Source organism: Coregonus lavaretus (assembly GCF_964263955.1).
Source record: "Coregonus lavaretus genome assembly, chromosome: 23".
Taxonomy (NCBI): Eukaryota; Metazoa; Chordata; class Actinopteri; order Salmoniformes; family Salmonidae; genus Coregonus; species Coregonus lavaretus.
In genome coordinates, this window is record NC_140010.1 from 23609690 (window position 1) to 23674400 (window position 64711).

Here is a 64711-nt window from a genome sequence, read left to right on the forward strand (position 1 = left end):
GAGTTGCAATGATCATGAGAACGGTGAGGAATCAGCCCAGAACTACACAGGAGGATCTTGTCAATGATCTCAAGGCAGCTGGGACCATAGTCACCAAGAAAACAATTGGTAACACACTACGCTGTGAAGGACTGAAATCCTGCAGTGCCCGCAAGGTCCCCCTGCTCAAGAAAACACATATACAGGGCCGTCTGAAGTTTGCCAATGAACATCTGAATGATTCAGAGGAGAACTGGGTGTAAGTGTTGTGGTCAGATGAGACCAAAATCGAGCTCTTTGGCATCAACTCAACTCGCCGTGTTTGGAGGAGGAGGAATGCTGCCTATGACCCCAATAACACCATCCGCACCGTCAAACATGGAGGTGGAAACATTATGCTTTGGGGGTGTTTTTCTGCTAAGGGGACAGGACAACTTCACCGCATCAAAGGGACGATGGACGGGGCCATGTACCATCAAATCTTGGGTGAGAACCTCCTTCCCTCAGCCAGGGCATTGAAAATGGGTCGTGGATGGGTATTCCAGCATGACAATGACCCAAAACACACGGCCAAGGCAACAAAGGAGTGGCTCAAGAAGAAGCACATTAAGGTCCTGGAGTAGCCTTAATCTATAAGACATTAATCCCATAGAAAATCTGTGGAGGGAGCTGAAGGTTTGAGTTGCCAAACGTCAGCCTCGAAACCTGAATGACTTGGAGAAGATCTGCAAAGAGGAGTGGAACAAAATCCCTCCTGAGATGTGTGCAAACCTGGTGGCCAACTACAAGAAACGTCTGACCTCTGTGATTGCCAACAAGGGTTTTGCCACCAAGTACTAAGTCATGTTTTGCAGAGGGGTCAAATACTTATTTCCCTCATTAAAATGTAAATCAATTCATAACATTTTTTACATGCATTTTTCTGGATTTTGTTGTTGTTATTCTGTCTCTCACTGTTCAAATAAACCTACCATTAAAATTATAGACTGATCATGTCTTTGTCAGTGGGCAAACGTACAAAATCAGCAGGGGATCAAATACTTTTTTCCCTCACTGTACATGTAGGTAGAGTTATTAAAGTGACTATGCATAGATAATAAACAGAGAGTAGCAGCAGCCATTTCATTAGATGTTCAGGAGTCTTATGGCTTGGGGGTAGAAGCTGTTTAGAAGCCTCTTGGACCTAGACTTGGCGCTCCGGTACCGCTTGCCGTGCGGTAGCAGAGAGAACAGTCTATGACTAGGGTGGCTGGAGTCTTTGACAATTTTTAGGGCCTTCCTCTGACACCGCCTGGTATAGATGTCCTGGATGGCAGGAAGCTTGGCCCCAGTGATGTACTGGGCCGTACGCACTGGGCCGTACGCATACATGATTGATCATTAGCTTATACACTAATTTTCACTCATCTAGATGGCCGGGCGGGGTGGGTGTGGATCCTTAGACAGCAGGGGTTCAAACTGTAGAACCCAGTTCCTACATTTGAATATAATAATTTATTTTATCAAACAAAACTATCCTACATTTTATCTCTGGGACCCTTAGGATGACATATCAGAGCAAGATTACTGAATGTAAGTACATTATTTACCTTCAGTTGCCGTGATACGTTTTTGTTGTTGTGCACTCTCCTCAAACAATAGCATGGCATTTTTTCTCTGTAATAGCTACTGTAAATTGGACAGTGCAGTTAGATTAACAAGAATGTAAGCTTTCTGCCCATATAAGATATGTCTATGTCCTGGAAAGTTTGCTGTTACTTACAACAGTCATGCTAATCACATTAGCGCACGTTAGCTCAACCGTCCCGTATACGGGACACCGATCATGTAGAGGTTAAAACAGTTACAGAGTTTAATGGCTGTAATAGGAGAAAACTGAGAATGGATCAACAACATTGTAGTTACTCCACAATACTAACCTAATTGACAGAGTGAAAAGAAGGAAGCAAGTACAGAATACAAATATTCCAAAACATGCATCCTCTTTGCAACAAGGCACTAAAGTAATACTGCATAAAATGTGGCAAAGCAATTCACTTTTTGTCCTGTGGTGTCCGAGACAACGATGCTGATTATGCTGTGATGATAAGAATTCCGCTGACGCTGTACTTTGATTATAAAGGTTTATTGTATCAAAGATCACAGTATCAATTTACAGACATCTGCAGATATCTGGAGAATAACCGGACCCAATCTCTGATATGTTATTTCTCCCCGTCCTTTGTTCAAAACATGGTATTTATCCTATGTAACATAAGATGGGTGGTTTTTGACAGACCAATCCCTGGCCTCCACATATCTCCAAATGTCCTCTATTCCAAGAAGCCTATGTAGTAATGCTTTCCAGATGTCTCAGCAAAGCAGAGTAAAGTTAATCTATTACACCATTTGCAAATGTCAGCAAAATCATAGACCTTCAGACACTACAGTCCTGAATACAAAGTACCACTCTCCATATTTACAAGCACAGTGGTGGCATACCCATAACAATCATGTTATGGGTATGCTTGTAATCGTTAAGGACTGGGGAGTTTTTCAGGATAAAAAAGAAACAGAATGGCACTAAGCACATGCTAAATCCTTGAGGAAAACCTGGTTCAGTCTGCTTTCCACCAGACACTGGGAGATTAATTCACCTTTCAGCAGAGCAATAACATAAAACACAAGGCCAAATCTACACTGCAGTTGCTTACCAAGAAGACAGTATATGTTCCTGAATGGCCGAGTTACAGTTTTAACTTAAATCTATTTGAAAATCTATGGCAAGACCTGAAAATGGTTGTCCAATTTGACAGAGCTTGAAGAATGTAAAAAATAATAATGGGCAAATGTTGCACAATCCAGCTGTGCAAAGCTCTTAGAGACTTACCCAGAAAGACTCACCGCTGTAATCGTTGCCAAAGGTGCTTTTACAATGTATTGACTCAGCGGTGTGAATACATGTAAATATTATATTTCTGTATTTCATTTTCAATACATTTACAAAAATGTCTAAAAACATGTTTTCACCTTGTCATTATGGGGTATTGTGTGTAGATGGGTGAGATTTTTATTTTATTTTATCAATGTTGTATTCAGGCTGTAACACAACAAAATGTGGAATAAGTCAACGGGTATGAATACTTTCTGAAGGCACTGTAAGTGTTTTTAAATTAGGGTGTTCAATAGCCATTTATACTGCATGTGTATTAAGCATAAGGTCATGCACTGTCTGCCTTGGGGGCCGTTACCTTCAGAACCTTTGGAATGTGCAGCATTGCCCTGGAGAGTCAGTGTCAATCAGGAGTCCTGAGACTTCAGATATCTCCCCCAGTCATTACTCAGGGTTTCCAAACAGGAGTCTCTCCCCTTGTCACGATCGTCTACGAGAGAGGAGGACCAAAGCGCAGCGTTGGTAGCGAACATATTGATTTTAATGTAATACACGAGAATACAAAACAAAACACGATCATGAAGTCCTCAGTGACAACGACTGAACATAGAACAAAAACCCACAACACTAAGGTGAACACTGACAGTTTAAATATGGCTCCCAATCAGAGATAACGAGCCGACAGCTGACACTCGTTACCACTGATTGGGAGTCACACGACCAAACAATGAAACACAACCAAATACAACACAACCAAATGAACACACCCTGGCTCAAAATACACAGTCCCGGAGCCAGAGCGTGACAGTACCCCCCCCTAAAGGCGCGGACTCCGACCGCGCCTACACCCCAAATAGGGAAGGGCTGGGTGGGTATTGCTCCTCGGAGGCGGCTCCGGCTCCGGGCTTGACCACCACCCTACTACAATCCCCCCGTAGTGCCCCCAGTCCGATCTGACCCAGCTAGCTGGATCAGGACTGCCGACGCGCACCCTTGGCTTGGCGCGTGAGGCAGGAATGGACCGGACCTGGCAGACGATACGCACCCTTTGCATGGTGCGTGGAGCCGGAACAGGCCTCACCAGGCTGAAGACTCGCATCCCTGGCTTGGTGCGAGTAGCAGGAATGGGCTGAATCCGGCTGACGACTCGCACCCTTGGCTTGGTGCGAGTAGCAGGAATGGGCTGAATCCGGCTGACGACTCGCACCCTTGGCTTGGTGCGAGTAGCAGGAATGGGCTGAATCCGGCTGACGACTCGCACCCTTGGCTTGGTGCGAGTAGCAGGAATGGGCTGAATCCGGCTGACGACTCGCACCCTTGACTTGGTACGAGTGGCAGGAATGGGCCGGACTGGGCTGGCGACGTGCACCACAGACCTGGTGCGGAGAGCAGGAACGGGCAGAGCCGGGCTGACGAGACGCACCACAGGCTTGATGCGGAGAGCAGGCACGGGCCGTGCCGGACTGACGACGCACACCACTGGCTTGGTGCGGGAAGCTTGGATGGGCCGGACTGTACTGGGGACACACACCACTGGTCCTACACCGGGATCTGGAACGGGCCGGACCGGACTGGCAACACACGCCAGTACCTCTCGCCGTGCCTCTACTTCCTCCATCCCCTCTTCGACCAGTGGCCCCCGTAACCCGGCGGCCTTCTCCGGCAACCCACTGGACCGCTCTATCGCGGCCTCCCGCTGGTCCGACGTCGTGAGCCCCCCCCTAAAAATTTTCGGGGCGTCTCTCCTACCCGTGGACCAGGTCTCCATATCCCTCGCCAGCCTCTCGCCCTTCTGCCATAGTGTCAAGCCCTTCTCCTCCTCACTCGGCTTGACCCAGTCCAGGAGGCGAAGGAGATCTGTGAGGGATCTCCCTGGCGACGGCTCCTGGACACGCTGCTTGGTCCCATCTTGGTGGGGTTTTCTGTCACGATCGTCTACGAGAGAGGAGGACCAAAGCGCAGCGTTGGTAGCGAACATATTGATTTTAATGTAATACACGAGAATACAAAACAAAACACGATCATGAAGTCCTCAGTGACAACGACTGAACATAGAACAAAAACCCACAACACTAAGGTGAACACTGACAGTTTAAATATGGCTCCCAATCAGAGATAACGAGCCGACAGCTGACACTCGTTACCACTGATTGGGAGTCACACGACCAAACAATGAAACACAACCAAATACAACACAACCAAATGAACACACCCTGGCTCAAAATACACAGTCCCGGAGCCAGAGCGTGACACCCCTCTCCATTCCCTCAGCTTAATTGTCCTTATGGGCCATATGGTGTATGGTGCTCTCTTATAGATAACTATCTTATCAAACATAATCTAGTGCAATTGTTGTCAATCATGATCGATAGGTGACATCATGATATGGGATCTGGAACTTTCGTTGGGTGAAGTAAAATGGTTTAGTTCTGTTCAGATTAAGCTGGATTTCTAAGAGGGGTTAGGTTATAGTCATGCTTTACGGAGGCTACTGGTAATACACTTTTTTTGTTTCATTGACAGATTTTCAATTGAATGTTTGTCCACGTTGAATCATTTGTTTGGTACTTCACCTCACATCTACAGCCATCAGTCAAATAATGTTTTGTCCTTCTCATACCACAACTGTGTGTTACCATTAAAGAGGATATAAAGACATATTAGTGAGCTGCATCACAATAAAACCCAGGCTACTCCGTATTCCCACTGACTGTAACTGTTAATCCCATCAAAACAATGAGAACAAAGCTACTTTTATTTGGTTTGATCCTAAATGCCAAACAAAATGATAAGGGGAACATTACGTTTCTGAATAGTTTCAGAGCAGCGTCTGTTAAGTCACTTAGGGTGGGACCACCAAGACTAAAAGGAAGTGAGATCCCTAAAGCTCAAGCAAGAACCTCTCAATCCAAATATCAGGCATATTAGGGTACTATTTTGAGATGACTTGTATTTCTTTAATGCTCTGTCTGTTATGACATCAAAACAAATTCAAGTCTTGAAACTGGGTTAGAGGCCACTACACACACACTGCTGTGTGATTACCACTAAGACCCTAGGCACTGTCACGGATCTAAAACTGTCTTTCAAATGCAACCCAAATTAACTACCAAGACAGCTGGGGTCAGGTCCTCACAGACACGCCCATGACAAGCTTGGGCAAACCAGACAAGTGCTTTGCTCATTAACTTCTTAATCAATTACCTCTGTAAACACCCTCTCATTAGCTAAACATTTGCTTTGTCTTTTCTAACAAATTCTGGCAGTACATTACATTTTGTCCATAAATCTAAATGAGATTTCACCTGTCAAGGGTTGAGGGGAAAAGAAAAGTGACATTTATCGATATAGGCCTACAGACCAAAACCACTGTTGCTGATAAATCTCTATCAACATTTTTAAAGGAAGTTGTGATCTTGCCAAGTAAAAATATAAACTTTTAATCATGTTATCGCATGTGGCTTGTGTATTCCAGTGATGAGTGGAGAGGACGTGGACAATGGGAGAGGCAGATGGGAACATGAAGACATTCATTATCTTTGGCATCCTCCATACAGTGCCTTGCAAAAGTATTAATCCCCCTTGGCGTTTTTCCTATTTTGTTGCATTACAACCTGTAATTTAAATTGATTTTTATTTGGATTTCATGTAATTGACATACACAAAATAGTCTAAATTGGTGAAATGAAAAAGATAACTTGTTTCAAAAAAGTATACAAAATAAATAACGGAAAAGTGGTGCGTGCATATGTATTCACCCCCTTTGCTATGAAGCCCCTAAATAAGATCTGGTGCAACCAATTACCTTCAGAAGTCACATAATTAGTTAAATAAAGTCCACCTGTGTGCAATCTGAGTGTCACATGATCTGTCACATGATCTCAGTATATATACACCTGTTCTGAAAGGCCCCAGAGTCTGCAACACAACTAAGCAAGGGGCACCACCAAGCAAGCGGCACCATGAAGACCCAGGAGCTCTCCAAACAGGTCAGGGACAAAGTTGTGGAGAAGTACAGATCAGGGTTGGGTTATAAAAAAATATCTGAAACTTTAAACATCCCACGGAGCACCATTAAATCCATTATTAAAAAATGGAAAGAATATGGCACCACAACAAACCTGCCAAGAGAGGACCGCCCACCAAAACTCACGGACCAGGAAAGGAGGGCATTAATCAGAGAGCCAACAAAGAGTCCAAAGATAACCCTGAAGGAGCTGCAAAGCTCCACAGCGGAGATTGGAATATATGTCCATAGGACCACTTTAAGCCGTACACTCCACAGAGCTGGGCTTTACGGAAGAGTGGCCAGAAAAAAGCCATTGATTAAAGAAAAAAATAAGCAAACACATTTGGTGTTCGCCAAAAGGCATGTGGGAGACTCCTTTATGGCTTTTTGGCCATCAAGGAAAACGCTATGTCTGGCGCAAACCCAACACCTCTCATCACCCTGAGAACACCATCCCCACAGTGAAGCATGGTGGTGGCAGCATCATGCTGTGGGGATGTTTTTCATCGTCAGGGACTAGGAAACTGGTCAGAATTGAAGGAATGATGGATGGCGCTAAATACAGGGAAATTCTTGAGGGAAACCTGTTTCAGTCTTCCAGATATTTGAGACTGGGACGGAGGTTCACCTTCCAGCAGGACAGTGTGAATAGTTATGCACGCTCAAGTTTTCTGTTTTTTTTTGTGCCTTGTGTCTTGTTTGTTTCACACCAAAAAATATTTAGCATCTTCAAAGTGGTAGGCATGTTGTGTAAATCAAATGATTCAAACCCCCCAAAGAATCCATTTTAATTCCAGGTTGTAAGCCAACAAAATAGGAAAAATGCCAAGGGGGGTGAATACTTTCGCAAGCCACTGTAGGATACAGGTAAGGAGATTCTGCATTGTTCTTATTAACTGAAGGGGCTCATGAACACTGAGTGTACAAAACATTAGGAAAGCCCTCAGAACAGCCTCAATTCGTCGGGGCATGGACTCTACAAGGTGTCGAACGTTTTCCACAGGGATGCTGGCCCATGTTGACTTACATTTACATTTACATTTACGTCATTTAGCAGACGCTCTTATCCAGAGCGACTTACAAATAGGACTTCAATGCTTCCCATAGTTGTGTCAAGTTGTCTAGATGTCTTTTGGTGGTGGACCATTCTTGATACACACGGGAAACTGTTGAGCGTGAAAAACCCAGCAGCGTTGCAGTTCTTGACACACTCAAACCGGTGCACCTGGCACCTACTACCGTACCCTGTTCAAAGGCACTTAAATATTTTGTCTTGTCCATTCACCCTCTGAATGGCACACATCCATGTCTCAATTGTCTCAAGGCTTAAAAATCCTTCTTTAACATGTCTCCTCCCCTTCATCTACACTTATTGAAGAGGATTTAACAAGTGACATCAATAAGGGATCATAGCTTTCACCTAGATTCACCTGTTCAGTCTATTTCATGGAAAGAGCAGGTATCTTAATGTTTTGTACTATCATTGTATATCCTCATGGTAATTCCAAGTGCCCTATGGATTCAGCCAAGCTGAATGTCCAACAAAAGGCTCCCCCAGTAAAGCAACCCAACTCAAGCTGTCATTTTGATAATTGGCCAAATAGATAGCATATGTATGTCACACATGGAAAGTCATGCATTTGCTTTGTGTTTACAACAGGATGGAAGTATTGGTTTATGACACACACATGTTCTATTATGGTTGGTAACATAGAATTATAATAATTATATTTCTATGGTTGGTAGAGTTTCCTTTCTTTAAATGTAGCTTTACTATTATACAGATTTTGTCCCCTTCCGGCAATGCTTTATGTTAAATGTTTATGGGACTGTTTGGATAATTCTGTCAACCAACATTTGCATGCATCTCCTCAGACCACCACTCCTTCTGCTTCCCAAATGGCACCCTATTCCCTATATAGTGCCCTATTTTTGAGAAATGTATCGCATGTAGTTCAAAGGAACAGCTGTGTTCTAGCATCCTAAGTACAACAGCTAATGGGTTGTCAGGTTTACTTTGTGATTTGTGTAGTCCCGTGTAGCTCAGTTGGTAGAGCATGGCGTTTGCAATGCCAGGGTTGTGGGTTCGTTTCCCACGGGGGACCAGTATGAAAAAAAAAAATGTATGCACTCACTAACTGTAAGTCGCTCTGGATAAGAGCGTCTGCTAAATGACTAAAATGTACATTTAAAATACATGTTTGCATACGTAGCTATTGAGGCATCTAAACAGAATATCAACATTGTAATGACAAGATGATCCAGCTGAGGAGGATCAGTCTAATCTGAAAGTGTGTAACAGAGATTTACAGTGGCTTGCGAAAGTATTCACCCCCCTTGGCATTTTTCCTATTTTGTTGCCTTACAACCTGGAATTTAAATGGATTTTTGTATCATTTGATATTACACAACATGCCTACCACTTTGAAGATGCAATTTGTTTTTTATTGTCAAACAGACAAGAAATAAGACAAAAAAACTGAGAACTTGAGCATGCATAACTATTCACTACATGAAATCCAAATAAAAATCAATTTAAATTACAGGTTGTAATGCAACAAAATAGAAAAAACGCCAAGGGGGATGAATACTTTTGCAAGGCACTGTATTTCCCCATCTAGTGTCAGTCAAAGTTACATCCTTTTAGAATTACAGTGCCCAGATTTATTGTTATATTCCCAGAACATGCTTGAAACTTCAAGAGATTACCATATATCAATATTCAGCGTGCAGTTTGTATCGTTGAAACTCTACTAGAGGCACAAAACTGTCATTCATAAAATGTCTGTTTACAAGGCTACATCCAGGTAGTTACTGGATAATTTGCATGACAAATTGCAAAGACTGACATTAAGTTTCTGAATTATTCGTAATGATCCTTGCAGCTTTTCACATATGGTTGTCCTAACAAAAAATGTATTGCTATCAAGAGATTTGCCTATTTATCTTTCTGGGGAGAAAAAAACACAGGACCTGGGGCGAGCATGCAAAGGTGTTACATAAATTATGCCCAGTATTTACACAGCAACCAAACCTATCTGCTGATTCCAACCACCTGAACAGCAGCTAGGGGAAAACAGCAATAACAACGATAAAATCTATTTCACATGGGTTAAATCCAATACAGTACATGTAAGAGGAGAATGTGTAAATTGAGGTAAAAAAAAACCCATAGAGGAAATGAAGTGAGATTCTGCCACTGATATGAACATTCCTTTGACAAAGGCTGTGAATAACAAAAAGGGAACTTGGGAATATCCTCATGAAATTCAAACCGCGACTGACTGGGACTCATCAATGTAGAAAACTGGCGTTAGAACAAACAACAAAATGGAACACAGCAGCCTTTTGTAGTGTACTCTTCTACCCCCACAAGTACATTGAAACCATACTTACATATTGACAGTTAATGAAAGTCCCTCTGTGGAATACATGCCTTTATGCCATGTTACTCTTCAGGGTAATGGAGGTTATGCTTAGTGGGCCTGTTATCGGCTCTCTTCACCCACTAAAGGAGTTTAATAATGTCAGACCAGGGCTGCTGCCAGTAGGAGAATGCATGGGGGGAATCATACCATCTGCAACTCATTCACACTGTTCAAATGAGCTGCTATGAAGTAGTACCTAAATCCAATGGATTACTTTAAACATCAGTAAAGTGGGCTGACCTTTTTAAGTATGTGGTTGATTTTATAGGAGAGTTAAAACAGTCAAACTCAAACAACAAACCTAACTGCAGCCCTGGCTATTATGTTAACTGAATGAATACATCTCCCTATGCTATCAGCTCATGATTATGGGTCAAGAGTTTTAAAACTTCTATCATAAATGCAATAGGATTTTTCAAAACAATCCTAAGAAGGTAGTGTCTAAAAAGCCAAAGACAAATGGAGCTAATGTTTGTGAGTCATTTTGGTTGAATGGAATGCAGTGGAGGCTGCTGAGGGAATGACAGCTCATACTAATGGCTGGAATGGAGTCAATGGAATGGTATCAACTGTATGGAAAGCACATGTTTGATGTGTTTGATACCATTCCATTGACTCTATTCCAGCCATTATTATGAGCCGTCCTCTCCTCAGCAGCCTCCACTGATGGAATGACTTCCATGGCGCTCCCAGACCTCCCACAAAACATTCTAATTTCACTGGGCATGCTGAGTCCCTCGCTGAGATTAAGACTCATTAACAAGAATGAAGCTCTTAATTTCACCTTATGTCATGTTAACAGTTTTAGTGCATTCCTGAACAAAATAAACCCTTCCACACTACCTCCAACGGCTGATTTAAGGCTTTGTCCCAAATGGCACCCTAATCCCTAGTTAGTGCACTTCTTTTGAACTGGTCAAAAGTAGTGCACTAAATAGGGAATAGGGTGCCATTTGGGATGTATCCTAAGAGTAGCAACTGCTAGTTAAATTGTCATCTATGCTTCAGAACCAAACAGTTGCGCGTCTTGATTGTTGACTAATGACCAGTCATCAGCATTGGCGTGCAAAGGCGGGTGCACATATCCAGATTAGTGACCAGAAATAACTTGTTTAATTTTCTCCAGTTTTGCCTGGCAAAAACATAGTAGGCCTACTTTTATCATCCATATAAAATAGAGTTTAGCAATCTACTACTGACTCATCTTTGCCAGAACAATATGGCTACCTGGTGATTTAATTGATATTTTTCCTATTTCAGATAGGCCCAGTTTGGGTGGCTACTGGCTCCTTGTCTAAAGATAAGGAGTTGTAACATCACACTGCCTTCAATATTATAGGATGAAGATGTAACATATTCTGGCAAATGTATTACAATATAGAGTACCAGTAAAAAGTTTGGACACACCTACTCATTCCAGGGTTTTTGTTTATTTTCACTATTTTCTACATTGTAGAATAATAGTGAAGATATCAAAACTATGAAATAACACATATGGAATCATGTAGTAATGAAAAAAGTGTTAAACAAATCAAAATATATGTTATAATTGAGATTCTTCAAATAGCCACCATTTGCCTTGATGACAGCTTTTTACACTCTTGGCATTCTCTCAACCAGCTTCACCTGGAATGCTTTTCCAACAGTCTTGAAGGAGTTCCCACATATACTGAGCACTTGTTGGCTGCTTTTCCTTCACTCTGCCGTCCGACTCATCCCAAACCATCTCAATTGGTTTGAGGTCGGGGGATTGTGGAGGCCAGGTCATCTGATGCAGCACTCCATCACTCTCCTTCTTGGTAAAAAAGCCCTTACACAGCCTGGAAGAGTGTTGGGTCATTGTCCTGTTGAAAAACAAATGATAGTCCCACTAAGCCCAAACCAGATGGGATGGCGTATCACTGCAGAATGCTGTGGTAGCCATGCTGGTTAAGTGTGCCTTGAATTCTAAATAAATCACAGACAGTGTCATCAGCAAAGCACCCCCACACCATAACGTCTCCTCCTCCATGCTTTACGGTGGGAAATACGCATGCAGAGATCATCCGTTCACCCACACCGCGTCTCACAAAGACACGGCGGTTGGAACCAGAAATCTCAAATTTGGACTCCAGAACAAAGGACACATTTCCACCGGTCTAATGTCCATTGCTCGTGTTTCTTGGCCCAAGCAAGTCTCTTCTTCTTGTTGGTGTCCTTTAGTAGTGGTTTCTTTGCAGCAATTCGACCATGAAGGTAGCTCAATTGGTAGAGCATGGCGCTTGTAACGCCAGGGTAGTGGGTTCGATCCCCGGGACCACCCATACGTAAAAATGAATGTGCACATGACTGTAAGTCGCTTTGGATAAAAGCGTCTGCTAAATGGCTTATTATTATTATTATTATTATTATTATTATTATTATTATTATTCACACAGTCCCCTCTGAACAGTTGATGTTGAGATGTGTCTGTTACTTGAACTCTGTGAAGCATCTGGGCTGCAATTTTTTAGGCTGGTAACTCTAATGAACTTATCCTCTGCAGCAGAGGTAACTCTGGGTCTTCCTTTCCTGTGGTGGTCCTCATGAGAGCCAGTGTCGTATCGGGTGAATGGTGGCAATTATTGCTGATGAACAAAGGAGTCCGCTCATACTGAACTTTGATCATAAGGTTTATTCAGATCACAAGCTTCAGCATAAGTGACAGATGTCATGACATCCGGAGAGCGACGCCTCAGATTGAAATGGCCGCTCTAACCTCTTCTTCGTTTAGCCCCTACTTATAAACAATGCAAAAAGATGGGTGGCTCCCTCTTCTGGCCAATCACCAGTCTCCCCTGGGGCGTCACCCCACAAACGCCACATTTGTCCTAACATAAACAACATTCCATTTCTTCAAGAAAAACATTTAACAAAGGCATAATCCCAATACACGACACCAGTTTCATCATAGCGCTTGATGGTTTTTGCGACTGCACTTGATGAAACTTTCAAAGTTTAAATGCTTAGTGATTCAATTGATAATAAACACATTACTTTGGTACTTTTTGATTATTTCGCTCTATCCCTAGTTTAACATTGTACATGTGTTGCACAATAGGGCCGAAGGCTATTTCTGATGGTGGGGTTTGTGCTTTCATTCAATATTGTTGTCAAAACATTCTAATTTCACTGGGCATGCTGAGTCCCTCGCTGAGATTAAGACTCATTAACAAGAATGAAGCTCTTAATTTCACCTTATGTCATGTTAACAGTTTTAGTGCATTCCTGAACAAAATAAACCCTTCCACACTACCTCCAACGGCTGATTTAAGGCTTTGTCCCAAATGGCACCCTAATCCCTAGTTAGTGCACTACTTTTGAACTGGTCAAAAGTAGTGCACTAAATAGGGAATAGGGTGCCATTTGGGATGTATCCTAAGAGTAGCAACTGCTAGTTAAATTGTCATCTATGCTTCAGAACCAAACAGTTGCGCGTCTTGATTGTTGACTAATGACCAGTCATCAGCATTGGCGTGCAAAGGCGGGTGCACATATCCAGATTAGTGACCAGAAATAACTTGTTTAATTTTCTCCAGTTTTGCCTGGCAAAAACATAGTAGGCCTACTTTTATCATCCATATAAAATAGAGTTTAGCAATCTACTACTGACTCATCTTTGCCAGAACAATATGGCTACCTGGTGATTTAATTGATATTTTTCCTATTTCAGATAGGCCCAGTTTGGGTGGCTACTGGCTCCTTGTCTAAAGATAAGGAGTTGTAACATCACACTGCCTTCAATATTATGGGATGAAGATGTAACATATTCTGGCAAATGTATTACAATATAGAGTATTTACATTTACATCATTTAGCAGACGCTCTTATCCAGAGCGACTTACAAATTGGTGCATTCAATTTATGATAGCAAGTGGGACAACCACTTTTTTTCTTCTTTTTTTTATGGGGGTGGAGGGGGGGGGGGGGTAGAAGGATTGCTTTATACTATTCCAGGTATTCCTTAAAGAGGTAGGGTTTCAAGTGTCTCCGGAAGGTGGTCAGTGACTCCGCTGTCCTGGCGTCGTGGGGGAGCTTGTTCCACCATTGGGGTGCCAGAGCAGCAGAAAGCTTTGACTGGGCTGAGCGGGAACTACTGTAGAGGTAGGGGAGCTAGCAGGCCAGAGGTGGATGAACGTAGTGCCCTCGTTTGGGTGTAGGGTCTGATCAGAGCCTGAAGGTAAGGAGGTGCCGTTCCCCTCACAGCTCCGTAGGCAAGCACCATGGTCTTGTAGTAGATGCGAGCGTCAACTGGAAGCCAGTGGAGTGTGCGGAGGAGCGGGGTGACATGAGAGAACTTGGGAAGGTCGAACACCAGACGGGCTGCGGCGTTCTGGATAAGTTGTAGGGTTTAATGGCACAGGCAGGGAGCCCAGCCAACAGCGAGTTGCAGTAATCCAGACGGGAGATGACAAGTGCCTGGATTAGGACCTGTGCCGCTTTCTGTGTAAGGTAGGGTCGTACTCTGCGAATGTTGTAGAGCATGAACCTGCAGGATCGGGTCACTGCTTTGATGTTAGCAGAGAACGACAGGGTGTTGTACTGGGTCACGCCAAGGCTCTTTGCACTCTGGAGGACACAATGGTTGTCAACCGTGATGGCGAGATCATGGAGCGGACAGTCCTTCCCAGAGAAGAAGAGCAGCTCCGTCTTGCCAAGGTTCAGCTTGAGGTGGTGATCCGACATCCACACTGATATGTCTGCCAGACATGCAGAGATGCGATTCGCCACCTGGTTATCAGAAGGGGGAAAGGAGAAAATTAATTGTGTTTCGTCTGCGTAGCAATGATAGGAGAGACCATATGAGGATATGACAGAGCCAAGTGACTTGGTTTATAGAGAGAATAGGAGAGGGCCTAGAACTGAGCCCTGGTGGACACCAGTGGTGAGAGCACGTGGTGCGGAGACAGATTCACGCCACACCACCTGGTAGGAGCGACCTGTCAGGTAGGACGCAATCCAAGAGTGAGCAGCGCCGGAGATGCCCAACTCGGAGAGGGTGGAGAGGAGGATCTGATGGTTCACAGTATCAAAGGCAGCAGATAGAGTGAAGGAAAAAAGTATTTGATCCCCTGCTGATTTTGTACGTTTGCCCACTGACAAAGAAATTATCAGTCTATAATTTTAATGGTAGGTTTATTTGAACAGTGAGAGACAGAATAACAACAAAAATAAGTATTTGACACCCTCTCAATCAGAAAGATTTCTGGCTCCCAGGTGTCTTTTATACAGGTAACGAGCTGAGATTAGGAGCACACTCTTAAAGGGAGTGCTCCTAATCTCAGCTTGTTACTTGTATAAAAGACACCTGTCCACAGAAGCAATCAATCAATCAGATTCCAAACTCTCCACCATGGCCAAGACCAAAGAGCTCTCCAAGGATGTCAGGGACAAGATTGTAGACCTACACAAGGCTGGAATGGGCTACAAGACCATCGCCAAGCAGCTTGGTGAGAAGGTGACAACAGCTGGTGCGATTATTCGCAAATGGAAGAAACACAAAATAACTGTCAATCTCCCTCGGCCTGGGGCTCCATGCAAGATCTCACCTCGTGGAGTTGCAATGATCATGAGAACAGTGAGGAATCAGCCCAGAACTACACGGGAGGATCTTGTCAATGATCTCAATGCAGCTGGGACCATAGTCACCAAGACAACTATTGGTAACACACTACGCCGTGAAGGACTGAAATCCTGCAGCGCCCGCAAGGTCCCCCTGCTCAAGAAAGCACATATACAGGCCCGTCTGAAGTTTGCCAATTAACATCTGAATGATTCAGAGGAGAACTGGGTGAAAGTGTTATGGTCAGATAAGACCAAAATCGAGGTCTTTGGCATCAACTCAACTCGCCGTGTTTGGAGGAGGAGGAATGCTGCCAAGAACAGCATCCCCACTGTCAAACATGGAGGTGGAAACATTATACTTTGGGGTGTTTTTCTGCTAAAGGGACAGGACAACTTCACTGCATCAAAGGGACGATGGACGGGGCCATGTACCGTCAAATCTTGGGTGAGAACCTCCTTCCCTCAGCCAGGGCATTGAAAATGGGTCGTGGATGGGTATTCCAGCATGACAATGACCCAAAACACACGGCCAAGGCAACAAAGGAGTGGCTCAAGAAGAAGCACATTAAGGTCCTGGAGTGGCCTAGCCAGTCTCCAGACCTTAATCCCATAGAAAATCTGTAGAGGGAGCTGAAGATTCGAGTTGCCAAACGTCAGCCTCGAAACCTTAATGACTTGGAGAAGATCTGCAAAGAGGAGTGGGACAAAATCCCTCCTGAGATGTGTGCAAACCTGGAGGCCAACTACAAGAAACGTCTGACCTCTGTGATTGCCAACAAGGGTTTTGCCACCAAGTACTAAGTCATGTTTTGCAGAGGAGTCAAATACTTATTTCCCTCATTAAAATGCAAATCAATTTATAACATTTTTGACATGCGTTTTTCTGGATTTTTTTGGATGTTATTCTGTCTCTCAATGTTCAAATAAACCTACCATTAAAATTATAGACTGATCATGTCTTTGTCAGTGGGCAAACGTACAAAGTCAGCAGGGGATCAAATACTTTTTTCCCTCACTGTAGGTCTAGAAGGATAAGAGCAGAGGAGAGAGAGTTAGCTGCGGCGAGCCTCCGTGACACAGAGAAGAGCAGTCTCAGTTGAATGACCAGTCTTGAAACCTGACTGGTTTGGATCAAGAAGGTCATTCTGAGAGAGATAGCAGGAGAGTTGGCTAGAGACGGCACGCTCAAGAGTTTTGGAGAGAAAAGAAAGAAGGGATACTGGTCTGTAGTTGTTGACATCGGAGGGATCGAGTGTAGGTTTTTTGAGGAGGGGTGCAACTCTCGCTCTCTTGAAGACGGAAGGGACATGGCCAGCGGTCAAGGATGAGTTGATGAGCGAGGTGAGATAAAGGAGAAGGTCTCCGGAAATGGTCTGGAGAAGAGAGGAGGGGATAGGGTCAAGCGGGCAGGTTGTTGGGCGGCCGGCCGTCACAAGTCGCAAGATTTCATCTGGAGAGAGAGGGGAGAAAGAAGTCAAAGCATAGGGTAGGGCAGTGTGAGCAGGACCAGCGGTGTCATTTGACTTAATTAATGAGGATCGGATGTCGTCAACCTTCTTTTCAAAATGGTTGACAAAGTAATCCACAGAGAGGGAGGAGGGAGGGGGAGGAGGAGGAGGATTCAGCAGGGAGGAGAAGGTGGCAAAGAGAGTACCAGTCAAAAGTTTGGACACACCTACTCATTCCAGGGTTTTTGTTTATTTTCACTATTTTCTACATTTGTCACGCCCTGGCTCTGGGGACTCTTATATGTTGAGCCAGGGTGTGTAGGGTCTATGTTTTGTGTTCTATGTTCTGTTTCTAGTTCATGTGTTTTCTAGGTTGGCCGGGGTGGTTCTCAATCAGAGGCAACGAGAATCAGCTGTTGCTTGTTGTCTCTGATTGGGAACCATACTTAGGCAGCCTGTTGTGCACTTGTGTTTTGTGGGATCTTGTTCCGTGTAGGTTTGTGTTTGTTAACCGAGGACTTCACGTTTCGTTTTGTTGTTTTGTGTTGTAATCATTGTTTAAGTACTCATTAAAAGAAGATGTACGCATATCACGCTGCGCCTTGGTCCAATCATTATGACGATCGTGACAACATTGTAGAATAATAGTGAAGACATCAAAACTATGAAATAACACATATGGAAAGGGTGGCTATTTGGAGAATTTCAAATATAAAATATATATTTTGATTTGTTTAACACTTTTTTTGTTACTACGTGATTCCATATGTGTTATTTCATAGTTTTGATGTCTTCACTATTATTCTACAAGGTAAAACATTTTTTAAATAAAGAAAAACCGTTGAATGAGTAGGTGGAAGAACAGGGCTACCCGGCTGGCAACAAGCACTCTGCAGGCAGGCTGCCCTCCAAAGTGATGGTGCGTCGCAGACAGAACATGCTTTCCATCCAATCCTGCAACCTCTGCTATGATTTTGCGTGCACTGGACTCCAGACAAGTGACATGATACTGTATATCTGTAGTACTCCAAATGCATGTGTAAAACACAGTTTTTTGTGGGGTTGGATATAGTAATGGTAGGCTACAGTATTTCTTTCAAGCTTCTATTTTTACTGTAATTGTGTTGGTCAATGTTAATAAGTGCAGCATTTATTCCAGTTCACAATAGTTTTGCAAAATTCTTTATTTATTAGCTTGTGCTGCTTTCCCCTCTTATTTTAATAATTGCCAGCAAGTCTGTGACCGTGTATGCAGGATTTTTATTTTTGGGGGGTGCCCTTTTTTTTGTTTGAGCACATGCCCCCCAAAAGGTCTGTGCACAGACCTGCCTATGTCACAGTAATGTGATACCATATATATTTAGAGACAAACAGATGCCGGTGAAAAATAGGACCAACCTTGACACCTAGAGTCTTTGGTGATGCTGCCTGTCCATTAGACAAGGGTGGGGGGCTGTGGTGTTGGTGTGAATTCATGTTGTTGCATAGGTTTCTATTGTATTTGCATCATTGTTCTTATGTAATAAACCAAAATGCTTAGCGATTCAATTGATAATAAACACAACACTTTGGTACTATTTGATTATTTCGCTCTATCCCTAGTTTAACATTGTACATGTGTTGCACAATAGGGCCGAAGGCTATTTCTGATGGTGGGGTTTGTGCTTTCATGCTGGCTTAGCAGAAGAGTTCCTCAATTGTTTTCTCAAAACAATATATGTGTTTGCTTATTTTTCAAGCAGTAAATGTGGACACATTTCTCAATAGTAATCACAGTGCTTGTGCCAAATCAAATTGAAGTGGTTTATAAAATCTGTGTTCATTTTATTTCAGACCCCATAAGGATGTCCATGTGTTGTGTTGTAGTAGTTTATGTTATGAAAAAATCCTACAGTACAAAATCCTACTGTAACTAAAGTCTATAATCTCTAGAACTAAATTCACACTTCAGATAGACTGATAAACGTTGGCTAATGTGATGGGAAACTTAATTCACTGATATGACTAGAACTGTGTTTTCTTTATGAATGTCCAGATTTTTCATGGCTTGAGCTCACCACTAAATCCAAGCTTTCTCTGGTTGCCTTACAGCACGTATTACCACTGTCCTGGACTGGTAAAGTGATTATTTACACCCATCGCTGCTACTGTAACAGGAAACATATTTAAAGAAGTTTATAAAACTCAAACTCAAAAGTTGGTAGTGAAGGGGTGGGGGCAACATGTGTGGGGGTCATGTTGAAGTATTCAGATTAGTTCCAGACAAAAACACACTTTAAAAGGAGGAATGTCTCTCATTATCTATCTCCATTCTCATTCCATTATTGAGGAACAAGAGAAGAGACACTCCCAAACTACTGCCCATTGGCCAAAGGCATTTCGGAGAGGGATTTAACTACTTGAGGGAATGGCTGTTGCTGCAGGAGCCACAGAGGCATTGGTTATAAGGGCCCCTTCAAACTCATGCCCTGAGCTTGTCAACAGGCGTCAGAGAGAGAGGCAAAAGAGTGACATATTCTCAGGCTTTCAGAGGAGGGAGTCACAGGGAACTGCAACGGTGAGATAAACACTGCTTTTTGTTATTGTTTTATTGTTTTATCTTGAATGTTCAATTTGAAAGGCTTTGTTATATGTGCATACAAATTTTATATGATTGAGAGTTTTTTTTATTAGCGATTGTATCTGATTTGATTCATTTTTATTCATAGTATGACCTGTTTAATATTTCACATACTGTATTTCATTATATTGTTTCATTTTCTTTTAACAAATGCAATTATAGACAAGATTCATATTTACTATTGAAATAAGTAATTACAACGAAAAAGTAATACTTACTACGAAATAAGTAATTTTCAAAGTTACTCCTGTTTGAGTCATTATATGATATATGATCAGGAAGCATGTGGTTTTCATCAGAGCAAATGAAACGTTAACATACAATAGTAGTCCTTTAAACGAAGTTTAGACATTATTATAACAACTTAATTACAAAGCAAAGCTCTTTCAGTACAAGTTATACAGTAAAATAGAAAGAAATAAAGAAACAAAAAGCAATTTGTTCAATTTCTTTTGATATTTTGCATCAACACCAAAAAAACTGCATGAGTTGTAACTTAGGCACTAAACCCACTACGTTTAGAGGTCAATTCCTTTGTTTATTTTACAGAGTTCTTGAATAATTTCAGTGTTTAAGGAAAATGGCCTGCGTTTATTATACATTTTCCTATTCGTGACCTACCATAAAACCTGCCTTCTCTAACTCCTCACATTTTCATCACAGACTGAACTCCAGCCTCTCTGCTACCAGACTGAAATGCTGGGCAGTAAAGCATCAGACTAAGCATTAGCAGGTTATACCTCAGTCAGTCAGACATAGAGCCAGTGGGGAAATAGCGGAAGAGTCAGCTAGGTCCTTACCATGTAGTAAATATTTTGTTAGTATAAAATAGTACAGTAGAATAATTATATTTCCTTTTCTTTTCTTGTAAACCCTTTTATTGAAGGTGAAATTAACATTTTTACGAAAATAAATAGTTGCAGGCTTCATAGACATTATGTACTTCATAGACGTATGCTTGCCTGTGGCTCAACTTGATGAAATGCTACTGTACTGGCTCAAAGTTGACTTGGAAGCAGTGATAAAACGAACAACAGATGTATAGCTTTGCCTGCAGCTAGCCATGAATGGGGTGGTTTCTAATATGTGATCACAAGGCCTATATAAAGCCAATGGGGTGACTATTGGGCTTTTGTAACCTTATCAAGGTTTTTGTGGTTGGGATGGCAGGACCAGCAGACAGAGCAGGGGGATATGAGTTTGAGCTCAGACTTACTCTAATTGCTTTCAGCTTCTTCTGCCTGCAAGTAAAGGAAAATTAAACAAACGTTGCTTGTCTGCAACCACATAAAGACCATGAGCTCTGAGCTCTTCCCCCATGTGCAGACTGCAGAGCGCTAAACTTTTCATCCCAGGCTTGTTGGTCCAATGCAATTCCTCTTGAAACGCAAAAGAACAGACTGCCTTTTGTCTGTCTGTTGGTTAATGTGTCTCATGAGAGGATGGGGCATTGCACACAGTCTGTCCTTGCTTGCTTCCCTTCCTTTCTCTCTTCCCTGTGCAATAATTTTGGAGGGAAAATGTGGTCCCTTTGAGGATCTGATATTGATTGCATTCACAGTCTGAGTCTGAAGCATTTCTGGTTAGTGAGTGAGGGGACATGTTCTACCTCCTCTTATTCCATAAATAGATGATGCACAACAGTGTTCCACTGGTTGGTAAAATGCAGTTTCCTCTACCCTTTGTTGAACCTTAACAATTAGAGGAGTGAGTCTATTTTAGTAGCTGTTTGAGGTTTACTACCAGCACTACTTTCCAGTCTGCAATGCATGCTGGAATTGCTCAGGTACTTTCCTGCCAATCCCGGTTGGAAGTCTTTCAAACTTCACAGCTAGTCGACAAGCCTGCAAAGAATGGAGGCTGAAAAGACGAGACAGACATCCTTGTGTCTGACTATCTGAATCCCTTGTTATGTGTAGGTAATTCCCCTGTGTGTCCATGCCAACTTTGAGTGAGGAACTGCGGATACTGTTTTCTCGAAGCCTTTGATGCTGCTACGGATCTGCCATGACTGCACGTCTGACACGCTTCACATGGATTAAGTCCCAAATGGTACCCTATTCCCTATAGCAGTGGTATTCAACTCTTACCCTACAAGGTCCCGAGCCTGCTGGTTTTCAGTTCTACCTGATAATGAATTGCACACACCTGGTGTCCCAGATCTAAATCAGTTCCTGATGATAGGGGAACAATTAAAAAAGCAGTGGAACTGGCTTTGAGGTCCACAGTTGGGTTTGAGGGCCCTATAGGGTGGAATAGAGCAGGGTTTCCAAACTCAGTCCTCAGGAACCCAAGGGGTGCACGTTTTGTTTTGTGCCCTAGCACTACACAGCGGATTCAAATAATAAACTAATCATAAAGCTTTGATCATTTGAATCAGCTGTGTAGTGTTAGGGCAAAAAACAAAATGTGCACCCCTTGGGGTCCCGGGAACTGAGTTTGGGAAACGCTGGAATAGCGTGTCATTTGGGACACAACCATGGATTGACTGACTGAGGAGAATCCTCTGTCTTACTGCTGTATTGTTGCTGACGTTCCTTCCCTGCAGAGATTTAGGAGTCTGTGGCAGCCATTTCGCTGAGCTGGAAGAAGGTCACATTGGAATCTTCTCTAAGACAAATAAAAGCCTGAAAATGGCAAGCATCAAATAAAGCCTTGACAGTAAACTATGAATGAGCTTGTTAAGGATCTGTGTGCGCCAGTGCCTGGTGCCATTCCACAGGGCTGTATAATGTTCCTGTGATGTGGGTTATTGTAAGGCTGTCATTGACTCAATGGTCTTTCCCCCTGGTCTGATCTATGTCCTGGTTGCTGATAATGTGCCATCTACTGTAATTACTGCCAGAGAGTCAATGGGGCTGAATGGCCATACAGTGAGGGAAAAAAGTATTTGATCCCCTGCTGATTTTGTACGTTTGCCCACTGACAAAGAAATGATCAGTCTATAATTTTAATGTTAGGTTTATTTGAACAGTAAGAGACAGAATAACAAAAATCCAGAAAAACGCATGTAAAAAATTGATTCGCATTTTAATGAGGGAAATAAGTATTTGACCCCCTCTCAATCAGAAAGATTTCTGGCTCCCAGGTGTCTTTTATACAGGTAACGAGCTGAGTTTAGGAGCACACTCTTAAAGGGAGTGCTCATAATCTCAGCTTGTTACCTGTATAAAAGACACCTGTCCACAGAAGCAATCAATCAATCAGATTCCAAACTCTCCACCATGGCCAAGACCAAAGAGCTCTCCAAGGATGTCAGGGACAAGATTGTAGACCTACACAAGGCTGGAATGGGCTACAAGACCATCGCCAAGCAGCTTGGTGAGAAGGTGACAACAGTTGGTGCGATTATTCGCAAATGGAAGAAACACAAAATAACTGTCAATCTCCCTCGGCCTGGGGCTCCATGCAAGATCTCACCTTGTGGAGTTGCAATGATCATGAGAACGGTGAGGAATCAGCCCAGAACTACATGGAAGGATCTTGTCAATGATCTCAAGGCAGGTGGGACCATAGTCACCAAGAAAATAATTGGTAACACACTACGCCGTGAAGGACTGAAATCCTGCAGCGCCAGCAAGATCCCCCTGCTCAAGAAAGCACATATACAGGCCCGTCTGAAGTTTGCCAATGAACATCTGAATGATTCAGAGGAGAACTGGGTGAAAGTGTTGTGGTCAGATGAGACCAAAATAGAGCTCTTTGGCATCAACTCAACTCGCCGTGTTTGGAGGAGGAGGAATGCTGCCTATGACCCCAAGAACACCATCCCCACCGTCAAACATGGAGGTGGAAACATTATGCTTTCGGGGTGTTTTTCTGCTAAGTGGACAGGACAACTTCACCGCATTAAAGGGACGATGGACGGGGCCATGTACCGTAAAATCATGGGTGAGAACCTCCTTCCCTCAGCCAGGGCATTAAAATGGGTCGTGGATGGGTATTCCAGCATGACAATTACCCAAAACACATGGCCAAGGCAACAAAGGAGTGGCTCAAGAAGAAGCACATTAAGGTCCTGGAGTGGCCTAGCCAGTCTCCAGACCTTAATCCCATAGAAAATCTGTGGAGGGAGCAGAAGGTTCGAGTTGCCAAACGTCAGGCTCGAAACCTTAATGACTTGGAGAAGATCTGCAAAGAGGAGTGGGACAAAATCCCTCCTGAGATGTGTGCAAACCTGGAGGCCAACTACAAGAAACGTCTGACCTCTGTGATTGCCAACAAGGGTTTTGCCACCAAGTACTAAGTCATGTTTTGCAGAGGGGTCAAATACTTATTTCCCTCATTAAAATGCAAATCAATTTCTAACATTTTTGACATGCGTTTTTCTGGATTTTTTTGGTTGTTATTCTGTCTCTCACTGTTCAAATAAACCTACCATTAAAATTATAGACTGATCATTTCTTTGTCAGTGGGCAAACATACAAAATCAGTAGGGGATCAAATACGTTTTCCCCTCTGGGAAACCAGACCTACTATTCATAGCAGACTTCTAAAAGGCATTTGATAAAGTACGACTGGGGTTTATATACACTGCTCAAAAAATTAAGGGAACACTAAAATAACACATCCTAGATCTGAATGAATGAAATAATCTTATTAAATACTTTTTTCTTTACATAGTTGAATGTGCTGACAACAAAAATCACACAAAAATGATCAATGGAAATCAAATTTATCAACCCATGGAGGTCTGGATTTGGAGTCACCCTCAAAATTAAAGTGGAAAACCACACTACAGGCTGATCCAACTTTGATGTAATGTCCTTAAAACAAGTCAAAATGAGGCTCAGTAGTGTGTGTGGCCTCCACGTGCCTGTATGACCTCCCTACAATGCCTGGGCATGCTCCTGATGAGGTGGCGGATGGTCTCCTGAGGGATCTCCTCCCAGACCTGGACTAATGCATCCGCCAACTCCTGGACAGTCTGTGGTGCAATATGGCGTTGGTGGATGGAGCGAGACATGATGTCCCAGATGTGCTCAATTGGATTCAGGTCTGGGGAACGGGCGGGCCAGTCCATAGCATCAATGCCTTCCTCTTGCAGGAACTGCTGACACACTCCAGCCACATGAGGTCTAGCATTGTCTTGCATTAGGAGGAACCCAGGGCCAACCACACCAGCATATGGTCTCACAAGTGGTCTGAGGATCTCATCTCGGTACCTAATGGCAGTCAGGCTACCTCTGGCGAGCACATGGAGGGCTGTGCGGCCCCCCAAAGAAATGCCACCCCACACCATGACTGACCCACCGCCAAACCGGTCATGCTGGAGGATGTTGCAGGCAACAGAACGTTCTCCACGGCGTCTCCAGACTGTCACGTCTGTCACATGTGCTCAGTGTGAACCTGCATTCATCTGTGAAGAGCACAGGGTGCCAGTGGCGAATTTGCCAATCTTGGTGTTCTCTGGCAAATGCCAAACGTCCTGCCAAGTGTTGGGCTGTAAGCACAACCCCCACCTGTGGACGTCGGGCCCTCATACCACCCTCATGGAGTCTGTTTCTGACCGTTTGAGCAGACACATGCACATTTGTGGCCTGCTGGAGGTCATTTTGCAGGGCTCTGGCAGTGCTCCTCCTGCTCCTCCTTGCACAAAGGCGGAGGTAGCAGTCCTGCTGCTGGGTTGTTGCCCTCCTACGGCCTCCTCCACGTCTCCTGATGTACTGGCCTGTCTCCTGGTAGCGCCTCCATGCTCTGGACACTACGCTGACAGACACAGCAAACCTTCTTGCCACAGCTCGCATTGATGTGCCATCCTGGATGAGCTGCACTACCTGAGCCACTTGTGTGGGTTGTAGACTCCGTCTCATGCTACCACTAGAGTGAAAGCACCGCCAGCATTCAAAAGTGACCAAAACATCAGCCAGGAAGCATAGGAACTGAGAAGTGGTCTGTGGTCACCACCTGCAAAGCAGTCCTTTATTGGGGGTGTCTTGCTAATTGCCTATAATTTCCACCTGTTGTCTATTCCATTTGCACAACAATATGTGAAATTTATTGTCAATCAGTGTTGCTTCCTAAGTGGACAGTTTGATTTCACAGAAGTGTGATTGACTTGGAGTTACACTGTGTTGTTTAAGTGTTCCCTTTATTTTTTTGAGCAGTATATAAAAAAAATCAATTTTGGACAATCTCTTATAAATTGGGTTAAAATCATGTATAGTAACCCTAGGTGTAAAATAGTAAATAATGGCTATTTCTCAGAAAGTTTTAAACTGTCAAGAGCAGTGAAACAAGGTTGTCCACTATCGGCATATATAATTATTATGGTCATCGAGATGTTAGCTATTAAAATCAGATCCAACGATAATACCAAGGGATTAGAAATCCAGGGCTTAAAAACAAAGGTATTGTACGCTGATGATTCATGTTTTCTTTTAAATCCACAACTTGAATCCCTCCACAGCCTCATAGAGGATCTAGATCCATTTTCTAACCTCTCTGGATTACAACCAAATTATGATACATTTACTATATTACGTATTAGATCACTAAAAAATACAATTTTTACATTACCATGTAGTTTACCAATAAAATGGTCTGATGGTGATGTGGATATACTCGGAATACATATCCCAAATGAAATAAATGATCTCACTCCAAAAAAATGTAGTAGAAAGTTAGCAAAAATAGACAAGATCTTGCTACCATGGAAAGATAAATACCTGTCAATTTGTGGAGAAATCACCCTGATTAACTCTTTATTATTATCCCAGTTTACCTATTTGCTTATGGTCTTGCCTACGCCTAGCGAACAGTTTAAAAAAAAAATATTCCATTTTATTTGGAACAGCAAGTCAGACAAAATTAAACAGGTCTATTTATATAATGAATATGAATTAGGAGGACAGAAATTATTAAATATTAAAGCATTAGACCTATCACTACAGTGGGGAAAAAAAGTATTTAGTCAGCCACCAATTGTGCAAGTTCTCCCACTTAAAAAGTTGAGAGAGGCATGTAATTATCATCATAGGTACACGTCAACTATGACAGACAAAATGAGAAAAAAAAATCCAGAAAATCACATTTGTAGGATTTTTAATGAATTTATTTGCAAATTATGGTGGAAAATAAGTATTTGGTCAATAACAAAAGTTTCTCAATACTTTGTTATATACCCTTTGTTGGCAATGACACAGGTCAAACGTTTTCTGTAAGTCTTCACAAGGTTTTCACACACTGTTGCTGGTATTTTGGCCCATTCCTCCATGCAGATCTCCTCTAGAGCAGTGATGTTTTGGGGCTGTCGCTGGGCAACACGGACTTTCAACTCCCTCCAAAGATTTTCTATGGGGTTGAGATCTGGAGACTGGCTAGGCCACTCCAGGACCTTGAAATGCTTCTTACGAAGCCACTCCTTCGTTGCCCGGGCGGTGTGTTTGGGATCATTGTCATGCTGAAAGACCCAGCCAAGTTTCATCTTCAATGCCCTTGCTGATGGAAGGAGGTTTTCACTCAAAATCTCATGATACATGGCCCCATTCATTCTTTCCTTTACACGGATCAGTCGTCCTGGTCCCTTTGCAGAAAAACAGCCTCAAAGCATGATGTTTCCACCCCCATGCTTCACAGTAGGTATGGTGTTCTTTGGATGCAACTCAGCATTCTTTGTCCTCCAAACACGACGAGTTGAGTTTTTACCAAAAAGTTATATTTTGGTTTCATCTGACCATATGACATTCTCCCAATCCTCTTCTGGATCATCCAAATGCACTCTAGCAAACTTCAGACAGGCCTGGACATGTACTGGCTTAAGCAGGGGGACACATCTGGCACTGCAGGATTTGAGTTCCTGGCGGCGTAGTGTGCTACTGATGGTAGGCTTTGTTACTTTGGTCCCAGCTCTCTGCAGGTCATTCACTAGGTCCCCCCGTGTGGTTCTGGGATTTTTGCTCACCGTTCTTGTGATCATTTTGACCCCACGGGGTGAGATCTTGCGTGGAGCCCTTGATCGAGGGAGATTATCAGTGGTCTTGTATGTCTTCCATTTCCTAATAATTGCTCCCACAGTTGATTTCTTCAAACCAAGCTGCTTACCTATTGCAGATTCAGTCTTCCCAGCCTGGTGCAGGTCTACAATTTTGTTTCTGGTGTCCTTTGACAGCTCTTTGGTCTTGGCCATAGTGGAGTTTGGAGTGTGACTGTTTGAGGTTGTGGACAGGTGTCTTTTATACTGATAACAAGTTCAAACAGGTGCCATTAATACAGGTAACGAGTGGAGGACAGATGAGCCTCTTAAAGAAGAAGTTACAGGTCTGTGAGAGCCAGAAATCTTGCTTGTTTGTAGGTGACCAAATACTTATTTTCCACCATAATTTGCAAATAAATTCATTAAAAATCCTACAATGTGATTTTCTGGAGAAAAAAAATCTCAATTTGTCTGTCATAGTTGACGTGTACCTATGATGGAAATTACAGGCCTCTCTCATCTTTTTAAGTGGGAGAACTTGCACAATTGGTGGCTGACTAAATACTTTTTTCCCCCACTGTATAATAATACTTTTAGCAAAAAAAATTATTTTCAATTCACAAACTGTAGAAACAATGAGAATAGAAATGTTCAGAACTTTTGTAAAACATCACAGTACAGTTGAAAAATATATGGCAAATAGAAATCGAATATGGATGGTGTTAAGAGATATAAGGGAGGTGTTGAATGGAGCTGAAGGATGGGACTAATAACAACAACTAATAACAACAAGATAACTAGTGTAAGACATGCTGTGTCCATAATAAGTATATAGGTTATATATTGTGAGCTTTTGTGAAAGAGCACAGTTAGAAAGATATGGCATCTAGAAGCATACCAGATGGACATCATGAAAACGTTCGGAGGAAGTTCAGGAGTAAAAACAAACAAAATAGAATGTATATAGTATAAGCATGAAGTAGAGGCCTAAGCATTGTTGTTCACTAGTTTACTCCAATTAGGGAAGGGATGGTGGGGTTGGAAAGTAATAAAGGGAAATATATATATATTTTTAAAGGATATGTATATGCGTATATATGCGAGAGAAAATCAAGAGAAAAAAAACATATGGGGGATTGGAAGTGATGCAGACAATTACATTGATGGATGTTACATTCTATCTGCAATATTAAAGCTGATCTACCCCCTAAAAAAAAAAGAAAAAAGTGTTATGGCATCATAATCAGCCTACAACATCAGTGACTTTGTCAAGATGTTCAGAGTTTGACATAATGACTTAGATGCTGCTGGCTGTCTGACACAGGGTGGAGAGTATACAGCATGTTTGTGATACTGCAGGGTGCAACGGAACATTGCAAGTGAAATGTTGGCAGTGTCCAATTTGAAAATGTTTTCGGAAACACTGCTTTGAACATTCGAGGAGAAATTAGCCAGTTGGCAATGAAAAATATAAACATGGCTCACTAAGCGTCAAAGAAGAGAAAAACAGATGTGGAATCCTAAAAATGTTCAAAGAAACAGGGTTCAATCCCAGGCTGTGTCACAACCAGCCGTAACCGGGAGTCCCATAGGGTGGCACACAATTGGCCCAGCGTCGTCCAGGTTACGGGAGGGTATGGCCGGGGGGGGGGCTTTACTTGGCTCATCGCGCTCTAGCGACTCCTTGTGGCGGGTCGGGTGCCTGCAGGCTGACCTCGGTCGTCAGGTGTTTCTGTGTTTCCTCTGACACATTGGTGCAGCTGGCTTCCAGGTTAAGCGGGCGGGTGTTAAGAAGCGCAGCTTGGCGGGTCATGTTTTGAAGGACACATGACTCGACCTTCGCCTCTGCCGAGCCCATTGGGGAGTTGCACGATGAGACGAGATCGTAATCACGAAATTGGGGAGAAAAAGGGGGTACAAAAATAAGTATAACAGGCTGAAACATCAAAATGTCAACAAATATGCTCAAAATCTACCACCATTATTCCAATATCAGATCTACAGGAAGTGGAACCTCTGGTGAGTAGCCAGCCTAGCCAGCTTGCTACTGTAAGTAAATGGCTAACGTTCCTTTGAATGGCTAACATTATAGCCTAAATGAAAATGACTAACATGAAAATGGCTAACATTAGACTAAATTAAAATCGCTAATATGAAAATGGCTAACATTAACCTAAATGAAAATGGTTAGCATTAGCCTAAAAGAAAATGACTAACATTAGCCTAAATGAAAATAGCTAACATTAGCCCAAAGTTTATGATAACTAACACAAGATAGGACAGAGGCAACATTTACAATAGGAGCCAATGAAGCACAGTGGTCAGAACAAGCAAGGAGGTGGGCAAAGCCGAGCTAGCATGATCCTATTGACGTGTTGTCGTGTATGAAGATTATGACTAGTCTTGAGGGACAAAGAAAAACTGTTTATCTTAGTTCAAATGTAGCCGTTTGGAGGGTGACGCCCCAGGGGAGACCGGTGATTGGACGAAAGAGGGAGCAACCCATTTTTGCCATTGTTTATAAGTAGGAGCTAGACAAAGGGGGAGTCAGAAGCATTCAGATTAATTTGGGAAGGTGCTTCTCCAGACACCGCGGGTCTGTAACTTATGCTGTAAACGTGTGATATTAATAAAAGCCTCTAATCACGGTGCAGCCTAAGCGGACTCTTTGTTGACAGCAATAACCACCAACAGCAGACGCGACACCACAGTGTTTTAGTATGTATTTGCATATTTACGTTAGGGAATGCATACTCTCTGAAGTGCGCATATGCAAGAACTCGAATTCACCCTACACTCCTAAACCATGCCATTTTTAGAAACTTTGGCAAAGAGTCAAGTACACAAAACTTGCACTCTGTTTGTAACAGATTCTAGTTTTGGACCAGAAAACTGTATTGAGATCGTTATGAGAAATTATGAGATCTTGCTCCTCCTTGACCATCTGCCTGCCACTGGACTTCCTCATTACCATTTTAGGTAGTGATCAAAAGCCCTCACTGGATGCTTCAGGTTTTTACCCCATGTGACCCATCTGAGTTTTCTCTTTCTTCTGTGATTAGCCTAAATGAAAATGGCTAACATGAAAGTGGACAACATTAGTCTAAATAACAAAATGGCTATGATCAACCTGAATTCAAGTGGTTAGCATTAGCCTAATAATTACCTCTTAGTCAAATAACTATTGGCATTAACCTTCCATCCAACAGTAAACTTCACAGAGAGAAAATGGCTCAACACTTGTGAAAATTTAGTATCAGTAAGCTACGTGTTGGGAGAAATTATGCTGGCTATGTTGCTAATGATGTACAGTAACTGTATTAGTGCCACACCAAATTTCCACCATGTTTCCTAGGAGTCTTGTGTCTGTTATTTAACTCAGTGGGTGAAAACCTTGAGGTCAGAGTAGCCAGACCATATAGACTATGACATCACAGCTACAGTGAGGGAAAAAAGTATTTGATCCCCTGCTGATTATGTATGTTTGCCCACTGACAAAGACATGATCAGTCTATAATTTTCATGGTAGGTTTATTTGAACAGTGAGAGACAGAATAACAACAAAAAAATCCAGAAAAACGCATGTCAAAAATGTTATAAATTGATTTGCATTTTAATGAGGGAAATAAGTATTTGACCCCTCTGCAAAACATGACTTAGTACTGCAAAAACCTTGTTGGCAATCACAGAGGTCAGACGTTTCTTGTAGTTGGCCACCGGGTTTGCACACATCTCAGGAGGGATTTTGTCCCACTCCTCTTTGCAGATCTTCTCCAAGTCATTAAGGTTTCGATCCTGACGTTTGGCAACTCGAACCTTCAGCTCCCTCCACAGATTTTCTACGGGATTAAGGTCTGGAGACTGGCTAGGCCACTCCAGGACCTTAATGTGCTTCTTCTTGAGCCACTCCTTTGTTGCCTTGGCCGTGTGTTTTGGGTCATTGTCATGCTGGAATACCCATCCACGACCCATTTTAATGCCCTGGCTGAGGGAAGGAGGTTCTCACCCATGATTTTACGGTACATGGCCCCGTCCATCGTCCCTTTAATGCGGTGAAGTTGTCCTGTCCACTTAGCAGAAAAACACCCCGAAAGCATAATGTTTCCACCTCCATGTTTGACGGTGGGGATGGTGTTCTTGGGGTCATAGGCAGCATTCCTCCTCCTCCAAACACGGCGAGTTGAGTTGATGCCAAAGAGCTCTATTTTGGTCTCATCTGACCACAACACTTTCACCCAGTTCTCCTCTGAATCATTCAGATGTTCATTGGCAAACTTCAGACGGGCCTGTATATGTGCTTTCTTGAGCAGGGGGATCTTGCTGGCGCTGCAGGATTTCAGTCCTTCACGGCGTAGTGTGTTACCAATTATTTTCTTGGTGACTATGGTCCCACCTGCCTTGAGATCATTGACAAGATCCTTCCGTGTAGTTCTGGGCTGATTCCTCACCGTTCTCATGATCATTGCAACTCCACAAGGTGAGATCTTGCATGGAGCCCCAGGCCGAGGGAGATTGACAGTTATTTTGTGTTTCTTCCATTTGCGAATAATCGCACCAACTGTTGTCACCTTCTCACCAAGCTGCTTGGCGATGGTCTTGTAGCCCATTCCAGCCTTGTGTAGGTCTACAATCTTGTCCCTGGCATCCTTGGAGAGCTCTTTGGTCTTGGCCATGGTGGAGAGTTTGGAATCTGATTGATTGATTGCTTCTGTGGACAGGTGTCTTTTATACAGGTAACAAGCTGAGATTAGGAGCACTCCCTTTAAGAGTGTGCTCCTAATCTCAGCTCGTTACCTGTATAAAAGACACCTGGGAGCCAGAAATCTTTCTGATTGAGAGGGGGTCAAATGTATGCCATTGTGCTTATCACTTATAGGTTACTTACTTTCACAATCCTTCAGGTGACTACATGGACAAGCCTCAGATAGCACTACTTGTGTCACAGCTGACGCCAATGTAATGAATTCAGCCTGTAGATGAGGTTGCTAGTGTTGTATGATTGATATAATCATTGATGAAGATTTCTTTATACTGGTTTACAATGTTACAGGAACAATCACCTTGCACTGTTGATCTACACCATTTATCGTTCCCATAGGTACAATATACAGTATGTGAGTTTGAGTCATTTAACCTATTTGATAGTTCCGCATTGTGTGCTCCTAATGAACTATCCCATTAGTGTTTTTGCACTACATGCATATTCTATTGACCAATCACCATTCTTTTAAAAGTATCCCGAGCATTTTATTAAAGCATATATGCTATTACTGTGGAGTTTCCAGTTGTCAAGCACCATGGCCTCTCTTTTAGAGGAGAGCAGATCAGACAGTCACTTAAGTTTGGTTTTCAGTTTCCACAGACCACACAAGTTCAGACATCGACCATAAGTTGCTCCACTACCAAATTTCTAATGGCTGCGTGCCAAGGATGCAACGGTTAAATCGAACATGCTTGAGAAACAGGTCACTTTTTATTCACCTTAGAGGTTTTTTTTCAGAGAAATATTTGGCCTATTATTTTGATAGCATATAATTTCTCTTTCCGGGGAAGTCAAAAGCTGGATGACATTATTGTCATTAGATATGACATCATTTGGAAGACAGGGTTCCATGCTCCTTGAAGCTTTTATGGTTGGCTGAGCACAATTAATAGTTAGGAACTTGGAATAAAAGTGTTTAGTTGGAGTGATGACTGCTGGCTTTCTGCTGGAGGTTATGACATGCTTCATGTCCCTTTTGTAAAACACAGTCTTCCTTAACTAGAATGAATGAGACTTATTTAACATCAGTCGTTATCAATCTTGTAAAATAAAGCCATGTTCTCTCTGGAAGAAAAAAACTTAATAGACCAAAAAGGTGTCAAGTCCAGTGCTCTTTGTGCATGTTAAAAGTTTAATATAAATTTAACCAATTATTGCACTTATTTTTCCCTTTAGCCATGACCACTAGACTTCACTGGCTCACAAGTGCCCTCTGCCTGATAGGCATAGTGTGCACTGTCACGTCCACATATGTGACAGAAGATGATTCATCCCCCGCTGAGAAAGGAGTCACCTTCAGCCACGTCTATAAGATTGACCTGGCCAAGAGCCCTGAGTGTAAACTTGCCTTGCAGACCCTCCCTTCTCAGCAGGACCAGTCTTCAGGCATGCAAGAGCTGGAGGGAGGCACTACTCCTGAGGGGGAAAACGACATAGTTTTCAGGCACCAAATCAACCTCAAGACCCCAAAGTGTGACTGTGATGAGTCGGAGAGCTTTAAGTCTCTGCTGTACAGAGTCAACGGGCTGGAGGAGGAGGTGGAACACCTGAAGAGTCAATGCTCTCAGGGCTGCTGTGGTGGAAAAGGTGGTGGAGCAGAAGGTAAGCCTACAGTGCAGTCCATCACCATAAGATCTGACAGAACATCTGTATTCAAGAGCTAAAATACACTGAGTGTACAAAACATTAGCAACACCTTCCTAATATTGAGTTGCACCCCCTTTTGCCCTCAGAACAGCCTCAATTCATCGAGGCGTGGACTCTACAAGGTGTTGAAAGCGTTACACAGGGATGCTGGCCCATGTTGACTCCGATGCTTCCCACGGATGTGTCAAGTTGGCTGCATGTTCTTTGGGTGGTGGACCATTCTTGATATACACGGGAAACTGTTGAGCGTGAAAAACACAGCAGTGTTGCAGTTTTCGACACACTCAAATTGGTGCAGCTGGCACCTACTACCATGCCCCGTTCAAAGACACTTAAATATTTTAGCTTACCCACTCACCCTAAGAATGGCACACATACACAATCCATGTCTCAATTGTCTCAAGGCTTAAAAATCCTTATTTAACCTGTCTCCTCCCCTTCATCTACACTGATTGAAGTGGATTTAACAGGTGACATCAATAAGGGATCATAGCTTTCACCTGGATTCCCCGGTCAGTCTATGTCATGGAAAGAACAGGTGTTCCTAATGTTTCGTACGCTCATTGTATATCTGGAAAAAATATATTTAACTTAATCCCAAATGTTATTTAAAACTGTGAAACTGTACAGACACTTCAGATATCACATAACGTGTTTTCCTAAACTTTCACAGGTGTGGACACAACCTGTAGTGGCCACGGGACCTACCTGCACAACACCTGCATTTGTCAATGCAACCCTGGCTGGGAGGGTCCAGACTGCTCCGTCTCCACCTGTCCTGATGAGTGCAACGACAATGGCCGCTGTGTGGATGGCAAGTGTGTGTGCCACGCTGGCTACACAGGGAGCGACTGCAGCCAGCTGATGTGCCCAGGCGACTGCAACGATAAGGGACACTGCGTGGACGGGAAGTGTGTTTGCTTCAGCCACTTCACTGGCGAGGACTGCAGTGAACAGAAATGCGATCCTGACTGCATCCACGGCACCTGCGTGAAAGGAATGTGTATCTGTGACGAAGGCTTCTTTGGAGAAGACTGCTCTGCAGGTAGAAGTGCTGATATACACTACCAGTCAAAAGTTTTAGAACACCTACTCATTCAAGGGTTGTTCTTAATTTTTTACTATTTTCTACATTGTAGAATAATAGTGAAGACATCAAAACTATGAAATAACACATATGGAATCATTGTGTAACCAAAACAAGTGTTAAACAAATGAGAATATATTTTATATTTGAGATTCTTCAAATAGCCACCCTTTGCCTTGATGATAGCTTTGCACACTCTTGGCATTCTCTCAACCAGCTTAACCTGGAATGCTTTTCCAATAGTCTTGAAGGAGTTCCCACATATGCTGAGCACTTGTTGGCTGCTTTTCCTTCACTCTGCGGTCCGACTCATCCCAAATCATCTCAATTTGGTTGAGGTCGGGGGATTGTGGAGGCCAGGTTATCTGATGCAGCACTCCATCACTCTACTTCTTGGTCAAATAGTGGAGATCATCCGTTCATCCACACCGCGTCTCACAAAGACACAGCGGTTGGAACCAGAAATCTCCAATTTGGACTCCAGACAAAAGGACACATTTCCACCGGTCTAATGACCATTGCTCGTGTTTCTTGGCACAAGCAGGTCTCTTCTTCTTATTGGTGTCTGTTAGTAGTGGTTTCTTTGCAGCAATTCAACCATGAAGGTCTGATTCACACAGTCTCCTCTGAACAGTTGATGTTGAGATGTGTCTGTTACTTGAACTCTGTGAAGCATTTATTTGGGCTGCAATTTCTGAGGCTGGTAACTCTAATGAGCTTATCTTCTGAAGCAGAGGTAAGTCTGGGTCTTCCATTCCTGTGGCGGTCCTCATGAGAGCCAGTTTCATCATAGCGCTTGATGGCTTTTGAGATTTCACCTGAAGAAACTTTCGAAGTTCTTTACATTTTCCAGAGTAACTGACCTTCATGTCTTAAAGTAATGATGGACTGTCATTTCTCTTTGCTTATTTGAGCTGTTCTTGCCATAATATGGACTTGGTCTTTTACCAAATAGGGCTATCTTCTGTATACACCCCTACCTTGTCACAACACAGCTGATTGGCTCAAACGCATTAAGAAGGAAATAAATTCCACAAATTAACTTTTAAGAAGGCACACCTATTAATTGAAATGCATTCCAGGTGACTACCTCATGAAGCTGGTTGAGAGAATGCCAAAAGTGTGTAAAGTTGTCATCAAGGCAAAGGGTGGCTATTTCAAGAATCTCAAATATAAAATATATTTTGATTTGTTTAACACTTGTTTTGGTTACTACATGATTCCATATGTGTTATTTCATAGTTTTGATATCTTCACTATTATTCTACAATGTAGAAAATAGTAAAATAGAGAAAAACCCTTGAATGAGTAGGTGTTCTAAAACTTTTGACCAGTAGTGTAGGCTGAGGTCATAATCAGGTCATTATGTCTTATTCATTATTATATAAAAGGGAAAACTGATCCAAGATCAGCACTCCTAGTTTGAGATGGCCCAGGTCTTTAATAGCAAACTCTACCTTTTGTTGATTCGCAGAACTGGAATGCAGAAAATCTACAGAGAATGTAGAAAATCTACAGCCTACAGCCTTAGGGTTCTGAGGTTTCATAAACACTTTGACTAACTTGACATTAGGTATTGAAGTTATTTGACTATTAATTAAATAGCAGTTAAGCAGAACATTTGCGGTCAAAACATTCTGACAAATAAATTCACTTCATCCACACTTTTGAAAGTGACAGTAATTGCTGCAGCCTCAAACCATGTCTGCCAATCAACTGTCTAATGATGCCTTGTGCACAGACCCATGGTAGCAGGTCGGCTATTGCAATCAGCCATTGTCAGATTTTCAAGCTGTGCCGCAAGAGAGATTTGGAGAGATTTATAGCAAGGTGCATGTAGGAACTGTTGAACTGTTGAACTGTTGTTTCCAACAACAACAGGGACGTGTCAAGGGGAAAGAGGGAGGCTATAGTTTATGAGTTGGATTTGGAGGAGAAATACTATGAGTATAGGACAAAAGCTACAGTATACTGAGACATTTTCTGTTTTGTATGGCAAGAGTGCATTTGAGGCTACGGTATATGGTGAATAGGTATCTTTTTCACAAACATTGGCTTTTTAGAGTACAGAAAATGATCAGACCTTCAGGTGCATCATCATCACCAATGCTGTTTTTCTTTTACTGACCACCAAAAGCAATGCTAACCTTCATATTTCACAACTATGATTGAGTCTGGGATCTGAAATGTAGGCCTTTGGAGATTTGTACATTGATAAAGAACTCAGACACACATTTCAAATAAATCATCAAGAGAAAACCTAAAGGGTTTTATTCTGCCCACAAAAAGCCTTGGTTGATTTCTATGGATTTCTAATAGCCAGATCAATGCCCTGCATGTGGATTTGGTCTGCTTTAATGCTCTTTTCACCATGGTAGACTCAGTAAAAACAGGACCTTTTGTGAGTCACTGAAAAGTGGGATCTCTCACTTCAACAAATGACAGTTCCAAGCAGAAATGTACATTCATATTTCTGCTTCACATTTGAGAATCACGTCCATTCTCAAATTGGTGGTCTTGAATTTTATTTGAATAACATACTGTACCCTTTAGCAATGTCCAAATGCATTGACATTACGTACGGTAACTTTTTACTACATGGAAACAGTACATGTGCTTCCTCACTTCTTTTTGGTATTAATTACGACAGAGAACACTGAGCAGCACACGTTTGGCCCACTTGATGGAAATCCCATTTACAGTTGTTTCAAAATGTTTTTAACACCATAATGATGTGTCCTTAGCTGAGAACCTGCCACTGTAAATGTATGACTCCCTTCTTTATGAAGTCCAAACATAATCTACCGTATTTTCCGCACTATAAGGCGCACCGGAGTATAAGCCGCAGCAGCTAAATTGAATGATATTGAATGATGTGTACATATATAAGCCGCACTGGACTATAAGCCGCAGGTGTTTTAATGTTTAATTACCATATGTAAGGGTTCGTGCACAGAGGGGATTGTCGGGAAAGAGACAAACTGTCTCGCTCTCGTAATGTCTGTCTGTCTTGCTCTCGTTCTGTCTCTCGTTCTGTCTCTCGTACCACTCTCGGTTCCACTTTTACTTTTGCGCGCTACCTGTCTCACTCTTTTCCGGCCTCCAGCTTTTCCTGCTGGAGCCCGCCGCTTAAAGGTGGGGGGCGCGGACCGGTCATAGAGCCCATAGAGTTAAAGTTGGTGGACTGTAACCTGTAAAATCCATAGATTTAGGAGGTCTTCTAGTGGCCGTTAGCTGTAAAAATCCATAGATTAGCCACACCGTTATATAAACCGCAGGGTCGAAAAATGGGAAAAAAGGCGCGGCTTATAGTCCGAAAATTACGGTAGTAATTTTCTTATTCAAAATATGCTTTCCTTGTTATCAATCAGTGAGAACACAAGTTTCTGTTCCTTTTGCTTTTTCCGAATCGTTAGATGTTAATTTATTCGTCCTTTTGGCTGTTCTGAAATATTATTTAAGGGCAAAATTGTTACTGGCAGGAACAGGCGTATTAACTGCCACTGGATGGAAAGGCTCCTGCTGAAGAGAAGGAAAACATTGAGCTTCCTGCCTTCACCATGTGGAACAATTTCCAAACCTGCTGTGAATTCTTTCCTGGTAAATGTGGTCTCTTAAGCACCTATTTCATATTTCCCCCAATGTACACTTACGCTTTTTCTGCGCTTTAATTCACCACCTACGGTCGGTCTTTCGTGCATTTCCCTGTACCCGCAGGAATATCTTGGCTTGGAAAGTTTGCTTCGTACACTGCTGACTGGCCGTCTCCTTGGCTCACGTTCATGTTATTGAAAAGTCCCCCCATACTGTCTGATTCGCCCAACCCTATTTTCCACCATCTTGATTGAAGTATCCTGGCTAAATACAGTATCACACTGTAACCACAGAAAAGCAATATATTTTCCCCAATTTTCAAAATGGTGTTTTCCTTGTCAGAGTTACATTGAGTGAAGTGTGAAAATAGTTTTAAAAAAAAGAGAGCAATAACATAGCGACCTTAGTACAACAACTACTGACCTCGCCAAGCGGTCCGGAACTCTTGGCCTAACAGCTGAAGTGTTGGACTGACAGGCCCCCATGTTTCTCCTGGTTGGGGCTACCCCTCGAATTCATCACAATAACATAGTGAGTAACATAGAGTTTTGAACTGTCCCTTAACTAATCGTACCTCTGTGTCCCCCTCAGTGTTGGGCCCTAACGGCCTGCGTCTGGTAAGGGTGACTGATGTCTCTCTGCTGGTGGAGTGGGAGGCTGTGAAAGCAGCAGAGTACTACATCCTGACCTGGCACCCTGAGGGCAATGAGGCAGAGCTGGATCGGGTCACCGTGCCCAACACAGATACCTCCTACCTGATCACAGGACTCAGCCCAGGTGTCACCTACATAGTGCAGGTGTACGCTGTCACCAAGGAGATCCAGAGCGAGGGGGACAGGATAGAGGCGACCACAGGTAAGGGAGTGAAGTGAACTACAGAGGAAAGTACAGTATGTTTCTCATAACATTGATTTGTATATTTTTCTCACAAGTGCAGGTGCTTTCGTTTGTAGAAAGTGGTTCTGAATGCCAATTTACATTTTCTGTCATCACATAAAACTCACTATGTACAGATTTCCCCAATAACCCTGAATACTGTTTGTACTAAATGATTCACTTAGTGATAGTTCGTTTACCATTAGGTTCAAGGTAATTACACTAGTCAGCCTAAATAAAGGATATGAAGCCGTAGACACATTTTATGGAAATGAGGCTAGTTCACAGATGTGGCGAAGAGAGGCACAGAGCACAGAGCCTTGGGCCCTGGGCTCTGCTATGCGGTTAGCCATGGAAAACATCTCAGTGCATGAAATTCCTGTCTGGGTATAAGTAAAGGCCTGATAATCTGGCTATGACGAAGACTTAGCGTGAGACAATATGCTTAACTTCAAACGTTATCCCTTTCAAATGGTTTTAAATAATTTTTTCCCATTAGAAATAACTGTTAAAGAACATTAGTCAGCCCTTTTCGGTCTTTAATTTATTTTTCCTGGCCTTGAATGGGCTTATATGCAAAATCACATATAGGAAGCGTCTCATAGAAACCAGTAGGAAACATGCCCTGGTCCCTGGTTCTGTATGATAGCTATGACACTCTTTGGTACCCTATTAGACCTCTCTCTTAACTTGTACCTAACTCTAACCATATAACTAACATGGACATATAATTTATATGTCAACTCAGGTGACATTTAAATGGTTAAATGTCACTACTCTGGCATATTCTAATGAGACCATGTTGACCCTACACAGAGGTGTCTGGTATTGATGCTATCCGTGTATTGGGCCAGACTGAGGACTCTATCCAGGTGGACTGGCAGAACCCTGCAGCACCTCTGGACCACTTCAGACTGACCCATGCCAACCCTGATGGGCAGGAGGAGGAGCAGAACGTACCAATGAGTGCAGAGGCCAGGACCACCCACACTATCGTAGGTACGTCATTTAAACAAGGACAACACCGTCTGGAATAGATTTTAATAGAATAGTCCATCATATTTTAGTACCTTTGAGTAGAATAGTACTTCATGTTTTCCCTAACGGTCTCCACCTCTCCCCACTTGAGCAGAACACTCATAGACCTTTGAGTATTCACAGATCTATGTCCCTTAACTTAATAGCTAATCATTCAACAGTGTTAAAATGTATTGTGGTAGATTAAGAACCTTGAACCACTATGAGGTTTTACAAATCTATATGCTTACTTCCCCTGTGTGTTATAAAGGACTGCAACCTGGCACTGAGTACCTCATCACAGTGCAAGGCATCAAAGGGACCATCGAGGGGAAAGCCTCCTTCGCCACCGGGGTCACAGGTGACTGCTGCTGATACTAGACAACAGACGATTTCTGGGGGTTTCAGGGAGTGAGGAGACACTATTGTTGCGTCCCAAATAGCACCCTATTCCCTAATTAGTGCACTACTTTTTACCAGTGGGCCCTGGTCAAAAGTAGTTCATAGGGAATAGGGTGCCACCTGGGACATGGATACTATATCCAACATCAGCGAGCGGTAGGCCACTGGACCATAGTCCAACTCAAAACCACATGTGGGGGGGAGGGGGACGATCTCAATGGACATTGAAATGACTAAAACCAAATCAAAACATTTATAGTCTCTTTTGACTCTGTCCAGCTTGCTAACAGTCATCGTAACGAAAGCTAGACTGTCAGGGAGCATCGAAAATTCCAACAGCGATAGATAGAGAACAATGTTTTGCACATTTTGACGGCAAGGCAATTAAATACATTTTAAGTGCGGCCCTCCGGACCTCGTTGAAGACCGAATGTGGCCCGCGGGGAAAATTAGTTTGACACCCCTGGTCTAAACCATTCCCAACTCTACTCTGGGAACAGCGGAGTAAGATAGGCACAGAATGTGTTATAGTGCATAGCTTGATAAAGTACAGTACTGTACCCTGGTATTAGGTCTCACTATGACAGCCAATGATAATAGAATATGAATGTGGTCAGGGAGACTAATAATTATGGGTAGTGATTATGGGTCATAAATCACAGTTTAATAATCTGGACCGGTTCTAATGATCGTGGTAAGAGTGTCTGGACCAGAGAAATAGAACACATTGTGTAACCGCTCGAGATTCTCAATAATAAGGTAAGTATAGTCCATGATTTACATAAGTCCTTTGAGAAATATTAACATGGGAATTCCTTATTTGGATCTCACAAGCATTCTCTTGAGTATTTTGCATGAGGATGAATTCATAAAGGAGATTAACTTCTACAGCTGGTCCTGCCAACCTGTTACTTGCCTCTTATTTGACTGACTGACTTGACTGTCTACAATTGCAGCTTATCCAACTTGGCCTGCTCCTTTTGTTAGGGTGTCTATTTCAGGAGATGTAGTAGTTCAAAAGGAGAGCTCCCTGTCTCGTTATGGTGATGGTGCTTTTGTTTTCTCAGCCCTGGGGTAAAATTTGATAGGTTTAATTTGGGAGTTAACAATTGTAGCGTTCCCGTTTGATGGTTGTCAGGTGCCTTCCATTACCTCACACATCCTTCTCCACAGAGCTAATCTTCACACAAGACACGGTGGCCAGTCTCAACTTCCACCACAGAAACCTTCACTTGAGGAGTTGCACGAAAGGCTTATAGTGATTTTGGAAGTTGGAACTCCAGAGTTCCCTTAGATAGGCATAGAATTGGTTCAAGATGAGTGTGTGGGCCGGGTGCTTTTAAAAGGTCACCTATTATTGCTACTGCCCAGTTTGTTCTCCACAGAGCGATATAGTCACACACGTGAAAGAAAAATAGGAAAATATGAACATAATAGCAATCACATAGAGGCAGTCTATTGTGTCTGTGACTGTCTGTGAATATGAGCCTCCTACTAACTGTACAGAGTTTAAAACTGTATCCTGTGGGGCCGCCCCTGACAGCTCACATTATGGAAGCCTCAATTAGAGGAGCTTTTTTCCTTCCTCTCAGCAAGTTATACTTTACAGAACGTTCTCTCACAAGTGGCCGGTCCACTTACAACAAGAGGGGGAAATGGCTTTTCAATTCCTCTCTTTTTCAGGAAAGATCTGCTATTTATTTACTGTGAAAAAAAATGCTAGAGTGCATTGTCTTCTTTTATTGAATGGCTCTCTTCTCCTGTCATAAATCATAAATCCTTATTTCATAGACAATGAAACGGTGGAGTACGATGCGTCAGTGTTGTCGCCAGGGCTCAGTAAGGAGAGATAAATTGTAGCAAGCTGAAAGCATTCGGGACAAGCCAAAATCAATAGAATTGCTACCTGTCATAGTAACCTGCCAGAGGATTGTAAGGCTCATAAACACAACATAGTTGTCTGCTGGTGCTACCGAATCAGATTCAATAAAGTTTACACAGGAGCGGCCATATAACTAGAAGCAGCTGCATGGCTAGGTGAAAGCCAGGGAAAGTGTTTAGCCTTCATTATGGTCCCTGGACTTTAAGGCCGTGTGGAGCTGTGGAGTACAGCTGGGCTGGGCGGAGGAGGACTCTGGCACCCTTAGTCCTTATCCTTCAGAGTTAGTCTGAGGCACTGAAGTTACTAATCTCTCCTGCCACCTAATTAAACCTCTGCAGAAAGAGTTATGATCTGCTAATTGCTGTGTGGATGGACCTTAGGTCAACACTCACATACACACTGACACCCACTGGAAGAATTGCACCCTTCTGGCTCCTCGATCACTCGACTTTCTGCTGTCACTGTCCGTTTAAATAAGGGTAGCGTGTAAATGAGAACAAACTGCTAGCAGCTCGCTCGCCAGCCTGTAAGGAAGCCTATGATGGATAAGCTGTTTTCCACATGGTAAACCACAACCAGTGTTTTGTAGTCTCCCCACTCAGCTACCTTGGCGGCAGAACCTTGAGCTAACCCAAGCCGTCATACACTACGACATGGCCTCGCCAAACGTGGCCTCTTCCACAGAAACATAACACCTACCAACATGCTAATTTGTTTAAGCATGAGCAGCCAAACATTGGAAAGGATGATAAAGCTGTGGCATGTGTGTCTGTCTGCATTTTTAACTCCCACACGGTACACAGGTCTTTCTCAGAGGCTACTGATACTATGTGTAACTTATTGGCATTTTCTTGCCACTAACCTCTGTGAGCTTGTCAAGCAATGTACCCACATACAGTGGCAAAAAGACAGCAGCTCAACCCTATACGTGGCTGCCGATGCCGGCACTCTCTCTTTGGATGCATCATAAATCAGTTTTCATGATGCGGATAGCGCGGTGACATAGAGCTGACCTTGGCGGAGTCGCGGAGGAATAGCCTAAATGATGATTGCTTTTACATGTCTTCTCACTTCCTCTCTCTGTCTGGCTGCTGATGCCACTGACGCTTGCCTTCCCTGACTTCAGCGACCCCCGTAGAACTGCAAGCCCCATTCCCCTCACTCACCCTGCTCTGCTGGGTGCTCTGCTCTGGATCCCCCCTGTCAGTCTGCTCACATCCGCCATATTTCTTCTCTGTCCTCTGATACCTTAAGCCCCTTGATGTCCTCCTGTTTCCTCATAGAGAGAGAGCATGCCCCAGCAAACATGACTCCATTCGCCCCATCTGGGTATTTTGTGGGCAAGGTGGGCAGGGGCTACACCAAGCCCACACCAATCCCACACCAGCCCAACACGGGCTAGCCCACACCAAGCCCAACACAGGCTATCCCACACCAATCCCAGCTAGAGGAGGGGGCTCATTCGAATATTTGGTTGCAGTTAAAGTGTTTTCTTGTGTGATGCCCACATTTTTTAAATCTTGTACACAGTCTCAGAAAATAATTAAATAAGTGCATGTGACATACAGTATGAGAAACTTAACAGTTTGTCTTGCAAAAATATATGTATTAGAGATGGGCATTCCGAGTCTTTTTGGTGAGCTGGCTCATTTGGCTCTGTTTAAGTAAAAGAGACGGCACATTTGGTTCCCAAACGGTTCTTCATTCACAATGCTTAAACATTGACCTAGAACCATGAAAAAATAACACATCTCCAATGTAAAGGCCAAAAGGTAGGCTACCATTATGTCAGCTCATGAAATGCACGTTCAAAATTGTTTTACTTGGCCAAATTATTCGATTATTAGAGCCTGTAATTATTATTATTCATATTTTGTTTATGCACTGAAAAATTGTGTGTGGACCAGATTGACGTGCTGTTTATTGTTTCTGTAGTGAGGATTCACCCTCTTTAGAGAATGATGTTGTAAATTAGCTGAGGGGAGGATGGCTCATAATAATGGCCGGAACAGAGCAAATGGAATGGCATCAAACACCTGGAAACCATGTGTTTGATACCATTCCATGAATTCCACTCCAGCCATTACCAAGAGCCCGTCCTCCCCAATTAAGGTGCCAACAACCTCTTGTAGTAGCAGTATGCAAATCAGAGAGCCAAATGAAGACCTGTGCTGGAAAAAGATGGGCTTATTTCAGGCAAAGTGAGGGCTGCTTTCACCAGATATGAACTGCCCACACAAATGCCTTAGGGGCCAACGTTGAGCCGATGAGCAAATGCGCATTGGCCCAATGTTGACAGCCTACATATGGTCAATATTTTAGCTCGCATTGGGCCCAAATCCTGCCAATGTAGACATGTTTGTTGCGTTCTGTGTTCCTCTTCCAGACTGCTACAATGGCCTGTCTGCTCCTCACAAGAATGAAGGGCCCATCAGAAAATTATTTCCCCGACTTGGATAAAATGAATGCTTGAATGGTGTTTTATAAACCACCTACCTGAATGTCCTTATAGAAAAGAGTGATGCTTCACACAACGTCTTCTCTGCCTACATCCTCATATATATCAACAGATCTTGACGCTCCTACTAACCTCTTGACCAAAGAAGTGACAGAGGACACCGCTACCGTGGAATGGCAGAAGGTACAAGCAGAGATCGACAGCTACATGATCAGCTACAGCTCTGCTGAGGGCTCCAGTGAGGAGATCCCTGTTGGGGCAGACAGCACCTCCTACAGGCTGACTGGGCTGAGGCCTGGAGTCATCTACACAGTCTACATCTGGGCTGTCAAGGGCTCCCGGGTCAGCAGGAAGAGCTCCACAGAAGCCGAGACAGGTAAACTGTTAACCAAATGTCTGACTCAGAGGGCATAATAGAGCTCACATTGTTTTTGTTTCAGTTCTTAAAATAGTCTTAAGTGACGTCTCTTTTTATACTTTGATCCTGATGGCTTATGGATGAATGGGAGAGACCTTCTCGTCCTATGCTTTCTGTAGGTCCTTTGTGGAAGAGGAAAATCCATTTATTTTTGGGTCTTGTGGATAGTTCTTAGGGCTGTATTTTCACTTTTTAAGGGATGCACTTTACACAATGGCAACATGAAAAAAATAAACTGCCAGGCAGGCAGACTTTCACCCTCAGCACTTTTGTGAATATTTATCTTCCTCACATCTTTGCCAAGAGGGAAACTCTTACTCAGACCTGTGCTGGGGAAGCTATTTAAAGTAATTAGGTAGACACTTCTTTTGAAATGAGTTTAGCATAGCCTATAGCTGTGGAGCATGTTTGTGAAAATGTTTTAGAGACAACTAAGGAGATTGAAAATAAGGGAGATATAAAGTGTTTCTTCCTCATTTAATTCTACTCATTTGAAAGGAACACCAAACATATGCTTCTCTTGTGTGTCAATGTGTTGAGATAAAAGGAGGACGCAGTAATGGTTTGGTGGGGCTATTTCAATAACCCCTTGATTCACCTAACTATTTGTTCAACTTTCACTTACTGTCAATCCAGTCAGCAAAATACTAAGAAACATTTGAGATCAACTGTACGAGAGAGAGAGAGAGAGAGAGAGAGAGAGAGAGAGAGAGAGAGAGAGAGAGAGAGAGAGAGAGAGAGAGAGAGAGAGAGAGAGAGAGAGAGAGAGAGAGAGAGAGAGAAATGCATTTTAACTGCTGTTTATGGCATTAAAACACAAGGCTCAAGTGCTCTACCAGCTGACGCCCGCCATCAGGAAATACAGGCTATAGAAAAGCACTGTGTAGGAAATCTCCTCTTGGCTCTCATATCGCAGATATATCATCACCTAGTGCTACTGTACTTTCCGAATCAATGTATACATTTCCTCCCCCACAATCCTATTGATACCCAAAGTGAACAATATGCTACATTAGGTTGTAGGTGAGGTTGGGTCGTCTGGCCTTCAGGGACTGTTGGTGTGGGACATTAATGTATTGGAAGCCTACAGCTGCACTGTCTTTGACGCCTGCTTCAGTGAGAAAATGACTGAAACAGACATAGTACACTAACCTGTCCCATAAGTCAAACAACGGGATTCCACATGGATACAAACATCCGAGAGGGGTGAAATCCAAGCGCTGCCGTGTCGGCAAGCAGGGCTCCCCATGTTTCGTCTGCTGACTGGATGGGGTAGGTTGTGGCAGGCTAGGATTACTGGATCAGTAAACATAAATTAACTGTGACACAGGACTGTGGGAAGGTGGTACATGGAGCTTTCTGCTCTCAAATAAGATTTAACAAGCGGTAACGAACAGGGTGGTGGTAGGTACACTCTTAGCTTGGGTAGTCATTGAGGTTAAAGTGGACACTGATAATTAATAGAAAAATATGTTGGAAAATGTATTTTTTTAAATACATTGTTTTTTAATTTCTTAATGTGATAACACTGCACTAGTAGAATGACATAACATATGCTTTAACATAGTTCCTAATACATATAGCTTTTAGTGCCTGTTACTTACATAGTATGTACTGAAACTACTATATTTACACTCATACCTCTCCAGAACTAGATGTTCCTACTAACCTGTTGACCAGAGAAGTGACAGAAGACACAGCTACAGTAACATGGGATAAAGTCCAGGCTGAAATCGACGGCTACATGATCAGCTACAGCTCTGCTGAGGGCTCCAGTGAGGAGATCCCTGTTGGGGCAGACAGCACCTCCTACAGGCTGACTGGGCTGAGGCCTGGAGTCATCTATACAGTCTACATCTGGGCTGTCAAGGGCTCCCGGTTCAGCAGGAAGAGCTCCACAGTAGCTGAGACAGGTCACTAACTTGTCTCATACTTTTTGAGTGTGAGAGGGTGAGAGCCCACACAATGTAAAGATGTTAGTTCAGGAGTTGTCTTTGTTCAGCAGTTCATCTGGGGTTCTAAGAAAGCTTTCAGTTCTTCTTAAAGGGATAAGTTATGCTAATATCAAAGTTTGTCAGATCATTTCAGATCTCAAAAGTGGCAGAATGGCAAGATGATTCCATGTCCCATGCCATATGTTGTGTAAGTCCAGCTACATACCTAAATCCCAAATTAATGGAAAAGAAAGGAACTGTCTAAATTCATCATTTAAGATGGTGCCTATTTTTCACATTCTTTGGGGATTTGAGATGATGGCACATACAGGTAACTGCCAAAATAATGGAAACACTTTAATAAAATGAGGGATTCAAAGTATATTGAAAGCAGGTGCTTCCACACAGGTGTGGTTCCTGAGTTAATTAAGCAATTAACATCCCATCATGCTTAGGGTCATGTATAAAAATGCTGGGCAGGCCATTATTCTGGCTATCATGGCTATGCCCCCATAGGATGACAATGACCCCGTCCACAGGGCATGGGTGGTCACTGAATAGTTTGATCTGCATTAAAAAAATTTAAACCGTATGCCATGGCCGTCTCAGTCACCAGATCTCAACCCAATTGAACACTTATGGGAGATTCTGGAGTGGTCCCTGAGAAAGCGTTTTTTACCACCATCAACAAAACACAAAATTATGGAATTTCTCATGGAATAATGGTGTCGCATCCCTCCAATATTGTTCCAGACACTTGTAGAATCTATGTTAAGTTGCAATTAAGCTGTTCTGGCTTGTGGTGGCCCAACGCCCTATTAAGACACTTTATGTTGGTGTTTCCTTTATTTTGGCAGTTATTTGTAGCTAGATCTACACAACAGATGGCAAGGCACATGGACTCATATCGATATTAGACCACTTCTGAGGCCTGCAAACATCTGACCAACTTAGATTTTGGTGTATGAACTGTCCCTTTAAAGTCTCTCTTATACAATTAGAGTGATTTACAGGTCTCTCAGGTACAGCAGGTCTTGATACAATAAATCGATGAAATGTCACAAACTTCATGACATGACACAGAAGAGCACTAACCTTTCGATCAATGGTTCTCCAGATCTGGATGCTCCTACTAACCTCTTGACCAGAGAAGTGACAGAGGACATAGCCGATGTGTCATGGGACAGACCTTTAGCGGACATCGACGGCTACATGATCAGCTACAGCTCTGCTGAGGGCTCCAGTGAGGAGATCCCTGTTGGGGCAGACAGCACCTCCTACAGGCTGACTGGGCTGAGGCCTGGAGTCATCTACACAGTCTACATCTGGGCTGTCAAGGGCTCCCGGTTCAGCAGGAAGAGCTCCACAGTAGCTGAGACAGGTCACTAACTTGTCTCATACTTTTTGAGTGTGAGAGGGTGAGAGCCCACACAATGTAAAGATGTTAGTTCAGGAGTTGTCTTTGTTCAGCAGTTCATCTGGGGTTCTAAGAAAGCTTTCAGTTCCTCTTAAAGGGATAAGTTATGCTAATATCAAAGTTTGTCAGATCATTTCAGATCTCAAAAGTGGCAGAATGGCAAGATGATTCCATGTCCCATGCCATATGTTGTGTAAGTCCAGCTACATACCTAAATCCCAAATTAATGGAAAAGAAAGGAACTGTCTAAATTCATCATTTAAGATGGTGCCTATTTTTCACATTCTTTGGGGATTTGAGATGATGGCACATATAGGTAACTGCCAAAATAATGGAAACACTTTAATAAAATGAGGGATTCAAAGTATATTGAAAGCAGGTGCTTCCACACAGGTGTGGTTCCTGAGTTAATTAATCAATTAACATCCCATCATGCTCAGGGTCATGTATAAAAATGCTGGGCAGGCCATTATTCTGGCAATTTTTTGGCTATCATGGCTATGCCCCCATAGGATGACAAGACCCCATCCACAGGGCATGGGTGGTCACTGAATAGTTTGATCAGCATGAAAACAATGTAAACCATATGTCATGGCCCTCTCAGTCAATAGATCTCAACCCAATTGAACACTTATGGGAGATTCTGGAGTGGTCCCTGAGACAGCTTTTCTACCACCATCAACAAAACACAAAATTATGGAATTGCTCATGGAATAATGGTGTCGCATCCCTCCAATAGAATTCCAGACACTTGTTGAATCTATGCTAAGTTGCATTTAAGCTGTTCTGGCTTGTGGTGGCCCAACGCCCTATTAAGACACTTTATGTTGGTGTTTCCTATATTTTGGCAGTTATTTGTAGCTAGATTTACACAACAGATGGCAAGGCACATGGACTCATATCGATATTAGACCACTTCTGAGGCCTGAAAACATCTGACCAACTTAGATTTTGGTGTATGAACTGTCCCTTTAAAGTCTCTCTTATACAATTAGAGTGATTTACAGGTCTCTCAGGTACAGCAGGTCTTGATACAATAAATCAATGAAATGTCACAAACTTCATGACATGACACAGAAGAGCACTAACCTTTCTATCAATGGTTCTCCAGATCTGGATGCTCCTACTAACCTCTTGACCAGAGAAGTGACAGAGGACATAGCCGATGTGTCGTGGGACAGACCTCTAGCGGACATCGACGGCTACATGATCAGCTACAGCTCTGCTGAGGGCTCCAGTGGGGAGATCCCTGTTGGGGCAGACAGCACCTCCTACAGGCTGACTGGGCTGAGGCCTGGAGTCATCTATACAGTCTACATCTGGGCTGTCAAGGGCTCCCGGTTCAGCAGGAAGAGCTCCACACCAGCTGAGACAGGTTTTCTATCTGCCCTGGGGCTCCAGTCGACAGCCAAGTATTTTCATGATAATCCCATGCATTCATTGTCCAATGAGGCAGATAGTCATTACTGAACAAGAGGTTATCGTGTAGAGGCATAATCATCTTTGAGGAGCTGTCAGGTTCCTTCACTCTTAGTGGAATTCTGGTCAACCCAAACTAACAGTTCAAGGATCTGCTCAATATGAGACACACACACAGTGACGTTTATTGGAGAATAGAGATGGAGGAATGTAAGGCATGATAAATAGTACTTCATTAGCTGTCATATTCTTATTCAGCCGTCCAATTACTGCTTCTGGACATTTTCATTCATGCATTCTATTTGACTAAATTGCTTCTGTTTTGGGATGTTCTCTCCATAGAAATTGATGCACCAAAAAACCTGAAAGCATCGGATGTTAAACTGGATGCAGCTACCCTGACCTGGACTGCTCCCTTAGCCAGAATCGATGGCTACATCCTCACATTCAGAGCTGAGGATGGCAGTTTGAAGGTACTGATTCTCAGTAACACACACTCTAGTTGTGGACATGGAAATATGCAATGGTTGATTATATGTATGTAGCTATAGAAACCTATTATATTAGCCAGCTGTGTTTTTTTCGTGGCTTTCTGTATTGGGCTCCCGAGTGGTGCAGTGGTCTAAGGCACTGCATCTCAGTGCTTGAGGCGTCACTACAGACCCCCTGGTTCGATTCCAGGCTGTATCACAACCGGCCGTGATTGGGAGTCTCATAGGGCGGCGCCCAGCGTCGTTCGGGTTTGGCCGGTGTAGGCCGTCATTGTAAATAAGAATTTGTTCTTAACTGACTTGCCTAGTTAAATAAAGGTACAATAAAATTGGAGATCACAATTACATTTCATCCTAGATGAAGTTTCTGTTGGTGTGCATCGTGTGCAAAATACAAGTATTCCAGTGTTATACCCCTGACCTCTAGTGGTGAAAGGTTGTATAAACCATCAAAGGTCTTTAGTTCTGTGTCAGTGACACTTCGTTGTCTCAGCCAATGATTGTAATTCCACTGTGTTCTGAATAGGCTGTGGAGAAGAAGCTGAGGGCAGGAGAGAGCAGATTTGCCATGTCTGGCCTGGAGATGGGAAAGAATTACATTGTTACCCTCCTTGCTTACAGAGGACCAAAGAGGAGCAGAGTGATAGAGATCACATTCAAAACAGGTACACTGTGCCCTCTATGAACATCATCCACACACCAAACTAGTCTGACTCATCCATACATCAGTGTGTTGAGACGTTAGCATTTCTCTACACTCTTGTGCTATAATTTCAATTTGATTAGCAATGTTTCATTCCTTTCTCACCTTACAATTAATTGGTCACTTGTACTTGTATCCTTCACAGTGGGTTTGTTGTACCCATTCCCCATGGACTGTAGTCAGATTAAGAAGAATGGTAACATGGCAAGTGGAATCTACACCATTTACATCAACAGTGATCGCACCAAGCCCATGGAGGTGTACTGTGACATGGACACTGATGGCGGTGGATGGGTGGTACGCTAAAGTACATTATGATTGATGGTATTGATGACTGAAAGAAAAACCTGTCTGGATAGATGGACCATCAATAGAAACTGTCAATCAAGTTGTGTGTGAGCAGAGACTGAGATCTACTGTACATCACTCCCCAGGTGTTCCAGAGACGCAACAATGGACAGATGGACTTCATGAAGCGCTGGAGACCATACATGGCCGGCTTTGGGAACATGACTGATGAATTCTGGCTTGGTTAGTACTGTTTACACATCCTTTTAATCTCTTGTATCGCAATAGGACTGTTATGTCCATAGGAGTTCCTCTCATGGAATTGAAATAGATGATGATGTACACTACCAGTCAAACGTTTGGACACCTCTACTCATTCAAGGGTTTTTCTTTATTTTTACTATTTTTTACATTGTAGAATAATAGTGAAAACATCAAAACTATGAAATAACACATATGGAATCATGTAGTAACCAAAAAAGTGTTCAACAAATCAAAATATATTTTATATTTGAGATTCTTCAAATAGCCACCCTTTGCCTTGATGACAGCTTTGCACACTCTTGGCATTCACTCAACCAGCTTCACCTGGAATGCTTTTCCAACAGTCTTGAATGAGTTCCCACATATGCTGAGCACTTGTTGGCTGCTTTTCCTTCACTCTGCCGTCCGACTCATCCCAAACCATCTCAATTGTGTTGTGGTTGGGGGATTGTGGAGGCCAGGTCATCTGATGCAGCACTCCATCACTCTCCTTCTTGGTAAAATAGCACTTACACAGCCTGGAGGTGTGTTGGGTCATTGTCCTGTTGAAAAACAAATGATAGTCCCACTAAGCCCAAACCAGATGGGATGGCGTATTGCTGCAGAATGCTGTGGTAGCCATGCTGGTTAAGTGTGTCTTGAATTCTAAATAAGTCACAGACAGTCTCACCAGCAAAGCACTGTAACACCTCCTCCTCCATGCTTTATGGTGGGAACTACACATGCGGAGATCATCCATTCACCCACACGTGTCTCACAAAGACACGGCGGTTTAAAGCAAAAATCTCCAATTTGGACTCCAGACCAAAGGACACATTTCCACCGGTCTAATGTCGATTGCTCGTGTTTCTTGGCCCAAGCAGGTCTCTTCTTATTATTGGTGTCCTTTAGTAGTGGTTTCTTTGCAGCAATTCGACCATGAAGGCCTGATTCACACAGTCCCCTCTGAACAGTTGATGTTGAGATGTGTCTGTTACTTGAACTCTGTGAAGCATTTATTTGGGCTGCAATTTCTGAGGCTGGTAACTCTAGTGAACTTATCCTCTGCAACAGAGGTAACTCTGGGTCTTCCATTCCTGTGGCGGTCCTCATGAGAGACAGTTTCATCATAGCGCTTGATGGTTTTTGCGACTGCACTTGAAGAAGTTCTTGAAACTTTCCATATTGACTGACCTTCATGTCTTGAAGTAATGATGGACTGTCGTTTCTCTTTGCTTATTTGAGCTGTTCTTGCCATAATATAGACTTGGTCTTTTACCAAATAGGTCTATCTTCTGTATACCCCCCCTACCTTGTCACAACACAACTGATTGGCTCAAACGCATTAAGAAGGAAATAAATTCCACAAATTAACTTTTAAGAAGGCACACCTGTTAATTGAAATGAATTCCAGGTGACTACCTCATGAAGCTGGTTGAGAGAATGCCAAGAGTGTGCAAAGCTGTCATCAAGGCAAAGGGTGGCTATTTGAAGAATCTCAAATATAAAATACATTTTGATTTGTTTAACACTTTTTTTGGTTACTACATGATTCCATATGTGTTATTTCATAGTTTTGATGTCTTCACTATTATTCTACAATATAAAAATAAAGAAAAACTCTTGAATGAGTAGGTGTGTCCAAACTTCTGATTGGTAGTGTAAATGTAATAAGCCCTCACAATTATCTTACTCTAACCCATAGGTCTGGACAATATCTATGAGCTGACCAATACTCCCACGCAATACGAGCTGCGAGTGGACCTGGGTGTGGGTTCAGAGAAGGCCTATGCTGTCTATGACAACTTCAAGATAGCCCCGGCTAAGCAGAAGTTCAATCTGACCATCGGCAAATACAGTGGAACAGCAGGTGGACCATCTCTTTGTATCTTTCTAACAATTCCTTGACAAATACAAGCATAAATATTCTACACACTAAACAAACCCAAGGCTCCAAAATACACACACAACCAATAACCACACAACTGTGACTGTGTTGAATAGCATTTTTACAATGGATTGCTTTCATTGATGCTGTGAATCTGGTATATGATTGTTTTCCAGGCGATGCCATGAACTACCATCAAGGTCGCCCCTTCTCCACGGTTGACAATGACAATGACATTGCTCTTGGTAACTGTGCCCTGACACATCGTGGTGCTTGGTGGTACAAGAACTGTCACCTTGCTAACCTCAACGGCAAATTCGGAGACAACAGACACAGCATGGTAAGAAGTGCGCAATGTCGTTTTCTGGGGGTGTAGTGCAAGAATGTACAAGCAGATGGCACTGATAGCATAGTACAGAATCCATGGTAGTTGCACATGAGCGTCCAGTAGGGGTTTTCCATTCTTAGTTTGAAATGGCTATGTCCTAGATCTATCAACTTCAATAAAGATACACTTTTCTCAAAAAGCCTTATAAATAGCAGACGTTAATAGCTAACTTTCATTCACAGGGAGGCTAACAAGAACTGTTGTTGTGTCTGCAAGAAGAATGTTGAGAGGAAATGGGAGGGAATTGTTTTGTCATATGAAGTTATATCATGCCTCTCTTAATGAGATGCATAATACGTTTGTGTCTGTATTGATGAAGGCTACACCGGCACAGATAGAACTTGATAGAAGTTTCAGAAGTGGATATTTTGACTTAGAATATGTGGACAACTACAAATACCTAGGTGTCTGGTTAGACCGTAAACTCTCCTTCCAGACTCACATTAAGCATCTCCTATCCAAAGTTAAATCTAGAATCGGCTTCCTATTTCGCAACAAAGCCTCCTTCACTCATGCTGCTAAACATGCCCTCGTAAAACTGACTATCCTACTGATCCTTGACTTCGGCGATGTCATTTACAAAATAGCTTCCAACACTCTACTCAGCAAATTGGATGTAGTCTATCACAGTGCCATCCGTTTTGTCACCAAAGCCCCATATACTACCCACCATTGTGACCTGTACGCTCTCGTTGGCTGGCCCTCAATACATATTCGTCGCCAGGTCATCTATAAATCACTTCTAGGCAAATCCCCGCCTTATCTTAGATCATTGGTCACCATAGCAACACCCACCCGTAGTATGCGTTCCAGCAGGTATATCTCACTGGTCATCCCCAAAGCCAACACCTCCTTTGGCCGCCATTCCTTCCAGTTCTCTGCTGCCAATGACTGGAACGAACTACAAAAATCTCTGAAGCTGGAGACACTTATCTCCCTCACTAACTTTAAGCATCAGTTGTCAGAGCAGCTTACCGATCACTGCACCTGTACACAGCCCATCTGTAATTAGCCCACCCAGCTACCTCATCCCCATATTGTTATTTACATTGTTATTTATATTGCTCATTTGCACCCCAGTATCTCTATTTGCACATCATCTTCTGCACATCTATCACTCCAGTGTTAATACTATATTGTAATTATTTTGCACTATGGCCTATTTATTGCCTAACCTCCATAACTTACTACATTTGCACACACTGTATATAGATTTTCTATTGTGTTATTGACTGTACGTTTTGTTTATTCCATATGTAACTCTGTGTTGTTGTTGTTTTTATCGCACTGCTATGCTTTATCTTGGCCAGGTCGCAGTTGTAAATGAGAACTTGTTCTCAACTGGCTTACCTTGTTAAATAAAGGTGAAATAAAATAAAATAAAAAAATAAAAAACATCTATATTTTACCTAATTTTGATAGACATGAGACAGTATGAAATGCTCTTCAGTGTGAGTCAGTTATTAGTATCATGAAACAACTGGCTGACTGTGGCTGTCTTATCTAATGTGTGGCTGTGCCTCTCTCTACCTTCTACCAGGGTGTGAACTGGGAGCCATGGAAGGGTCATCTGATGTCTCTTGATTTCACTGAGATGAAGATTCGGCCTGTGGGCACCGCCAGGAAGAGGAGGTCGCTTAGCAGCAGAACAGCTCCCAGAAAATAGTCCCTCTGAACTAGAGCAGTCAATGGGAACCTCATTACAAACCAGGCAAAGTAGCTAGAACCTCAAATCAGGAATATCAATCTATCTCAAGATTATTGTATAACTTACTTTAAGTTAACATATCATATGGCTGCAGCCATATACGTCTTTATTTTGAATAGGATATTTGTATTATATATATTATGAACAAGTGAACTGCAACTTTCACTGTATAGTATTATCACATGGGCAAAGTAAAGGGATTTTGTATCTTGGCTTTGTCCTAAAGCGGCATTCCTCGCAGGCGTAGATGATTAGCAAATTACCTCTGTCCTAATGTATATGATTACATTTTATAGGCTGGCTCCATGGCATAAAACTGCCACTATATTCATAACACTGTCTGCTCCTTTTATGCATAATCAGTGAGATCCCAATGACACCATGTTTTTAGAATAGTTATACTGCTCTTGTTCACATTCATAACATAGCATAGACCCTGACCCTCTCTTCTAAGCTCTGGTCTGCGGCCTACTCAGCCTACTCTGAGTTAGCTAGATATCACATTTAAGATGTCATGCATAACAAATAGAATGTATGACATGCTCCTCTGCTTGTAAGATTGTATTTTCAAATGTGTATTGTAATTGTGTCGTTCCACGAAAATAGTGCCTTTTGCGTCCCTTTGATATTTTAAGTAGAAATGAAAAGCCTGTTATATTAAATGAAGTCTCCTTTAATATAGACCACATCGAGAATTCAATAAATCTGATATCTAATATGAATAAATGCCAAAATTCAGCATTTTGACATGTCCCTCCATCAACCCTGTATCACTGCTAGGAAGATTTTAACCGACTTAATCCCAAAATGTCTCCAAGATTCACCATCATTGTAAAGCCATACTTATTGTGTTGCTTTGACAATGTCATTTCTGAAGACTATTATGTCTTTCATGTGATTAGTGATTCATTTACATCTGTCACTGATTTTAAGGTCAACCCTGTTATATGAACTGAACTCCCGTTTTAATATGGTGAAATTATTCCTTTTTAAATATTTTTTTCAAAAGAAACATTGAATATCTAATAGTAAAAAAATTGAGTAAAAGCAGGCTAGCTGGTTCTACCATTTTCTGGTGTTTTGTGGTGGAAAACTGAGCGGGTCAAGCATAACACGTCAACTTCTTTACCAATAGATCAACAGGTGAAGCTTGCATTCAATTGCCACTTCCTGTTGCACACAACATACTTCCATTCCCCTGAGCCTTGGATGCAGCCAGTATTGCTCCAAACGCGTATCACTCGTTCGCTTACAGCCAGTAGTGATCCAAAGCCCCTATTTTGGATTCAAAATGGCGAATTTCGCCGAAAGGTGACTAGTTTGCATCCCTGATTATATTTGAAAAAGATGGGTTGTTTATGAATTCGAAGGACCAATAAAAAGGGATAAACTTAGGTGCTGGATTTTAGGCCGGTAGGAACCACCACAGGGTGTCAATTCAGAACACGAGGAAGCAGTAGTTCCAGTTATAATAATAATAATATGCCATTTAGCAGACGCTTTTATCCAAAGCGACTTACAGTCATGTGTGCATACATTTTTATGTATGGGTGGTTCAACGGTTTAATGAAGATCCACACACACATAAAACACCACTCACTCTGGTACTAACTGTGGTTCTGTAAAAAAAAGAGGAGAACTTAATAATTAATTCCGGTTGACAATGCTAATGCTAACGCTAGCGGGAGTAAGCGAGCTAGCTAGCTAGCTAGCAAGTTTAACACTAATGGTACATATTTACAACAGACACTATTTAGCTCCAAACAACAAGACATCAGGATTTTGCCACTTACATTTAGCTGCACGCACAATAAAACATCAGAAAGAAAAGCAATTTTTTCTGAGGATGTAGAATAAACAGGAGCGAAAAACCTGGTGGTCATCAGAATGGAAACTACAGTCTGCCTGAGGCCCTGCCTGGTCGGGTATTACGCTAAGTCCCGGGAAAAAAGGCTGCAGATCAACAAATAAAATGATGATGATTGGCATGACCTTATTTCAATAAGATAACCAAAAGAAAGTTGGGGTCTTGGAAAGGAGATGAGCTGGCCGTTTTTACAATATTCATGCCACACATTCTCAGATAAATAATAAAACATATTTTTAAAACTAGCATCTATGCCTGCAGTGACTGAGGGTGCTGTTTGAATGGGACTTGACTTCACACAGTGTTTATCAAATAGATGAATTGAGGTAAATCAACAAATTCGAGTCATACTTGAATGTTATATGCTACCTCAAATTCTAAGAAGAGGAACAAAGTAGAATATATTTGATTTCATAATCAGTTTTTCATATACAGCTTTTAATTTCCCCATCTCTTTCCCAGAAAAAGGCTTAGATTTGCAGGAAAGATTATATATACCAAAAAAACTGTTTCCTTTTGCTTTCTACCATTCACATCACTTTGTGACGTAACTTCACAGGTAACCTGATCTTGACAGGATGTTTGAAAATGGTCCCTATTTATGTCATTTTCGAGTTGAACGACTATGGTTTTCTCTTTGACAGGATAGCCTACACTTGAGTCATGTATCATACCACAATTTGATGTTTCTCAACTTCCCCTGGTTTCTCAGCTGTTGTTTCAATCCACTGCTGAGAAATGATTTGCACACATCGGACTGTGTGAATAACAATGCAAGAAAGATATTCACAAAGTTAAGCAAGAAGGAAGAAGAGGAAGGGGCCTACTGTGGAATATTCTAACTGAACTTTTGAAATGTCTCACAGGACCCAATTGATGCAATAGCTATTTTGAACCACATTGATTGCAAATTACTGTAAAGAAGATTGGTTCCTATAACAGCACTGCAGGGCAGGTGGACTCTTAAAGAGATTCTCTGATACTTTTGTATACTTTTTAGCCAGTAGTTCTGAAAGTAGCACTCACGAGCCAAAAGTAGTCCCCGACTATTGCGTACTACGTCACATATGTGCAGATATGTGCACCACGTCATTGCTCTCTCTCTCTGCTGTGTCCACTGAGCTGTTGGGCCCACCCTGCAACCTCATTAGATAATGCAGGGCAGGCCTCTTGCTAGAAATACTCAAATGCGAGGGGCTGAAGCTCATTGGCTAGAACTCTAATTGCAAGGAGGCTGGCCCACGTGGGGTTAAATGTGGGGGAAATGGTGTGGCACAGCTTCAAGAAAACAGTCGCTTTCAAAATAGGGATTGTGGCTAATTGAGGTAAGACAGTATTCTGCTCTTATACATGTATGAACTACACATTGACACATCCAGCCCAAAGCGGGAGGTTTAAAAAATACTTTCTTAGTCGGCAAAGTACCGTAGCATGTCGTTAATGCTGAGATTAATGTAATAGGGATGTAATAGGAAAGAAATGCCTCACACACAATTCTTCACACATTTCTATCCAGTTAGACAAATGTCATCCCCCCGTAGAAAAATAAATAAACAGTTTTACCCTGAGAATGACTCCTTTAAGCGCTTTTTACTGCTACAAAGGTTACTTCAATTGTCAATTAACATATATGCTCATTTTGTCATCCCTACACTTTTGAGTATAAATGCAGCAGTGTTTTGAGTCTGTAGCTATTTATCTTACTCACAGAGAACAAGTACAACATGAGCTGAAGTTTGGAGCTCAGATTCCAAAGTATGTGTCATCTGACAAACAGGCTTTCATACAACAGAGTACACATGAGCATAGGCTGAATCACCATTGAGGTGTGTGTGTGGCTATGGGTAAGGTTGATGTCATTTTTCCATGAGTGGTAGTGTAGTATTCAAACAAGACTTAGAGGTGGAGTAGTGCTGGGGTGGATGGGTTGTGTCATGGCAGTCAAGCAGACAAGCTGCCATCAGCCCACAGAGACTTTTCACTGCATGTCTGTGCTCTGGATGTCTGGGCCTGTCAGAGCTGTAGGACTCAGCTACACGGCATGTCTGACAGAGAGTAGGAAACCCCCAAATCATTATCTCGACACATATCATTTGGTAGTCACTGCTTCAGAACCAAACTATCACTATCTATCAGTTTAAAATAACAAGAGATCAAACATCCAGAGTGTGTGGATGCTAATGCTTTATGTTGGTTACCAAACATCAGATTAAATTATAATACATTTGCCCAAGCTCCCTAGGGATGAAGTCAACTTATACAACAAACATGATAACAGAAATCTTCTAAACAAATGTATTGTGAACCACATGTATTGTGAACCATACATGAACCAACCAACAAAGAATCAACAAAGCTACAAAAATACTTTATTTTTGTCCCTCTTTTCTCCAGCTATTTTGTCAAATCAAATGACAGGATAAATTATTCATGCAGTCGCCAGTGTGGCCTGAGCTCATGACTTGAAAATGTATCACCTCAGCGATTTCTTGTGTGATAACAAACAGACAGAATATATAGGTAACTGGCAAAATAAAGGAAACACTTGAGTAAGGCCTAGATTCAATCAGATCAAGCATTATCTGGCGATAGCCGACACCCTCATAACTGATGTTCTGGTGGTGTCAAAGGTGTAACTGCGTTGAAGCTGTCAAATCGGAGAGCAGCTGCTCTTGGTCATTGTAACCCGTCACCCTCGCATTAGAAACAAAATGACAGTGTAAGCTATATAGAAATAATGACCCTCAAATCGAAAGTCATTAAAATAATTAGGATTTCTATCAGCCTAATCGAGGTGTAGATTACATCTCACATTCCAGTGTTCGAACTTGTAAACAAGGCTCCATGAAATGTATCTTAATGCGACTCCGTGCAGCCAATGGCAATGTCCACTTTAGGTAGGCTATAATGCCAGGAGCTGCTTGTGAATTTGACTGCTCTAACACAGTTCCACCTCTGACACATCAAACCAACCGCTATGTGGATGTCGGCTAAAGCGGATATGATTGAATAAAGCCCTACATGAGTTATACCAATTACATTGAAAGCAGGTGCTTTTACGCAGGTGTGGTTCCTGAGTTAATTAATCACTTAACATCCCATCGTGCTTAGGGTCATGTATAAAAATGCCCAGTTGCCCATTGTTTTGACTACCATGGCTACAAGAAGAGATCTCATTCACTTTAAAGAGGGGTCTCAAAGTAGCGTAAGGGGTTTAAAGTGTGTGTCTGTGTGTGTGTGTGTGTGTGAGTGTGTGTGTGTGTGTGTGTGTGTGTGTGTGTGTGTGTGTGTGTGTGTGTGTGTGTGTGTGTGTGTGTGTGTGTGTGTGTGTGGGTGGGTGGGTGTGCGCGCATGCGTGCGTGTCTCAGTCACCAGATCATGCATGAGACAGCGTTTTCCACCACCATCACAAAACACCAAATGATGGAATTTATTGTGGGAAAATGGTGTTGCGTCCCTCCAATAGAGTTCCAGACTGTAGAATCTATACCACGGCCACTCAAAGCTGTTCTGGCAGCTCATGGTGGCCCAACGCCTTATTTATGTTGGGATTTCCTTTATTTGGCAGTTACCTGTATGTTCTAATGCATAATTTGGATCGATTAAAGCTTAGTGAATAACTAATACAGAAGCATATTAGGCTCAAAATAGGGATCTTAAAACAGGGATAGTTAATAAATAACAAATGCAACTGATTTGTCACCGGATTTGTAAATTGGAAATCAATTATAAACTTATATTTGCATACATATGCACACAACTTATTTTTTATCAACACAATGGTGGAAAAAATACTGAATGATGGCGTAGAACCTCAACTATGATATGCCAGTAAATATCACTACATGTTTAAATTATGTCTATTGGCACTGAGGGATAAAGATGTAAGAAAGATCCACTCAGCGCCCAAAGTCTGAGAGCCTGGGGATATGCATAATGATTTTATGAACCAATAGGGACAGTGCAAGACAGTACACATGAATCTGTGGCAATCTGACCATAAGGTAGCGTAACACATGGAACTGTTGGGTAAAAACACTCATTCATCAACAATACTAAGCTTTAGCATACTCTAAGGGGAAAGAAACGTATACATTGAGGAATGTAATTGAAAGATCTCAGTGCTTCACTTCATTCTATTAAATTCTGCGCTTGATATTCAACTCATACATGGAATTGAGATCTCCATTCAGTGGATATAGCAAATACAGCAAAAGATTTCAAAGTAGTTATATAAGTTCACATTGTAAGTTGAATAACTGCAAGTGCTTTAAACTTGAAATGGTCTAACCTATAAAAAAATATGATCCTTCTAACTGAATCACAATAATAGATTGCTGGCCTCCAGCATTGGAAATAGAAAGCAGTCCTCAAACTTCTGGTCTCCCAACATGAAGACAATGAATTTCACATAGAAGTGCACACTCTAACACAGGGGTACTCAACGCTTACCCTTTGAAGTCTGGAGCCTGCTGCTTTTCTGTTCTACCTGATACTTAATTGCACCCACCTGTTGTCTCAGGTCTAAATAAATCCGTGATTAGAAGGAAGCAATGAAAAAATGCAGTGGAACTGGCTTCAAGGTACAGAGTTGAGTTTGAGAGCAACACGTACGTGCATATGTACACACACACATGCATACATGCACGCACGCACACACACAATCAATCACATATCGTCGGCTCTTTTAGTCTCTTTCAAGAGTTTCTATGGAGCATGTAAACTGGTCATCTCTGTATACCCGTCGCAAGATGCTTATTTACAAAACACTCTTAGGCATCACTCCCCCCTATCTGAGATACCTACTGCAGCCCTCATCCTCCACATACAACACCCGTTCTGCCAGTCACATTCTGTTAAAGGTCCCCAAAGCACACACATCCCTGGGTCGCTCCTCTTTCCAGTTCGCTGCAGCTAGCGACTGGAACGAGCTGCAAAAAACATTCAAACTGGACAGTTTTATCTCCATCTCTTCATTCAAAGACTCAATCATGGACAGTCTTACTGACAGTTGTGGCTGCTTTGCGTGATGTATGTTGTCTCTACCTTCTTGCCCTTTGTCTGTGCCCAATAATGTTTGTACCATGTCTTGTACCATGTTGTGTTGCTACCATGTTGTTTTCATGTTGGGTTGGTACCTTGCTGTGTTGTCATGTGTTGCTGCCATGCTATGTTGTTGTCTTAGGTCTCTCTTTATGCAGTGTTGTGTTGTCTCTCTTGTTGTGATGTGTGTTTGGTCCTATGTTTATATATGTATATATTTTTAATGCCAGCCCCCGTCCCCGCAGGAGGCCTTTTGCCTTTTGGTAGGCCGTCCTTGTAAAACATAATTTGTTCTTAACTGACTTTTTTTTAAACAAATATTGAACATCAGTGCCGGCTCCAGGCATAAGCGACATAAGTGTTCGCTTTGGACCCCAGGCTGCTAGGGGGCCCCCTAGCCCGCACCCAAAAACTCAACTCAACTTACTGTTGAGAGTTAGAATAGTAGAATACACAACGTGCTAGTTCTAAATTTGGTTGTGCATCAGCAAGTTTTCTCTTGTTATGTCAGTCACTGACAATCACTCAATTAGCCATGTCAGCTAACAATTGTTTAATTGTTAAGTTAGTCTACCCAGCTATCTAAATTTGTAGTAATCATGGCTGAATACCGACTGGGCACGCAGGGGGGCCTCCATTGATTTTGTTAGTCACTCTCACTCAGATATCATTCAATCATGACAAAATGTGTAGAATTGTAGGAAATTGGCTTTAAACTGTCAAACATTTTTTATCTCTGCCAAATGGCAAAATGTGTAGAATTGCAAGATATTTGTTATAAAATTGCACAACGTTTTTTCCGCGCCATGGCAAAATGTTTAGAACTGCAAAAAAGGTGCTTTAAAACTGCAACATTTTCTGTACACCCTATGGCAAAATGTGTAGAATTGTAGGAAATGAACTTCAAAACTTCAAAACAAATATCGCTTAGGGCCTCCAAAAGGCTAGGGCCGGCCCTGCCTGGCATTATGTACCTGTACCTTGCAGTAAAAAAGAGCTTCATATAAATACAAAAGAATGAAACCTTATCTGAACATCAATCACTACAACTACACCATTGTCAGGGCTTCCCTGTCTGGTGTCATATGTCCTGTTTTGACCGAGATCCACAAATCCTCATTTTTGGGACTCTTCTTCTTCTTTTTGTCTGATTTTGCTGTGTTTGAGCTGGGGCTGTTTCCACAGCAACCAGTGGAGTTGGCCCGGCGACAGCAGCAGCAGTGGCAGCACACCACCAGAGAAGTGAAGAGCACCACCATAGGCAGGGCTAGCAGCACCACCAGGCAGACTGTGTTGTAGATCCCCTGGTGATGCTTGGTGGTGGC

At 42.5% G+C, this 64711-nt stretch overlaps 2 protein-coding genes across 2 annotated transcripts in view; one reads left to right on the forward strand and one right to left on the reverse strand.

The window, feature by feature from the left end:
* Positions 1-33794: 33794 nt before the first annotated feature.
* Positions 33795-57547, forward strand: LOC311150462 (tenascin-N-like; the record flags this gene model as incomplete). The annotated part of the gene is made up of 16 exons (XM_084187964.1): positions 33795-34218; positions 34937-35308; positions 39536-39799; positions 40637-40819; positions 41109-41198; positions 45692-45955; positions 47647-47910; positions 49049-49312; positions 50460-50723; positions 51110-51240; positions 51785-51923; positions 52107-52258; positions 52396-52492; positions 54198-54362; positions 54557-54720; positions 56309-57547. The coding sequence occupies 16 exons, from the start codon at positions 33795-33797 to the stop codon at positions 56432-56434; spliced, it is 3363 nt and encodes a 1120-aa protein (XP_084044090.1). The 3' UTR covers positions 56435-57547.
* A 6794-nt stretch (positions 57548-64341) lies between these two features.
* LOC311150789 (uncharacterized protein) overlaps positions 64342-64711 on the reverse strand; it is a 504-nt gene continuing 134 nt past the window's right edge. The window contains exon 1 of the mRNA XM_084188318.1: positions 64342-64711. This exon is cut by the window's right edge and continues 134 nt beyond it. Coding sequence (XP_084044444.1) covers positions 64436-64711 — 276 coding nt within the window. The 3' untranslated portion in view covers positions 64342-64435.